The following is a 72,089-nucleotide window of genomic DNA, read 5'->3' on the forward strand; positions in this document are numbered from 1 at the left end:
GTTCTGAAAGTCATTTTATTGTGTTGTTATGTTTTGGCACACGTGGTATTGTTGAGAGGATTGCTAGGGTGTTCTCTCGTGAGTTATCCGTGCTATTGTTACTATTGATATTTGCACATGCGACGTGACAAGGCGGGCTATATATGTGGGTTTACGTATATGGCGAGACAAGGTGGGAATATTATTATGCGCGCACGGCGAGACAAGGTGGGCATTTACTTTATTATTGCGCATGTGGGGAGACAAGGTGGGATAAGTAGGGGAATGACTTGTGATGGCCTGAGGGCATTGTTCTTGTTGTTATTTGTGTAGTGGTGTGCCTACCTTGTGTGAGTTATACCGTGTACATTTCGTGGTGATCATTTCTTATGTGTCATTCATTGTCTCTACTCTTACTTATTGGCTTGAATTGTTGTAGAACACTTGCACAAACATATACGTAAATAAATCACCCATATCGGTTTAATAAGATTAATCCTGATGTTATTGACCATTTATATGTATTGCCGTGTACTTGTCTTATGTGTGAGAATTATCATATTGGGACGTGATTTTTTCATGCAAGCATTAGTCATTATTATTGTTAGAATGTTAGTGGTTCGTGCGGATATAAAATATTGTCACTCTCTTGGAACGTGAGTCGTCAGTGCGGTTATGAATTTGTAATATGGGCACGAGAGGCCAAGTGATTAGGGTTCAAGAATTGGGACCCCTGAGTTATGATTATGAGGTTCGGTGCCTCGTGGAAATGCTTTAACAAACCTGGTGTGAAAGGGGTTGTTCTTATTGAGTTGTTGCTGGGTTTTTTCCTTTATTTGGTTTCATCGGACTTAGACTGTGTCCAACTTACTCTACGACATTACTATTTGTATGCTTCTTGTTGCTAATTGTTGTTTCTAGTGTTTCATTGCAAGTATTGTTTTGTCTTCCTTACCTTGCTTAGCTTTATATAAACATTATTTCCCCGTTAGTTCACCTTCATGCTTGTTCAGGTTGTTTAGTCCAGTAGGTGTCTTGACTGTCCCTCGTCACTACTCCACCGAGATTAGCCTTGATACCTACTGGGTACTGATGTGGAGTACTCATGCTTCGCTTTCAGCATACGTTTTGTAGATCCAGGTATTTTACTATTGGTTGATCAATAACTAGTTGTTCGGCCTTTGCTTTAAAGACTCAAGGTAAACCTGTCATTGCATTCGCATGCCTCGAAGTCACCTTCTGATATTGTACCTGTACTGTTTATTTCTATTCCGAAACAGTTGTATTTAGGAATTTTTCTAGAAAACTCAGTAGAGCTTATGACTTGTACTACCGGTTTTGGGATTGTTGGCTTGTATGGAAATTTCCATATCGAAATTCATAGTTGTTGGCTAAATGTTTCTATTAACTCAATAAGTGTTAGGATTACCTAGTCTTAGAGACTAGGTATCATCACGACATCCTACGGAGGGAAATTGGGGTCGTGACTTTGGCTTGCCTAGCAAGTGAAATCTACTAGAATTTCTCAATACCGGGTGTCACATGTGAACAAGCATCTAGTAGAATATAAAAAACTCCCTAAAACTATTGTCTGAAACAAAATAGGCAGAAATAATAAGTATAACAAGAGGAGTCTCCGGGTGCTGCAGAACGGAGCAGGAGAAGCAGCTCACCACTAGGCCTCCGGGTAATGTGGTTGGACGCATGGACGAACACCAGAGGTACCTGCCTCAAAACATTCACAATATATGCAGAAGTGTAGCGTGAGTACATAAACAATAAGTATCTAGTCTAACCTTGAAAAAGTAATAATGAGGGATCCACAAAAATACTTACTAAAGGTCAAATTATATAAAGTGCGAGAATTATAATAGGCATGAAATACAACAACAATAATGGAATAAGAGGCAATAATTAAATGATTCTTTAGCAAAATAACAATTAAAGTCCCCAAATAATACATGACAATCTCAACAAGTAAGGGGCCAAAACGTTATTACAATTTCTCAAGTCATGAAGGATATATCGAGTACAATCAGACTCCTAGCGATAACACGCATGAGTTATGCCGTGGTCGTACGGCCCGGTCCATAACAATCATGTACGTACACTAGCTAGGTCGTACGGCCCGGTCCATAGATGCATCACATTATATATAAATATTGTTGAGGCATTCGGACTGATCCACATGAATAGGAAAACTCTTCAGACTACGAATTTTGTGCCTATAACCCAAGGTAAGCCCATAAAAGGAATTTTGTAAATTTTCTATCAATAATTAATCATTCCGCAAAATCTCTTAGTAATCAAGCTCGGTCTAACATAATATTTAATCACATTTTTACTTATTAATACAAATAATTAAACTAATAAGTTGAGTTCAAATAGTGTAAGTAATACAAGATAAAGTCATATGTCTATCCGTACATAACATCAATTTTAGCTACGTACGGACTCTCGTCATTTTGTGCATACGTAGAACCCACAATTAGTAGCAAATAACAAATTGAACACCTATGGAGTTAATTCCATCCTACAAGGTTAGGCAAGAGCCTTAACTCATTTTCAAATCAACTTCCTAGTCCACAAGTCATACAAAAAACATCAAGTCGATGCCGAGCAATCCGAAACTAGACAAAGGTTGTACAACCTAATCAATATTTGCTCAAAAGTTCATAATTTAACTATTAGAGTAATTAACCAACCGAATTAGGAAGATTTCTAAAATTCACACCAAGGCCACGTGCCCGGATTTCAAATATTTTGGTAAATAAATATTACTCAGAACCTCACTTATGCAAATATATAATTTCACCTAATTCCATTATCATTTTCGTGGTATAATTCTATTTTTATCAAAACCTAGGTTTTGCAACAATCTCCTAAAATTTTCACATTTTACATGTTGAAATCTAGCCATAACCTATGTATTAAACTCACATTGTGTAGAATACACTTACCTTAAGATGCTAGGTTAAAACCCCTCTCTAAAAAACTCCAAAATTGGCCACAAGATAAGGGAAATTAACAAAATAGGCCAAAGTCCCGTTTCTAATAAAGTTCAGTGCCCAACGATCCTTCTTCGCGATCGCGAAAAGGGCCTCATGATCACGAAGGAAAAAATTCTCAGGCTCAAAAGAAGCCCTTCACGAACGTGATCGGGTCCTCGTGATCGGGAAGGCTATCCCAGCCCAAGCATCGCGAACACATTCGCGTTCACGAAGGGCCACGACCCACTGACCCCTGGCCCTCTAACCCTTCTACGTGAACGCGATAAGGCCATCGCAAATGTGAAGGCCACTAGTCCTGAAGATTCGCGAACGCGACCTGTTGATTGAGATAATGTAGGGTATATTGCCCAGCCCCCTATTCGCTCTACCTGAACGCGACACCATCTCAGTGTTCGCGAAGAAAGAAACCAGAACCAGCATATCAGCAGTTTTGAAATTAGCTCTGGGCAATCCAAACCACACTCTAGCCACTCGGGACCCCGTCCAACTACACCAACAAGTCCATAAACATAATACGGACGTGATCGAATCCTCAAAACACGTAAAATAACATAGAAACTAAGAATCACACCCCAAAACCAAATTGAATCAACTTATGAACTTCAAACTTTTCAACTTGCTCCGAACGCGTTGAATCATAGTTAGACTACTCGGAATGACACCAAATTTTACGTACATGCCAAATTACCATACGGACTTATTCCCATGTTCTGAATCTAAAACAAACCTTGATAACACCAAATTCTACTTCAAACCAAATTTAAAGAACTAGGAAACCTTCAATGTGCCAACTTTCAACATTAAGCGTTGAAACGCTCTGGGATCACCCGAAATGCGATTCGAACACATGCCCAAGTCCAAAATTATCATATGAACTTGTTGGAACCATCAAATCCCGGTTCCAAGTTCATTTACTTAAAATGTTGACTCAAGTCAAACTTGGTCATCTTATGCCACTATTAAAGAACTAAGTGTTCCGATTTCAACCCGAACACTTCCGAACCTAAACCAACTATCCCCGCAAGAGTTTGCATATTTTGTTGAAACTATATGATACTTATGTGTTTTAGAAAGAGTTTCTGTAAATTGGGCTGAATGCCATGTTTGGGCCTTGTGCCAGTGCTGTTTGGACCTTTAGGGGCCTTTTCTTATTATCCTCTCATTGTTTTCGATTGAAAATCTATACTCAGTCATGGTTATACTTGTTTACTGCAAACTCAGTTTTATTACTCTCTTTTGATGCATATAAATATTGTTTTGGGCTGAGTACCCTGTTTTTACTGAAATGTAAGAGTGGCTTTAGAGGTTTATGACTGAATGAGGCCAAGGGCCTGATTTGTGAGGATATTTATGGGATCGAGCTGCATGCCACAGATGTTTGATATAGGACAAGGGCCTGAGTGATTTATGCCATGATTTGGCTTGATATAGCGCTTGGGTTGAAGAAGCCCCTCCGGAGTCTGTACACACCCCCAGTGAGCGCAGGTACCTACTGAGTGCGAGTGCCGAGTGCTGAGTGACTGGGAGGCATGAGTGATTGTGAGGTATGACCGAGTGGCAAGAGTGATCGTGAGGTATGCCCGAGTGGCAAGAGTGATTGTGAGGTATGCCTGAGAGGCATGAGTAACTGTGAGATTTTCCCGAGTGGCTGTATATGAGTGATGTTGTAACGACCCGACCGGTCGTTTTGAGTATTACAACCATGTTTCCCCATTTACTGCTCAAATTATACCTTACAATTGTTGTGTGAATTGCCGAGGTAATTGGTTTGGGTCCGGTGAGGTTTTGGAATGAATTGGAACACTTAGTTCCAAGGTTTAAAGTTTAAGTTAGAAAAATGGACCGGATATGGACCGAAGTGTAAACGACCTCGGCTTCGAATCTTTATGATTTCAATAGCTCCGTATGGTGATTTTGGGCTTAGGAGCGTGTCCGAAATATTATTTGGAGGTCCGTAGTGCAATTAGGCTTCAAATGTCGAAAGTTTAATTTTTGGGAAGTTTGACCGGGGGGTTGACTTTTTGACATCGGGGTCGGAATCCGATTCCGGAAATTAGAATAGGTTCATTATGTCATTTATGATTTGTGTTAAAAATTTGAGGTCAAACGGACTTGATTCGATAAGTTTCGGCATCGAATGTAGAAGTTGGAAATTTCATAATAGACTAAAGTTCAAGTAAGTTCGCACAAGACCCAACTTCAAATGAGCATAACTCTCATGATACGAAGTGTTATATGGTGTATTACCTATCAAATGAAATATCTTTGAGTCTAGTTTCTAACGTTTTACACCATTCATCATTTGGACATCCCTACAAGACGTTATGACCAAATTACCAAAGGCTGGAAAAATGCGATTCTGCGACCAATTTTGCGATCGTAGAACTATTATAGCGCTGAATGATTGAGTCTGCTGAACATAGTGAGAGAGAATGTGAGACAGTGAGATTGAGTACTCTGAGAGTATAAGTACATGAGTACAATCTCTGAGATACATTGCATTGACATGCACATATGACATATATGCATAGAGATGTGTTTTTCTCATGCTGTACAATATCACATTATTCATGATTTCTCACGCATGTTGATAGATTGGCATAGTGATGCATTTATTTTACACTGGTTAACTGGAAAGAAAACGAGATATTTTATTTATTATTGAAATGATTTTTGGAAAGATTAATGTTCTCAAATTTTTCATATTTTTGGCAACTTCGGCAAACGATTTGGGTTTTCACTGATGTATTTGAAAGGAAGAACTATTATTTGTAAAATCATGATTTGGCTGAGCATTTTATCTATGTGTTTCTTCTGGTATTATTTGCTTTATGTTGTTATGTATTGTTGTGGACTAGTGGTTTTGGAATCGACCAGGGTAGAAGCTCGTCACTGCTTCCAACCTACGTCTAGGTTTGTTACTTACTCAGTACATGGGGTCGGTTGTACTGATACTACACTTCTGCACATTGCGTGCAGATATTGGCTGCCGTTGTTGTTGTGCTCGATGGTTGCGGGATCTGAAGATGTACCTGCGTTCCTGTTTTATCTGCCTCTTGTTCAGGGTAGCCTTAGATTTATAAAAGCATTGTTTATGTATTATTCAAACTGACTATGTATTTATTTTATTTTTGCTTTGTATACTGTATTCTTAGAAGCTCATGATTTGTACTACCAGTTCTTGGGGAGATGTATTGGTTTTAGGTATTTTCTTTTAATTAATTTCATTGAACTTAGATAGATGGAAATTGGCTTACCTAACGGGTTGGGTTAGGTGCCATTACGACTAGTGGGATTTTGGGTCGTGATAAGGTGGTATCAGAGCTCTAGGTTCATATGTTCTACAAATCATGAGCAAGTGTCTAGTAGAGTCTTGCGAATCGGTATGATGACGTCCATACTTATCTTTGAGAGGCTACAAGTCATTTAGGATATATACTTCCCATCTTTCTTTCCTTATCGTGCGAAATTTATTCAGCTCGAAATATAACTCTTTGAATTCCTTCTACATATTCGTATGCGCATATGAGCGCTCAGTATTAGCTGTGAATCGCTGGCTTGTGATTCTATGAACGAAGTTCGAGATGTGTATTATGTGTTTTGGTGATGGGCCAGTCTGGAGGACTCGAGGCCAGGTTTGGTTCGCAGCTTAAGCTCGGTAGCTTCAGTTGTAACTCGTATAATTGGACTTATATGTCTGGTATTGACCTTACAGTGGAAATTGTGGCTCGATGATCGGTGGAATGGCAGTGTGATAGGTATGATGTGACCGCGGGATGTGTTAAGACAATTGGAATATGACGAGAAGTGTTTCCTTGAAATGTAAAGGAAAGGCCATTGGGTGCTTGATTTTCGATTTGCTGTGACGAACTGTCTCGAGTAACGAATGTTTTGAAGGATCTTTCACATTGTTAGATTTTGGGACACACCAAATTCTCATGTCTTGTTAATAAATTTGGATTTGGAAAGATTTAATGATTGCGTAGAAATTGTGACTGCTAAAGGGTATAACAAGATACTAATTTAAGGTTAAGCAGGTGAGTTATCCCCTGCGGATTAATCTACGTAGGTGTATTCCTTATGACTTGAGTAGAGAGTTTCTTTTCTTCCTACGGGGCGTAGGTATGGAGATTTGAATTTGAATTTGGCTGAGAAGGTTGACTTGATTGTCAAGAGAATAAATGCGAGCTTAGCGGCTGATTCGGGTATATTTATGGTTGGCATTGCATGAGTTGGAAAAGAAGTTTCGTTGAACTGACTACGATATTATGACAGTAACAGAGTATGGGTATTTTGAATTATGGAGTGTTTTAATATATGGCTTTGAGCCAAGTGGGCGAGTCTGCTATTGACAATTTGATTTCATGGTTAGATGTTAAATTTTAATTTTGGTCTGAGGAATACTAGTATGTGGTTGGTTTTGGAGTAGTCACTGCGATCAGGAATGGTGCTACGAGCATGCAAGTTGTGTAATATGTTGGTTGATCATATCCGTGGTTATAGTTATAGCTCGATGCAACTTGTTCGGACTTATACGGTGTGTAAATGTAAGATTTGTGTCTTGAAAGAAATTCTAAAGGTTGGAAATTAAACTCCAAGGTTTTGGGGCTAAGGTTAAATTAATGATTTTCAGTTGTATTGTGTTGTCAAGCTTATATGAAATAGGGTGACGTGGGTTCACCCCCGAGTACGTGTGTGGTAAGATGGAACAATGATTTGATGGCTTGGAAACAACTCTTGGCACGTTCGAGGACGAACGTATGTTTAAGTGGGGGAGAATGTAACTACCCGACCAGTCGTTTTGAGCATTACAACCCGGTTTCTCCATTTACTGCTCAAACCGTACCTTACAATTGTTGTGTGAATTGTTGGGGTAATTGGTTTGGGTCCGGTGAGGTTTGGGAATGAATTGGAACACTTAGTTCCAAGGTTTAAAGTTTAAGTTAGAAAAATGGGCCGGATATGGACCGATGTGTAAACGACCTTGGATTCACATTTTTAAGATTCCAATAGCTCCGTATGGTGATTTTGGGCTTAAGAGCGTGTCCGGAATATTAGTTGGAGGTCCGTAGTGGAATTAGGCTTGAAATGCCGAAAGTTTAATTTTGGGAAGTTTGACCAGAGGGTTGACTTTTTGTTATCGAGGTCGGAATCCGATTTTGAAAATTGGAATAGGTTAATTATGTCATTTATGATTTGTGTGCAAAAGTTTAGGTCAAACGGACTTGATTCGATAGGTTTCAGCATCGAATGTAGAAGTTGGAAATTTCATAATAGACTAAAGTTCAAGTGAGTTCGCACAAGACCCAACTTTAAATGAGCATAACTATCATGATACAAATTGTTATATGGTGTATTACCTATAAAATTTCATTGAGTCTAGTTTCTAACGCTTCAAACGGTTCGTCATTTGGACATTTCTACAAGAAGTTATGACCAAATTACCAAAGGCTGGAGAAATGCGATTCTGCGACCAATTTTGCGATCGCAGAACCATTATGCGATGGCAGAAGTAGTTATGCAACCGCAAAATGGTCGCAAACCTGTCCAGGGAAGCCCATTTCTTGGCATCGATTTTACGGTACATTATGCGACCCGCATACCCATTCTGCGGTCCATTATGCGACTGCAGACCTGCTTTCGGGGGGTTAATGTTTCTATTTTCATAATCCAATCCCATTTTAATAAATAGGCTTTGGGACTCATTTTGGAGCACAAATATGACATTTTTAGAGAGAAGTGAGAGTGTTCAAGAGAGAGAAAGAAGCTCAATTGCTTTGTTCATCAAGATCTTGTTCAAGCTTTGAAATCCAACAAGGAAATATCACAATATCTTCACCCAAGAGGTAAAGTTCTAACCCCTAGTCTTCAATTTCGAGTTTGGGTAAAGATGGTGATTAAGAGTATGATTCTTGGGTGTAATAGTATTATCTATACATATCAATAAGGTTTATGGAAAGATTTTTGAGTTCAAATGGGTAAAGATTGGATTGAAAATGGTAGAAATCTTCAAAGACTTTAATTGAGGATTTGAAGGTCGAGTTGATGTCGAAATTTGGTGAAATTTGTATGGTTGGGCTCGTGGTTGGATGGGCGTTCAGATTTTGTAACATTTGTCGGGTTCCAAGACGTGGGCCCCACGGGCAAGTTTTGAGTGTAATTTCGAATTTTGTGGAAAAATTAGTATTTTGATATGGAATTAATTCCTATAATTTTTGTGAGCTGAATCAAATTAAATGTGACTAGATTCGAGAAGTTTGGAAGTTGATACACGCATAATGGAATTTCTGGAGCATTGCATAGCTTGCTCGACATTGGATTTGGCTTGTTCGAGGTAAGTAACTCTTCTAATCTTGGAGTTGAGGGTATGAACCCTAAATATATATATTTCATGAATTGTTGGGAGGTGACGCACATGCTAGATGACGGACGTGTGGGCGTGCACTATAGAAATTGTGACGTAACTGTTTCTGTGGAATTTTTTAGTTAAATGATTTTGGCATTTTCCATGCGATTTTATCAGTTAAAGAAATTGAGCTGAAAAGTATTATTGGGACCCACAGAGGTCATATTGTTGTGAAATATTTATTTTAAATTGAAAATTCATACTTAGTCATATTTATTTCATTGCATATCATATCTCAGACTCTGTTGTTATTTACTGATATATCATATCATCATTTTTGGACTATTGTCATGACATTGTGAGCTCATGAGAGAGAGACTGGAGAGATTGATGACTGAGGGAGGCCGATGGCCTGATTGTGAGGATACTTTTGGGATTGGGCTGCACGCCGCAATAGGCCGTGTTGGCTTTATATATATTATACTATTGCACGTGAATGTCCGTGAGGATCCAGGTATAGATACCATAGCACGTGAGTTATCCGCGTAGTACGTGAGTTGTCCGTGCAGATCTGGGTATTGATATCATAACGCGTGAGTTGTCCGCGTAGCACGTGAGTTGTCTGTGCGGATCCAGGCATTGATACCATAGCACGTGAGTTGTCCGCGTAGCACGTGAGTTGACCGTGCGGACCCAGGGATTGATATTATGGCACGTGAGTTGTCCGTGCAACACGTGAGTTGTCCGTGCTTATTGAGCTTGGGCTGTAGGAGCCCCTCATGAGTCTGTACACACCCCCAGTGAGCGCAGTCGACTATCAATAGGGATCCGGCTGCACGCCGCAGCAAGTATTATATAGCGTTGAGTGATTGAGTGTGCTGAACATAGTGAGAGAGAATGCGAGATAGTGAGATTGACTACTCTGAGAGTGTGAGTACATGAGTACAATATCTGAGATACGTTGCATTGGCATTCACATATGACATATATGCATAGAGATGTGTTTTCCTCATGCTGTACGATATCACATTATTCATGATTTCTCACGCATGTTGACAGATGGGCATAGTGATGCATTTGTTTTACATTGGTTATCTGGAAAGAAAATGAGATATTTTATTTATTATTGAAATAATTTTTGGAAATATTATTGTTCTCAAATTATTCATATTTTTGGCAACTTTGGAAAACGATTTGGGTTTTCACTGATATATTTGAAAGGAAGAACTATTATTTATGAAATCATGATTTGGCTGAGCATTTTATCTTTGTATTTCTTCTGGTATTATTTGCTTTATGTTGTTATGGAATGTTATGGACTAGTAGTTTTGGACCCGACCTTGGTAGAAGCTCGTCGCTGCTTTCAACCTACGGCTAGATTTGTTACTTATTTAGTACATGGGGTCGGTTGTACTGAAACTACACTTCTGCACATTGCGTGAAAATATTGGTTACCGTTGTTGCTGTTCTCGATGGTTGCAGGATTTGAAGATGTACCTGCATTCCTGTTGTAGCTGCATCTTGTTCAAGGTAGTCTTAGATTTATAAAAGTTCTGTTTATGTATTATTCAAACAGACTATGTATTTATTTCATTTCCGCTTTGTATACTCTATTCTTAGAAGCTCATAATTTGTACTACCAGTTCTTGGGGAGATATATTGGTTTTAGATATTTTTAATTTATTAATTTCATTGGGATTGAATAGATGGAAATTGGCTTACCTAACGGGTTGGGTTAGGTGCCATCACGACTAGTGGGATTTCGGGTCGTGATAGATGTTTTGCCCGAGGGGTTTTTTATGATTTAATCATTTTTGCTCACCTTTGCATTTAGCCTCTGTTTGAAAACTGTTGAAAAAAATCTTTAAATGATTTTTACTGAAACTGGGTTTAAATGAGGTGTTTTGATTCAAATCCTGATTTTTAAGCATGTAGTATTTTACTGAGATTTCATGATATGAACTTTATATTCTTTATTGCTCATCACTACTGATCAGTCTTTATTTATTGTTGTTACTTACTGAGTTGGCATACTCACATTACTCCCTGCTCCTTGTGTGCAGATCCAGATGTAGCTGGACACGGTAGTGGTTGTTGATCATTCTGGTTGCAGATTTTCTAGGAAATAGCAAGGTAGCTGCTTGGCGATCGCAGCCCCTGCTCTTCTCTCTCTTATCTTCCTTTTGTTGTAATTAACTATTTTCTAGGCTGAGTTAGTCTTGATAATGTTAGACAGATTGTAGTAGATGCTCATGACTAGTGACACCCCGATGTCGGGCTTTTCTTTTTCGCATTTTTGTTTTGATTTGAACTCCTTTACAAAGGTTTTTACGCTAAATAGACTTGAAATTATCCTTGAAATGAAAATATTGGTTTGTTTTGGAATGAGTCGGCTTGCCTAGTTCCACGATAGGCGCCATCACGACAGGTTAGGTTTTTGGGTCGTGACAATAAACTTGTAATATTATAGAGAAAAAGTAAGGTACGAGGTGATATTATTATATAAAAAGGTAGGGTATAGGATAAAATATAATTATTTAATAATAAAAAAGGACAACATGAGAGAAAATAAATAAGGAAACGATGCGAACACACCAAATCGATCGTTCCATAAAGTGACATTTTTCATTATTACGTAACGATGGAGTTAAACGATATGATACAATAAAATTTAAGTAACAATCAAAATAAATATTTTATTTAAAAAAATAATATGATACAATACAACAAGTAACAATCATCCAAACACGTTGTTATTGATACACATTTAATTATCTATAATACAACTAGAGGATTTAAAACAAAATACGAGGGCCCTTCATCGGATAAAATATGAATTAATATAGGTCTAACTATGACACCATGATTAGAAATTGACCTTGAATCTTCTCTTAAATCCAAAAGTTAACTTACAGTGAGGATTACTCAAAACCATTGTAGCACTCTAACATAACATGTTTGTGTAATTATGTTTCCACCTTCCTGAGCCGAGGATCTTTCGAAAATAGCCTCTCTGCCCTATCGGGCTAGGAGTAAGGTCTGCGTACTCACTACCCTCTCCAGACCCTACTTGTGAGATTTTACTAGGTTGTTGTTGTTGTTTTCAAGTTTAATTTCTAATTTCATTAATTATTATGTGTGAAGAGGAGTTTTGAAGCAATGATAAAATTGTCACCGTGTGACCTATAATAGGTCACGAGTTCGAGTACTCACTACGCCCGGGCTAGGAGTAAGGTCTACGTACTCACTACCCTCTCCAAACCGTACTTGTGAGATTTTACTGGGTTGTTGTTGTTGTTTTCAAGTTTAATTTCTAATTTCATTAATTATTATGTATGAAGGGGAGTCTTGAAACGACGCTAAAATTGTCACCGTGTGACCTATAATAGGTCACGAGTTCGAATCGTTTAAGCAGCCACTAGTGCTTGCATTAGGGTAGGCTGTCTAACGACACATCTCTTGGGATGTGGCTCTTCTCCGCAGGGGCATATCTATCTTAAAGGGTATGGGTTCACGTGCATCCATACTCCTTTCCTTAAACCATGTATAACAATATTATATTTTTTAAAAATTACTTAAATATATGTGCGTGCACCCATATTTAAAGACTTCAATGGTGTAATAATTATTGGGTGAACCTCTACAAGTGAAATTGGCGGTCCAAATCTCACTTCGAACGATCTTATTTTTGGCACAGAGTATAACAAAAATATAATTTTAAATTTATAATTTCAAAAAGTGTAGTGGGTTCATTGTAAGAGACTGAAGTTAAACTTGTCTAATGTAAATTCTAGATCTACCTATTTACAGTAGTGCACCTATTATCTTGGAATTCTTGATATGCCTCTGTATCCCCGGAGCCTGCATGAATGCGGAATAATTTTTGCACCGGGCTACTTTTTAAATTCATTATTGTTTATGAAGTCTTCAACAAATGTTGATGTGATTCTGCGTTCTTTTAGGGAAAATGACATTGTATAGCAGCTCTCAAAATAATAACCAAAAAATATATTTTTTTTGTATATATATACATATTGTATGTTATGTACAAAAATTATATTAATTTTATACATTGTTTTAGCTACCAAATATATATAATTTTTAGCGCTGGCAAAAAGTGATAATAGCTTTTCTTTTACCAGCTCTGCTTGTCACCAAAAAATAACGAGTAGATAAATTTAGTGGGCCAACAACTATGCGAAGTAAATTATTGCACCATAGTTGTTGGTAATTTTGAAATTTGGAGATATATCAATTACTAGGAGCATTTTCCTTTCTTTTGGGGGAATAACTAGTTACTGAAAATTCATGAACACGAGGAACATGTTTATTGAGCCACTAAATTTATCTACTCTTTCTTTTTTCTTTTTCTTTTTTTGCTTCAAAAGATAAGTAAAAGATTTTCCACTCTTATTTCATTTCATTGCCTATAAATAGCTCTATTGTGTTAGTGTTCATTCACAACTCTGAATTGCAATCTTTCTTATTATTATTATTAATACCTATATCTTCTTTACTCATTCAAAGAAACTATGGCTCGCTCCTTGTGCTTCATGGCATTTGCAGTCTTGGCAATGATGCTCTTTGTTGCCTATGGTTTGTCTCCTTTAATTTGTTGCTCTAAAACCTAATACAAATTAATGGAAATTAATTATGCGAAGTTTAATTCTATTTCTTGCCATCCAGTCGCTTAAGTACGTAAGTTATTTATTTTAAACAAAAAAGCCTCCTTATAATGGTGTCTGCATCTAACTCTGGGTTAATTTATTAAAATGAATTTAAGTTATAATTTTCTTATCAGTTTTCCAAGTAAAATTTGTTTGACAAGTTTAACTTATATACTCCGATAGTGTACCAATAGTGTAATATTTCTTTACACTATTATGTTTATGTTATATATAGTAATATTTCACTTGCCTTTTTTTTTTCTTTTTTTTTATGGATCGTTATCTGTATATACCTAATACTATAATTATAATTATTTCTGTACATTATCATGTCTCTGTTATATGTGATAACATTCCGCTTGCCTTATTTTGTTATTTTTTAAGGAGCGCTACCTGTAAATATCTTTTGGGAGAGACCTAATATTATAAATTAATACTATTAGTGTGTATATGTTAAATACCTCATAAAATTTTCAAGTGTTGTTTTTTCTTTTAGATGTACTTATAAGTGCTATTTCAATGATTGTAGAGGTGCAAGCTCAGAGTACTTGCAAAGCAGAAAGCAATACATTCCCTGGAATATGCATTACCAAACCACCATGCAGAAAAGCTTGTCTCAGTGAGGGATTTACTGATGGAAAATGTAGCAAAATTCTCAGAAGGTGCATTTGCTATAAGCCATGCGTATTTGATGAGAAGATGACCAAAACAGGAGCTGAAACTTTGGCTGAGGAAGCAAAAACTTTGGCTGCAGCTTTGCTTGAAGAAGAGATAATGGATAACTAATTAGAGATTAGAAGAAAGGATTAATTCAGTATCACACATAATAAAGTTGCTGCCTTTCTTAAAAGGATAGCTAACGTTGTGTTTTAATTGGCTTTTAGTAGCCTTTTGTTACACCTTAAATAAGTGTGGCACGTTAATCCTTTGTGCAATCTTGCACTATGTTTATTTGTGTACTTTTAATGAAAATGACCTTCTATGGTCTTTGTTTATATTATCCATTTTGATAGCTTTCCCTTTTGTTATTTTCTCCTTTTTTTTATAATCTTTTATTGTAGTAGGTACGAGGGGAGATTTGGAGCAGCAGTAAAGTTGTCTCTGTATAGATCAGGGTTCGAACTGTGAAAATAATTACTAATGCTTAATTAGGATAGGCTGTATATATTGGGTGCAACCCTTCCCCGTACCTTGAGTGAACGCGAGATACCCTGTGCACCAAACTGCCATAGAGATAATTTGGGCGCAATCTCAAGAACAGAAATTTTTTAAGAAAAGTTGAAGTTAACTATTAGGAAAAACAAGAAAAATAAAAAAGGAACTCAATACTAAGAGACTAATGAAAGAAATAGCAAACAAGCACACTGATATTAATTTTGTTATAAGGAGAAACAACAAAAAGTGTAAAGTCTTGCATCATCAATGTTTGTTAACCAAGTAAAACTTTTATTTGGCTCCCAGTTTTGCGCCGCAGATTAATCTATCTGTACCCATTTTTTTAAAAATATTTAACTGATATCAATTTTTTAGTAACATCATATACATACATTCTTTCTTCGTCTTCACGGTTGCTTTCTTCTTTTTTGTGTTTAAGGTTTCTTTTCTTCTTAGTTGCAAAATGGGTATGTTAAATTTGTTGTGTTTTAACAATTTGATGGTTGAAATTTGCTCTTTATGATATTTTAAAGTTATGTTTCAAATTTGAACTCATTTGGAGTAGATTTAGGTATTAAATCGTGTGTTGAATTGTTAAAATTCGAAGAACAAGTTTATGTTTTATAACTTTAGATTGTGAATGTGATTTTGAATCTGAAGTTGTCTTATGTTGTATTGAAAAATAAAACTATTTAAGATTTCAGATTTTGAATCTGATTTGAACTACTTAAGATTCGAATCTCTGAAGTTGCAATTGAAAGACAGAAGAATTTCATATTTGATTTTTGAAATTGCACTGAAGAGATTGAATTACGTCAAATTCGAACGGGTTTGCGAATATTTGTATGATGTGTTGACCCCAAAATTTGGTATATATGCAAATGCCCTGATAACCAAAGCAATGAAAAAGCCATTAACTATTTAAGTTATCATATAATTCATAAGTGTAACTTTTTTAAATATTATTTTAGAACCAAACGTTTTTATTTTTGGTAATTCACAAATATTATTAATTACCAAATAAGCAAATTACAGCATATAGAGGCCAACTCAGCCTATATACAACTTTATCCTGAGTTCATAATCTCGAATGACTAGTTTACACGTCAAAACACTATTACCATTACTACCTGCAGAAGCTTATTTTGCAGAACTAACTTGAGTTTTCCAACAGCTCGTACATTGCAAAGATAGGCTACCTCTCTAATGATGCTTTGCCTGTCCCTATGTATCTTAATGAATACTCTTTGGTTTCTTTTATTCCATATACTATACAGAACTTCAGCAAAACAAGTCGCATAAGGTGGCGTTGAATAGACTTCTTCTTAGCTTTCTCCACAAACCAGAAAACTAGTTGAGCCCACGTCTCTAGTTAGACCTGCATTTGTAACTAGTCGACGATATATTTCCATATCCCAGAGGTGAAAGTGCATTCGCAGAATAAATAGGCATGAGTCTCTGGATGTAGTTTACAAAAGACATACATTGGATCCACATTGATGTTCTATTTGAGCAACCTGTCAGTTGTCATCATTCTTTCCTGTATGATCAACCACATGGAAAAAATTACTTTAGGTCTAGCTAAGTTCTTGAACATGATTGCTTTCCACTCGACTTTTAGTAATGATCCAAGATTCTGCAAAATAATTGCTTGATCACACTGCAATTGCCACTTCCTCCATGCAGTTGAGGACTAGGGCCAACGACAGTCAAAATATTTTGAACCATTCATCTTGCTTGCTTAGACACTTTGATAGTAGTTATAGGTTGCCCTTTTATATGATACATATGCACCCATTTGATCCATAGTCGATCTTCTTTTGTTGTTAGGTCCCATTGCAGTTTGAGAATGGCTGCTTTATTCCAACTTTTGAGATTCAATATGTTTAGTCCACCAGTACTCTTAGCTTGGCAAACTTTCTCCCAAGATATCAAAGCTCGCTTGGTAGTGACATTAGTACCTGACCACATGAAGCTTCTGCAGTAGGCTTCAATGAGTTTGATCACCTTAGAAGACATTAGAAATATTTGAGATCAGCAAGATTGTACTCCAAAAAGTGCATATCTAATTAGTTGCACTCTTCCTGCATATGACAAATTTCTTGTAGTCCGGGAGGATATTTTGGTTATAATTTTGTCAATCAGAGGTTAACATTATGTCACCTTCATCTTCTTAGTAGTAAGTGATACTCCCAAGTATCTAAATGGTAGGTCACCTTTCACATAGCCTAGTTGCTGAAGAATAAGAGCTTCTTCTATAGTGTCCACTCCACCAAAATATACAGAACTTTTGTTTAGATTAGCTTTTAGTCCAGATGCTGTGGAGAACTGATCAAAGCATAGTTGTAACAATGCCACAGACTGATTGTCTCCTCTAGCAAATAATAGAAGATCATCAGCAAAACTCAAATGTATAATGCCTAATTTATTACACTTTGGATGAAAATGGAAGTGCCTATTATTCGTCGGGTCTGTGAGAAGCCTACTCAGATATTCTATGGATAAAGAAAATAAGAATAGGGGCACATGGTCACCCTGTCTGAGGCCCTAAGTAGCAGGAAATGGTTTGGTTAGTTCTCCATTTATCAGGATGGAATAACTAACACTATGGAGATATGATGATATCCATTGGGTGAATTTATGAGGGAAACCCATACCATACATGACTTGTAGCACAAAGCTTCATTTTGCACTGCCATATGCCTTTTGTAGATTTATCTTGATCATGCATCTAGGTGATATGTGCTTTTATGAGTAGGCCTTAATCAGCTCATGTGCCAGGATGCTATTGTCAGCCCTTTTCCTTCCTGGAATGAAGCCAGTCTAAGCACCGTCAATCAAGGATCCCATTAGCTTCTGCAGCCTTAAATCTAAGATTTTGGAGATGATCTTATACAATATAGAATAGCAGGAGATATGTATGTAGTCCTTGATGGTAGTAGGGTTGGTGATCTTAGGCAATAGTGTAGCTGTAGTACAGTTAATGGCCTTAGGCAGCACACCAGTAACAAAGAACTCAGATATTGCTTCATATACATCCTCCTTAATAATCCCCTATGTTTCTTGAAGAAAACAATTGTACACCCATTGATGTTTGCGGCTTTGTCATTACCAATAGTATGCAAACAATCATTTACTTCTTGCTTAGATTTATCCTTAACAATCTCCACTGCTTGTTGGTGATTTAGTTGAGGGGCCGTTATTAGTATTTGAATATTTACAGCAGGTAAAGATGTAGCAGCAGTTCCCATAAGAGACTTATAGAAATCAACAATCTCTTTCTTGATACTCTTAGGCTCAGCTAAGACTGCACCATTTAGAGCTGTTAGAGTTGTAATGTTTTTCCCGCTTGCTCTGTCTTTCATCATAGTAAAGAAATATGTATTGTTTCCATCTCCTACATCAATTCAGCGAGCTCTGAATTTTTGTTGAAGTATCTTTTCTTCTATAAGTGACCAATTCTCTAATCGAATCCTAGCATCCTTCTCCATAATCCTTAGATGATAAGAGTAGTCTCTATTCATTTCTTATTGGATGTCAATCAAGTCTTTCCTTGCTTGGTCTATTTTTGGTGCCACATTCTTGAAATCTCTGGTATTTAAACTCTTAAAGTTAGACTTCATAGCTTTCAGCATGTACCAGATAGTAGCTAACTTGCAAGAATGTTGGGCACCATGCCATCCTTCAGTAACTATTCTCTGGAACTCAAGTTCAGCCCAAACATTTAGAAACCTAAAAGGCACTTTTATATTACTATTTCTTCTTTGAAACTTTAACATGAGTGGTGTATGATCTGAAATGAATGGATCCTCATCTTCAACTGTTAGATGACCAAGGTTCAGCATCCAATCATGTCACGACCCAAAAATTCAATCTGTCGTGATGACGCCTATCATCCAACAAGTATAACATGTGGCTAAAAGTAGTGATGAGCTTGCACAATACAGTCCACATACAGAATTAACAGTACGAAAATTTATAGAAATTATGACAAGAATATCATAGAGAATTCATAAACTGCAAGTAACACTGCAGGAATTTAGACATGCTTCCAGGTTTAACAGTTAAGCTCAATACAGGAAAAATATGTCATGTCGGGATGATATGAGGAATATGACATCTCTATATGTACATGCCAATATGCATGTAGTATGTGATACAACACAATGAAAGCCTCACGTACTCACACTCTCAGAGTACTCAACCTGAATGTCTCAGTTCTCACTCATCATACTCAATCACTCAGTACTGTACAGGGCAGATCCAGCCCGAATCAAATATCATGAATCAATAGCAACTGCGCTCACTATGGGTGTGCAAACTCCGGTGGGGCAGATCCAACCCAAGCGCTATAATTGTCACGACCCTGAATTCCCACTTTCGGGACCATGATGGCGCCTAACATTTCACTTGCTAGGCAACCTAACATTAGAGTAATTTCTTTTGCCAATTTTAAACACTTCGGAAAATTAAATCAATTAAATATAAATGAAACCAAAAATGAAGTACAAGTAGCAAAATAACCCAATTATCTAGTACACCACGGATTTGGAGTCACCATTATACAAGCTTTTAAACACTCTACAAATAGGGTCTGAAATAAGTACAATTGTCTCGAATGAAATAAACAGTAAATAGGGAAAGAGGGAAGGGGACTTCAAGGTCTGCGGACGCCAGCAGATCTACCTCGAGTCTCCAAATAAGTTACTTCGAGCTGATGCGCCTCACAGATGTCATGCCCCATTTTTTCATGAAAGCGAGTTTTGATGTTGTGAAAACTCCTTTTGGATGGGAGATATATAGTTAAAAGAAGAAGATTCGCCACCTAACGATTTTTGAGGTGCATTAGGGCACCTATTATGTAGATAACTCTATTTGACTAGTCAACGCCACCAAAGATGGGGTAAGGGCTCAAATTACCTCAAAGAGAATGTATTAGGCACTCTTCGAGGTCCACAACTATGGGTCCCGACCAAACTTAAGATTATGCGGATTATAATTAGGCAAGATAAACAAAGAGAGCAAAAGGCAAAGAAATTTATTATAACACAATGAGAAATAAGGATTACAACAATATAACTATGACGGTCTATGTTAGACGGCTAAATGTATAAAGAAGGGGGGATCCTAAGTTTTTTAGCCTAAAGGATCACCCAGTGCAACATAAATAATACTTCGCAACTCCCTTGAAGAAGGAAATTACTCATATTATTCAGCGGGGATAGACTATCATCTCCTGCTATCCGATTACTATGTTTAGAATTGTTTATTTAAGCGCTCTAATTTAATTCTATGTCGTGCCCTATGCGTGCACTGCATGTCCCTTACCTATGGTCCAGGAGGCATTGCAACTCTATTTAGGCTGGTTCTAGACTTTTCTTAGGTTTCTCAAAATGATAAAACTAGGCGACATACAAAACACGTTGGACTTCATGTAAAGGAAATTAAGGGCTCAAGTTAGCCTCCACACTTAGACAACAAATGCAGGCAAACAAGTTCTAACACTAGGCATTAGACAGTTTCAGAATTGAGGTGAATTAAAGCCATTTGGGCCCTATAGACATGGTTTCTATATGACCTAGGATTCAAATACGCAGGCAGTTTCAGATGCAAGGTGCCACTTTAAACTTATAGACATGATTTCCAAACAACTATACAATTTAGGGGTATTTGGTATTGCATGCTGATTATTGAAATTACAGGTTATAAGAGATTAAACCTATAGACATGATCTCCAGGTGATTTACGCAGTAGTTGGCAGTGATAACCATTGGAAATATTCAGAATTACTCAGCTTGATCCTATGGGCATGCTTTCTAATAGTGGCATGGCTAAGCAATGAAACAGTGTTTGAAAGTTCAGTATTAACACTTTAAAGCGAGTGGTAATACCCTATAGGCAGGATTTCTAACGATTAACGATTGAAACTGATTTTTTATACTTAGCCCATATAGGTATGTTTTCTAGGTGAGCAATACGATAACAATAGAAAATTAACCAATTAAAATCCTATAGGCATGGTATCTAATGAATATGATGCGGTTATGCGAATTGAAAGAATGGTCATTGACATTTTATTTCCTATAGGCATGTTGTCTAGTAGTAGACATAGGAATAAATAAAGTACTTATGCTTTGATAGTAGGCATGTTGTGTGAGTTTGTGATTTTCCTAATGGAATGATTTCTACCAGTGCATATGGAAATTGAATGGCATAGATAGCAGGTTGGATAACAAGTAGATCATACGAACCCTATAGGCATGTTTTCTACTCTTTTATGCAACATTAGAGTATACCTTGTTTCCCCAATTTCACCAACGCCCTAATTGTTTGTTACAAAATTATTACAGACCCAATGATGAATTTAACTACAAAATATTATACAAGCAGCAATAGTAGACCTATAGCAGGCCCAAAAAGAGATACCCAGTATTGGCTGGGCCTTCAACAAACTCCTTCTTCACCAATAACATACTCGGATCCCAACAGGGAACTATATCCATCAACACAACCCAGAAACTATAAGGGGAACTCAAACCAAACCAATAGTCACATATTCACCATATGACCCAAACATTGAATTACACAGAAATCACTTAAACAACCTAATATGCAGATTCAGTAGATAGAATGAGGAAAGAACTGAGTGTCAGAGACAGCTAAAGTCTTAGTAGTAAAGAGAGTGGCCAGAGAACCCAAAATTCTAGTGTGTCAGAGTTTACAAGGATCTCAAATGGACCCCAAGCAGTGCTCACACTAGGGAGGTCAATGGTGAAAGTCTTGGTGGCCTTGGCTTTCAGCCGGCCAAGACAGATAGATTCAGAATAGTGTAGCTAACCAATGAGAGTGAGAGAACCATGATTAAGGGACAGAACTTGGAGGGACACACTTGTATTTTAGAAAGCAGACATAGCAAAGTTGCCTAAAACACAGAACATGCTAGTTAAGAGGGTCAACAAGACTTACAGGCAGGTTGCTATTAATGGTTTAACACTTAGCAAGAAGTAACATATTGGCAGAAAACACATTGAGGGAGTTAGAGGAGAATCATGTTTTCTGAGATTATAAGATTAACATACAGAAGTGCATAATACCAAATAGGTCTAAGTAAGGCACTAACTTAGAAAGTTTAAAGCTTAATGGTCCAAATTATTCTAAGTATCCATCATAAATCAAAAGACAGACATGTTAACTTACATGGTGAAGTAAAACAGTATCAAACATGGTAAGAAAACACAAATTAAGATAGCTACTCCAAAGTCTCAAATAATCACTAAAGGGATACGGAATCAAGTAATCCAAATACATGATGAGTGACACAATAGCAGCGGAGCAAGTCACACATTACAGATGTGAGGCAGTCATTGCAGAAATTCAAAGTAGAGTGGGAAAGCAAACTCATGTCAAACAGTAATGTAGACATTCAAGTACCAATATATTAGTCTAAATGAACTTAAGAGAGTCTAAATTATTCATGTGAAACATATTCAAATAACATATCTCAAAAACTGGAGATTTTAAGTAAAATGCCAAATGCTAAAGAGGCTCAAATCAGAATACGAGTGCAATGCTAGTAAAGTTACACATAGAGATGGCCTAAGAGCACATTTAGGTCATCAAATTCAGAGGCGTGAATATGCAGGACATGAACACAGAAGAATGAAACCGTAAAGACAAGAGACTTACCAGTTATCAGTTGAATAAACGAACAACAAGAAAGAACAAATTCCATAGTGCTCTGATGTCAACAGAGAGCAAGAACCCAGATTCTTTGTGCGTCAGAGTTCCCAAGGGCTTCAAATGAACCCCGGGTAGTGCTCGTACCAAGAAAAGTTGAAAATCAAATTCCGGTGGCCTTGGCTTTCAGGAGGCCAAGAATCAGAGTATAAAACAAGAGAATAAGAGAACAATAGAGTAATCGCTTCGATTTTTAGTGAATCCGGGTGATTAAAATCTATTTCAAAGGGGAAAGGGGAGAAGTTTATATAGTGGTAGAAATCAAACAAACAAATCAAGAAAACACTGTAAAATCAACATAAATAAGGAAATAATAACATGCGGAGTCAGTAAAAGTAAGATTAGAGAAAAATTAGGTAAGCTCTAGTTGACAGAAATCGAAAATTGGCTGGAGATCTTGGCTAATCGGACCCATATAGCCTTGATATAAATGTATCTAGACGGAATACCGTCTAGATCTTAAAGATTAAAGACGAATTCCACATGATTCCACGTCTGGTACTTTCCAAAAATAGGCAAGTACTAAGTAATACCAAAATCGTGTAAGTAACATGAAGATGGAGCATATATAGATGGCAAATTGTAAGAGGATTCCATATTAAGGTCGGAATCGGAGATAATTGGGGGTGTGACGACTAGGGTTCGTAAAGGAGAAGGGTGTGACAGAGAATAGAGGCCGCTGTCTTTTAGGAAATGGGGATTAGGGTTTGGGCGAGGGGATATAAGAAGAATGGGGAGGAGTGTTGTGAGCCGTTGATCGCTTTTGATTAACGGCTGGGATTTAAGAAGAGTTGGTTCAGGTTTATTGGACAGGATTGGGGATAAAAGGGTCATTTGGATTGGTCTTGGGGATTGGGCCAAGGATTTGGGGCTTGTCTAGTCCGAAATTAATCCTAATTTTGGGCCAGATTTTAAAAATAGGAAATTAAGGTAAAAATAATTTAAATAAAATAATTAAATAAATTATAAAAATGATATTTATGCAAATTAATATTTTAAAATAATAGTAGAAGATTATAAGAATGTAAGATATTATTTTGACCTTGAATAAAATGATGAATGAAATAAAATTGCAAGATACAGGCTATTATTGCAAGATTGTGCAAATGGTCTAAAAATACTAATGTAATTATAAAAAATAGAGTAAAATATCTGAAGCAAGTATTATAGATGCAAAATAATAATTTTAGGTAATTATGTCATCAAAAAATAATTGAAAGGAGTAATTAATAAATATTCAAGTAATTTAAATGTAGGAAAATCAATTTTAAAGCTCTGAAAATTATGAAAAATTATAGAAAAATGCTTGTATGGATTTGTAACTAAATAATGATGAGAAAAAAAAAATGATGTTTTGGAAGTATATATATTATTTGAGAAAATATGAGGGCAAAATTGTGTAACAACGGCTGCCCCTCTTTACCCGGGAATGATGAAAGAATTGTCGGGTAAAGAAAATGATGACCAATTTTGACCGAATAGAATGAGGAATGATGTGATTTGAAAAAATGGAGGCCGAACCCTGGTTCCTGAGTTGTCTACATATCCCTAGTGTTATGGGAATCAGGCCGTGTATAGTTCCGGAGCCAACGGCGAACGAAACCGATGGAGTTGTTATAGGAATGGTCGTATGTTTCGGAGTGGGTTCCCTTGGATAGGATAGTATCGGATGAATTGTACGGAGTCATGAATGTGAATCTAAAACGTTATGAATGTATAACTAAGCGAGTATCTGAATGGTCATAGAGTAAAAGGTGGGTAATTATTGGTGGTCGGTTACGTTTGAAACAATTGAAGAACGTAAACGTTGTGAACGGAAACCGGAGCGAAGATTGCTCCCGTTTATAGAACGGTTACCTCCTAGATTACCTGCAAAACACGGTGCATGCGAATATATATATGGATTATTGTGAAAATTTAAAACGTGATGCAAATTCCCTTTGGACCATGAAGGTTGTCTTTGGACGGCGAGGATGATATCCTTAGACCATGATGTCCTGGGTCATGAAGCATATGACAAGGATTCGCAGGCCATGAAATGGTGTCCTCGGGCTATGAGCATGGTGCCTCTGGATGTGACGCCTTTGAATAATGATGTGCAATATTGAGAGATCCTCAGGTCATGGCATGGTGTCACCCGGCTATAAGGATGATGCCTTCAGACTATAACGCCTTTGGACAAGATGGCTATGTTTCAGCCCATGAAATGCAAAAATATGACCCTTGGTCACATGCGAAGATGAGACAAGACAAGGCTTAGTCTTGTGTAAGATGAGGGCAGTGCTTAGCCCTAGGTGAACAGAGGGATAGTGCTAAGTTTTAGGTATCATAGTGCATACAATATTTAATCTTATGCAAGGAAAGGCAATGCTCAGCCTAATGCAAGAAGAGGAGACAATGCTTAGTCTCGTGGAGACAGGGAGGCAATGCTTAGCCCCGTGCCAAAAGGGAAGACAATGCTTAGTTTTGTGCAGGGAAAGGCAGTGCTTAGCCTTCTATAAGAACAGGAGACAATGCTTAGTCTCGTGCAAAGAAGGGAGACAATGCTTAGTCTCATGCAAGGAAAGGCAGTGCTTAGCCTTATGTAATTGAGGAGGCAATGCTTAGCCTCATGCAAGAAGAAGAGACGATGCTTAGTCTCATACAGGGAAAGGCAGTGCTTAGCCTTATTCAACTAGGGAGGCAATGCTTAGACTCATGCAAGAAGAAGAGACAATGTTTAGTCTCATACAAAGAAGGGAGACAATGCTTAGTCTCATGCAAGGAAAGGCAATGCTTAGCCTTATGCAATTAGGGGAGACAATGCTTAGTCTCATGAAATTAGGGAGGCAATTCTTAGCCTCATGTAAGAAGAGGAGACAATGCTTAGTTTTATTCAAAGAAGGGAGAGAATGCTTAGTCTCATGCAAGGAAAGGAAGTGAGATGCTTAGCCTTATGCAATTGGGGAGGCAACGCTTAGTCTCTTGCAAGAAGAAGAGACAATTCTTAGTCTCATACAGGGAAAGGCAGTGCTTAGCCTTATGCAATTGGGGAAGAAATGCTTAGCCTCATGCAAGAAGAAGAGACAATGCTTAGTCTCATGCGAAGAAAGGCAATTCTTAGCCTTATGCAAGAGAACGATGAGTGATGGTGAGAAAGTAAAGTATTTCTTAGCTGGAGGTGTTTGCGCTAGGTAATTTTTTTTCATGAAGGTAGTGACTTGATGTATCTACGGATAATGTTGTTTTATCGTGCCTGCATCCAAAGAAAAATCATGAGTTTTGTGGGGGAAGGTTGGTTTGTGCTTTTGTCTTCTTGCTCGGCCTCTGCTCCCGTTTTGGGATCCTGTTCGAGTTACCCTGGGCAACATCTGGCTGTCATAGAAACAAAATTTTCGAAAAATATGCAATGCGTTTGATAAATACAGTCATTTGAAATGTAGTAGTATGCGATATCAAATAATTTAGATGAACCGATGACTGTGACACATTTTAGAGACATTGCGACCTCCTTGCCTTAGAATTTTGAGGTCCCCCTCAAAATTCTCCCCCTCAAAATTCTACCCCAGTTTAAATGCATACTTCTGACAATACTTTTGGTTGTTCCGCATATGACGAAGTTGGCTGAACTTGCGATCTTGCCCTAGTTTCTGATCATGGGGAAAATGAAAATTCTATTAAGATGTGACCGAACACACAGGGCTGCCTACGTATCCCCTCTTAAACGGGAATTATGTCAAGCATAGTTCACTTAAATCAAGTGTAGAAATTTAAACAATCCTAAACATAGTATCTCTTGATTGCGTCTGAGTTGATAGGTTTTGGTCAAATCTCTCCGTCCATTTCTACAAGTATGAGTGCTCCTCCTATTAGTACTCGATGAACTATGTAGGGACCTTGCCAGTTTGGTGAGAACTTCCCCTTGGCTTCGTCCTGATATGGGAAGATCTGCTTTAGCACTAACTGCCCCGGTGTGAATTGTCTCGGTCTGACCCTTTTGTTGAAAGTTCTTGCCATTCTATTTTGGTAGAGTTGACCGTGACATACCGTATTCATTTTCTTTCCATCAATGAGAGCCAATTGTTCATAGCAGCTATGTACCCGTTCCGCATCACTGAGCTCGGCTTCTTGTATAATTCTCAAAGAAGGGATTTCTACTTCGGTAGGAATAACTGCTTCAGTGCCATAAACCAATAGGTAGGGAGTTGCACCAATTGATGTGCGAACCGTGGTACGATACCCAAGCAGAGCGAATGGCAGCTTCTCGTGCCATTGTTTGTAATTATCTACCATTTTCCTTAGTATCTTCTTGATGTGTTTGTTGGCGGCTTCTACAGCTCCATTCATTTGCGGCCTGTATTATGTGGAATTCTTATGCTTGATCTCGAAAGTTTCACATATGGCCTTCATTAAATCACTTTTGAGATTGGCGGCATTGTCGGTGATGGTTGACCTTGGTATTCCAAACAAACAAATGATGCGATCCCGAAAAGAATCTACGACGACCTTCTTAGTTACGGCTTTGTAAGATGCGGCCTCATCCCACTTTGTGAAATAGTCTATGGCCACTAGAATGAACCTATGCCCATTTGAAGCAGTGGGTTCGATTGGACCGATGACATCCATGCCCCAAGCGGAAAAAGGCTAGGGTGCGCTTGTTGGATTTAGTTCAGTGGGTGGCACTCGTATCATATCAGCATGTATATGGCATTGGTGACATTTCTAAACATACTTGATGCAGTCTGCTTCCATAGTCACCCAGAAATACCCTACTCTTAGTATTTTCTTGGCTAAGATGAAGCCGTTCATGTGCGGTCCGCAAATTCCGACATGTATTTCCTCGAGCAATATGGATGCTTCCTTGGCATCGACGCACCATAGTAACCCCAAGTCGAGAGTTCTTCTGTACAAAATTCCTCCGCTTAGAAAGAAATGGTTGGCTAATCTTTGAAGCATGCGCTTCTGAGTGTGGGTAGAGTGCTCTGGATATTCTCCTTTTGCCAAATATTCCTTGATGTCATGGAACCACGGGTTTCCATTGCTCTCTTCTTCAACATGAGCATAATAAGCTGGCTGTTTATGAATTCCTATTGGGACAGGATCGATAAAGTTCTTGTCTGGGTGTAGTATTATGGAAGATAGAGGGGCCAATGCAACTGCGAACACATTTTGAGTTCTCGGAACATGTTTGAATTCTATCTTTGTGAACCTTTTGATCAGCTCTTGTACACAGTGCAAATATGGCAATATTTTTGTGTTCTTTGTAGCCCATTCTCCTAAAACCTAATGCACCAATAGATCGGAATCTCCAATTACCAACAGCTCCTGAATATTCATGTCAATGGCCAACCTGAGTCCCAAGATGCAAGCCTCATATTCTGCCATATTGTTGGTGCATAGAAACCTGAGTTTTGCAGATACCGGATAGTGTTGGCCGGTTTCTGATACGAAAACAACTTTGATACCTACTCCTTTGAAGTTTACTGCTCCATCGAAGAACATTCTCCAACCATCATATGCTTCAGTGATATCTTCTCCTATTAACGACACCTCCTCGTTGGGAAAATACGTTTTCAATGGTTTGTATTCTCCGTCTACTGCTTTTTCTGCCAGATGATCTGCCAATGCTTGTCCTTTGACTGCCTTCTAAGTTACATAAACAATGTCAAACTCGCTTAACAATATTTTCCACTTTGCTAACTTACCCATAGGCATGGGCTTTTGAATGATATATTTCAGTGGATCCATCCTCGATATGAGATATGTAGTGTATGCACAGAAATAATGCCTCAACTTCTGAGCTATCCATGTCCAAGCACAACAGGTGCGTTCCAGCAAAGAGTACCGACCTTCATAGGGTGTGAATTTCTTGCTCATATAGTATATATCCTGCTCCTTTCTTCCAGTTTCATCATGTTATCCCAAAACGCAACCGAAAGCTCCATTCAGTATAGACAAATAAAGTAGCAGTGGTCTTTCCAGCTCTGGTGGACCTGAACGGGCGGTTTGGATAAATACTCCTTGATTTTGTGGAAGGCATTCTGGCATTCTTAAGTCCAACTTGTTGTAGCATCTTTTCTCAGCATTTTGAAGATCGGCTTACATATCACTGTTGATTGTGCTATGAAGCGACTGATGTAATTAAGACACCCTAAAAAGCTCATCACATCTTTCTTATTCTTCGGAGGTGGCAAGTCCTGGATAGCTTTGACCTTTGACGGGTCTAACTCAATCCCTTGGCGGTTGACGATGAACCCTAATAATTTTCTAGCAGGGACTCCGAAGGCATACTTTGCGGGATTCAGTTTCAGATTGTACCTTCGAAGTCGATCAAAGAATTTCTTCAAATCTACTATGTGATATGTACTCCTTTTGGATTTGATGATGATGTCATCCACATACACCTCTATTTCCTTGTGTATCATGTCATGGAAAATAGTTATCATGGCTCTCACGTAGCTGGCTCCAGCATTCTTCAAACAAAACGACATCATTTTATAGCAGTACATTCCCCATGGTGTGATAAAGGCTGTCTTTTTGGCATCCTCTTCATCCATCCAGATCTGATGATACCCTACGAAGCAATCCACAAAGGACTGGAGTTCATGCTTCGCATAGTTGTCATGTGTATATTGGGCAATGGGAAATCATCTTTGGGACTCGCCCTGTTTAAGTCTCGGTAATCAACACACACTTTGACTTTCCCATCATTCTTCGGAACCGGCACAATGTTGGCCAACCAAGTTGGATATTCAACCACTCTAAGAACCTTGGCTTTGATTTGCTTGGTGACCTCCTCTTTTATCTTCAAACTCATGTCCGGCTTGAATTTTCGGAGCTTCTGCTTTACCTGTGGACATGTAGGATTAGTGGGTAATTTGTGAGCTACTATGGATGTGCTCAAACCCGCCATATCATCGTAGGACCATGCAAAGATATCTTCATATTCTTTTAGCAATCTGATGTACTCTTCTTTCTCTGACGGTGATAGATGAATGCTTATACGTGTTTCCTTGACCAGTTCGGAATCCCCTAAGTTAACTCCTTCCGTTTCGTCCAAATTAGACTTTGTCTTGTTTTCAAAATTTTCTGCTTCTCTAACAATTTCCTTAGGTATCATATCATCTTCCATGTCTTCTGAATCACTATCCTTATATTGCGTTGTCTCATTATATGTCACAGTCACAGGTTCATCGGGGTTGGTAATAATAATATTGTAAAAAGAAAAATGTACAAAATAATAGTAAATACGAAAAGTAGCAATGCATTAATTGAAATCTTTAAACGTTAACAAATGTTGCTCGCTGACTCGAGCAATTATTTCAAAGCAAAATACTGAAAATGTCTCAAATGCTTAAAAATAATAGATGCTAATCTCCCAAGCTAGCCAGGAACTCGATGGGCCTTGGATGGTGCAACAGTCCAGTTTTTGAGAACAACTCTTTTCCCCACGGTCTGAATGGTAAGGTCTTCCTCCTTCTCCTCCTCAACGATCGCACTGCAATCCATATCTTCTTCATCCAGAAGTAGTTTTCTCATACCAGCTAAGACCTCATCTTCTTCAGATCCCCACATTATATCAGCTTGATGAAATGTCTGGTGCAGAGGTAGTACTAGTTGTTCCAGCGGATAATAAGGACCACTCCATGGCAGCGACCAATCCTAGTACTCTTGCCAAGTATATTAATAACCGATCCCAAATGTTGTGCCATGATGCTGCGGTTGTACAGGATTGGTGATTCCTTAGAGGTTTTTGCTGAAACCCTTGCCATGTTCATATCCTGTCCATATTAATATGCTTTCTATCTTGTTACTCCACCATCGACCCTTTTCAATTGCGTTGACTTGCTCGATGTGATGGCATGTTTCTCCACACAGCTTCTTCCTATTCTCGATGACTGGAACGGTCTGATTGGTGTAGATGGGGTTGCTTCCATCCCCATGGATAATCACCTCTTGGTGGTTCCATTCAAATTTCACGATCTGATGCAGAGTAGAGGCCACTGCCCTAGCGGCATGTATCCAGGGTCGTCCCAACAATAGATTGTAGGTGGCAGATATATCCAGCACTTGAAACTCAACATCAAGCTAGGTTGGGCCCATCTGTAGGCTGAGGTTGATTTCTCCGATTGTGGCTATTTGAGATCCATCAAAAGCCTTCACATTCATTCTTCCTGCTCGTATCTCGTGCAGGCCTTTACCCAACCTCTTCAGAGTGGTCGGTAGACATATATTGAGACTCGAACCCCCATCTATCAGGAACCTGGCGATGAATTTATCGTCAAATTGCACTGTGATATGTAGTGCCCTGTTGTGACTTAGTCGTTCTGGTGGCAGCTCATCTTCATGAAAGGCGATTTTGTATCTTTCATGTACCTGCCCGACCATGTTATCCATTTCCCCACTAGTGATGTTGGCGGGCACATAGGCTTCACTTAGCACCTTCATCAGGGCATTCCTATGTGTCTCAGAGTTTTGTAGCAGTGACAAGACAGATATCTAAGCGGGAGTTTTGTTCAAATGGTCAACCATAGAGTATTCTCTCGCTTGTACTTTTCTCCAAAGTTCATCAGGGCCAGTCTCAACAACAGGTGGCTTAGATGCAGCTTCTTTTCTTGTTCCTCCCAAGTACTTTGGTGTATAAACCTTGCCAGTTCTAGTCATGCCTTGTGCTGCACCTGTTTCTTCCATTTTCGCTTTTCCTTTCCTTCTCGCTTCCGCAACATAATACCATGGTATAGCATCAGACTTGTAAGATGGCGTGGGTGCTACTATCACAGTGAAGGGTGTGGTTACCTCAACTTTAAACGGTGCTGGTGCGGTTACCTAGACTTTAAGCGGTGCTTGGGTTTGTACCATAATGGGTGTGAGGGTGATTGGAGATATTTTAGGATCATCCCCCTCCCAAAAAAGTCCAATTGACCCCTCCGGATCCCATTCTTCATCGGTCTCTATCACATTCACTCCCTCACCTCTGTGATCCGGGAGAGGATTATTACGAACATTGTGTGCGACTTCTTTTGCCTGTATGACCTTGTTGTCGATCAGTGTCTGAATCTTGTCCTTCAGAGTGCGACACTCATCAATGGTATGGCCCTTCATGCCTGAGTGATAGGCACATGTCTTGTTTGGGTTAATCCACTAAGAAGAGTTTTCCATAGCAACGATGGGAATGGGAGTGACATAACCTGCAACCTTCGATCTCCCATACAGTTGGTCTATGGGTTCGGCAATTGGAGTGTATTGTCTGGGTGGTCTGCGGTCGAAGTTTGGTCTTGGTATTTGGTAATTTTGGCGGGCGGGTGGTGGTGAGTGCTAATATGTGGGTTGGGTGTTATAGGCGTGGTAGGTGGTGGCAAGTTGTTGGTATCTTGGGGGTGAGGGCTGGTATGTGTGTCGAGGTGTTTGGTATGTGAGAGGAGACTTAGGACCCTGGGCCACCATTACAACACCCACTTTTTCCTTCTTCGAGATACCTCCTGACTGCAAGGCTTTATTCGTGGCCTGTAATACTTCGAAATTCGTCACCATTCCACTCTTGATGCCTTCTTCTATTCTTTCTCCCATCTTGATGATGTCAGAGAATTTATGGCTTTCAATAACCATCAACCTTTCATAGTAATGCGGGTCTTGAGCTCTAACGAAGAACTTATTCATTTGTTCTTCATCAAGTGCTGGTCCTACTTTCGCGGCTTCAGATCTCCACCTAGTAGCATATTCGCGAAAGGTTTCTGTTGGTTTCTTCTTGAGGTTTTGAATGTAGAAAACATTTGGGGCATTTTCTGTGTTGAACCTGAATCTGTACATGAAATCTGACGCCATGCTTACACAACTAACCCACTTCTTTGGGTTCTGACTAATATACCAAGACAACGCATCTTCGGTGAGGCTTCACATGAACAGTTTCATATGGATTCGTTCATCTTTGCCCACTCCTACAAGTTTGTCACAATATGTCCTAAGATGCACTTTCGGATCACTAGTTCCATCAAACATTTCGAACTCGGGAGGTTTGTAACCCTCCAGCAGTTCCACATTTGGCTGAATGCACAAGTCCTCATAGTTTAAACCTTCAATGCCTTTTCCACCTTTGACACTTCAAAATCTACCAGTGAGCTTCTTGTGTTCTTCCGCCATGTTCTTAATGAGCAGGTATTTCTCGGTTGATTCAGGTATGTTTAGGGTTTGTTATGGGGTGTGGGGTAAGGTCTCCACATATATCGGGTTGCTCTGGTGGACTTCAAGGATCTGGTCATAAGGATGATCATTTGTTGAGTTTTGGAGGTCAGGAGTGGGTTGTGAGCGTGATAAGTGGTAGTTTACAGGTATTATGTTGGGTAGTGATGATGTTGTTTCGGAGTTGGTATTGGAGGAGGATTAGGGTTTTGGGGAGGTGTAGGGTACTGGTGTGGTGCAGGAGGGTTTGGTGGCAGGTTTTTGTTTTGTGGGTTTTGTGGTACTTGGTTTTGGGTATTTGGATTTTGTTGGCCAATATCAGGGACATTTAGAGTGAGAGAGAGATTTGCCAAGTTCCGGACCTGCTCAAGTTCTCCTTGTAGCTCCAAAATATTTTGTTCCAGATGTAAGACCAATTCATTCTTCATCGGGGTTCTGCGACCATCTGAAGTTTCGACATTCTCAGCTATAGTACCATTGTCCTTCCTGATACCACTCAAGTCGTACATTTTCCCTTTCCCTTTGCTTTTGCCTTTAGGATCACTTGGTGGAGGAAAAGGTGGTGGACCTCTGGATCTAGTGTGATATGCTGACGATGCCAGTATGCACGAACCAACCTTGGGGAATGGGAATAATCAAAAAGAAGAAAAAGCAAAAGGTAACCAAGTTAGTAAGGGGTATTGAAAAAATGCTTGCAATATTAAAAATGTTTTGCAAAATCATGTAACAATTCGCATCCTAATTTGGGGACCTCGTTGTGCCCGAGGTAGGCCTAAGCGACACATAGATTTAGAAAAAATTGATGCCAATAATTGTGTCATTTCATTAATGTGAAAATGAGCCAAAACTTCACTAAATCGGCAATAATAATAAAGCTACTAATGGCATTTAGCCTTATTACAATCAAAATCTAAAACTAAACTATAAAGCAGTAAAGAACATCATTTGCTAAATCTCTTTGGTCCCTAAGGGACCTTCTCCATGCTTGGCTCTTTTGACTCCATCAATCAGGTTCCCCAGGTCACGCATATCCAACAATAAATAAGCTTTTGTTAGATGCCCTCCTTCACTGAAATCTGTATTCTGACAATCCGCAAGCCTCTTTCTCATCTTTTCCTCAAGCTCCATCAATACTTGTTCTAGATAGTCCAATCTCTCGGTGGACTTAGTGGCGATTTCCTTCAATTCATTAATTGCTTCCATGTCCACTTTATGTTGTTCCAGATTTCTAGCTTCAGACTCAAAAACCCTTTTGCGAAGCCTTCTATACTTGACTTGTGCCTCAGCAGCTTCCTCGATGATCCTATTTTCGAAATTGACCCATGGCTTGACATCTCCCGCTACATCATCTACCAACCATGATGGATAGAAATACATATGAAAGACATGGTACCTGTCTGGCTCGATAGTCTCTCTTTCCACAATGACCTTCTGGTTCCACATATGTTGCGCCTCGAACTTGAAAGGAATGATGTCCCCTTTGAAATCTGCCTTGTACTGGACCATGTTGGAAACCCGAGGTATGACCTATTTTCTTCCTGCTTGTCTCATTACCCTTATAGGAGCATAGGGACAAAAGCCGCGCAACCCGATCAATACCAAATGAGTAGTATCCCTTGACCTGATGATGAACTCACTGCTAGGAAAGTACTCAAATATCCAATGTACCCTCTCATCTGTCAGATTGCCGAAGAAACGTACCCAACTTACAGCACTTCCGGGCTGTGCGAACCTATCTGGGATGAATGTCATTTTCTTTGGATGGTGGTAAGCTATGTAGTCATTCAATGGCCATCGCAGAAGCTCTTGACGATATTCTCCCCTCTGAAAGTGTTCCAATAACCAGACTTGCAATAATAGATTACAACCTTCAAAATGCCTGAACCCCTGCTTGCACCAATCTAGAGCGTGGTATAATTCAGCTAGGATCATAGGGATGATGGTGTAGGTTTGCCCCTCGATGCCTTCCATTAAAGTTCTTGCAACCATAGCTAAACAAGTGTGAATCCTTCCCCCTTTCATTGGAAATAGCAACAAACCCGAGAAGCAAATAATGAATACATAAACTCGGCAGTGTGTCCAACCTAAGGAGGTAATGGCAAGTTCCTCATGATGAAGACGATATGACTTATTGTGCCTGTAACGCTCGTAAAACAATTCAAATGGGATGTACGACTTCTTCAAACAAAGCAACTCATCATTTTTCTTGAAACCTAGCATTTTTAGAAAATCGCGAGGGGTGCGATTCTCTGGAACTAATAACCCTGGACTATCCCATGGCAGCTTAGCGAAGCCTCCTATTTCTTCTAAGAGAGGAGTCATTTCTATGTCACCAAAGCGGAAGACGACCCTTTTCTCATCCCAAAACATGGTAGCAGCCTTGATCAATGCCCTATTTGGTCGGGTGTCTAGCAAGGACGGCAAATTACCAAGGACCCTTCTCACATGATTCTTGTCGCAAGGCATGAGATTTTTCTACCAATCAAGTAGCAGAGGTGGAATGTTTTGGACCATGCCGAACCTGGGGACTTCGTGCTTCATTTTCTGCAAGCAAATAAAGTTAGCCCTCTCCCCCTCTAGATTCCACCATTTACATAGTAATGATCAACATATTGGCACATTTTCTCCAAGTAATGCACATAACATGGTAGTGTCTATTGGGATTGTGGAAATCCCGTCGAACTTTGGACAAGGCTTATCTTAGCGGGCTATTACGCTAATAACGTCATAACCCGTACTAGGTTTAACATGATGCATGTACATTTGATGTTGGAGTAAGGTTTCTAGAATAGTCTAGACTGGTACTCTCAAGTGGACAACTTGAGAGGGAAAGGCACGGGACCGCTGCACCACTGATCGGCTAGTCTACCGCAAATAAGCCTTTTCGATTTAAAAAGGGTAATTCTGGAAGAGCACAGACACTCATCAAGTGCCGCTATGTTGATAATTGTCACGAGTGGAGTATGATGTGGAGCATGCTTTATGCAGAGATAATAACACGTTGTCAAGTATTTGCATGATAAATATGTAAAAGTAGTGAATACAGTAATAAGTTAAAACATGAAAAAAATAAGAAAGAAAGACAAAGGAAGAAGTTAGTTCGTGGAATATATGCGAGAAAGTAATAAAGCGAGTAAGGGAGTAGGGATGGGAGAAGCATGATATAGCAGTCTTTAAACAAAATGAAGAGCAATCATAGCAAATAATGGCGAACGAGAAAGGGATGTGCATGTTATAACAAATTTAAACAAATAAAGGTGGATCATGGAAGGGATGTGCATTTATAACAAAGAAAATAATCCACATAAGCCAATTTCATTATGGTAAGAGCCTAAGTATTTCCCCAGTAGAATCGACATGCTGTCGCGCCCCGTTTTCTCGCGAAAGCGGGTTTCGATGTTGAGACAACTCCTTTTGGATGGGAGATAGAGTGTTAAAAGAAGAAGAGTCGCCACCTAACGGATTTTGAGGTGCGTTAGGGCACCTATTATGTAGATAACTCTGTTTGACTAGTCAACGCCACCAAAGATCAGGTAAGGGCTCAAATTACCTCAAAGAGAATGTGTTAGGCACTCTTCGAGATTCACAACTATGGGTCCTGCCGAACTTAAGATTATGCGGATTATAATTAGGCAAGATAAAAAAAGAGAACAAGGGTCAACGAAATTTATTATAACACAATGAGAAATAAGGATTACAAAGATATAAGTATGACGGTCTATGTTAGATGGATAAATGTATAAAGAAGAGAGGGGGGTCCTAAGTTTTTTAGCCTAAAGGATCACCCCGTGAAACATAAATAATACTTTGCAACTCTCTTGAGGTAGGGAATTACTCATATTATTCAACGGGCAAAGACTATCATTTCCTGCGTGCACTTTAATTATTTACTTAAGCGCTCTAATTTAATTCTAAGTCCTGTCGTATGCGTGCACTGCCCGTCCCATACCTATGGTCTAGGAGGCATTGGACCTCTATTTAGGGTGGTTCAAGACATTTCTTAGGTTGCTCAAATGATACAACTAGGCGACATACAAAACACGTTGGACTTCATGTAATGGCAATTAAGGGCTCAAGTTAGCCTCCACACTTAGACAACAAATGCACGCAAACAAATTCTAACATTAGGCGTTAGACAGTTTCAGAATTGAGGCTAATTAAAGCCATTTAATCCCTATAGACATGGTTCCTATATGACCTTGGATTCAAACGTGCAGTCAGTTTCAGATGCAAGGTGCCACTTTAAGCTTATAGACATGATTTCCAAATAACTATACAATTTAGGGGTATTTGGTATTGCATGATGATTATTGAAATTACATGTTATAAGAGATTAAACCTATAGACATGATCTCTAGGTGATTTATGCAGTAGTTTGGCAGTGATAACCATTGGAAATACTCAGAATTACTCTGCTTGATCCTATGGGCATGCTTTCTAATATTGGCATGGCTAAGCAATGAAATAGTGTTTGAAATTTTAGTATTAACACTTTAAAGCGAGTGGTAATACCCTATAGGCAGGATTTCTAACGATTAACGATTGAAACTGATTTTTTATACTTAGCCCCTATAGGCATGTTTTCTAGGTGAGCAGTATGATAACAATAGCAAATTAACCAATTAAAATCCTATAGGCATGGTATCTAATGAATATGTTGTGGTTATGCGAATTGAAAGAATGGTCATTGACATTTTATTTCCTATAGGCATGCTGTCTAGCAGTAGACATAGGAATAAATAAAGTACTTATGCTTTGATAGTAGGCAAGTTGTGTGAGTGTGTGATTTTCCTAATGGCATGATTTCTATCAGCTCACATGGAAATTGAATGGCATATATAGCAGGATGGATAACAAGTAGATCATACGAACCCTATAGGCATATTTTTACCCTTTTATGCAGCACTAGAGTATACCCGTTTCCCCCAATTTCACTAACGCCCCAATTATTTGTTACAAAATTATTACAGGCCCAATGATTAATGTAACTACAAAGTATTATACAAGCAGCAATAGTAGACCTATAGAAGGCCCAAAAGGAGATACCCAGTATTGCATGGGCCTTCAACAAATTTCTTCTTCACCAATAACATACTCGGATCCAAAAAGGGAACTATATTCATCAAAACAACCCAGAAACTATAAGGGGAACTCAAACCAAACAAACAACCACAGATTCACCATATGACCCAAACATTGAATTACGCAGAAATCACTTAAACAACCTAATATGTAGATTCAGTAGATAGGATGAGGAAAGAACTGGGTATCAGAGACAGCTAAAGTCTCAGTAGTAAAGAGCATGGCCAAAGAACCCCAAATCCTAGTGTGTCAGAGTTCACAAGGATCTCAAATGGACCCCGAGCAGTGCTCACACTAAGGAGGCCAATGGTAAGAGTCTTCGTGGCCTTGGCTTTCTGCGGCCAAGAATGATAGATTTAGAATAGTGTAGGTAACCAATAAGAGTGAGAAAACTATGATTAATGGATAGAATTTGGAGAGATACCCTTGTATTTTAGAAGGCATACATAGCAAAGTTGCCTAAGACACAGAACATACTAGTTAAGAGGGTCAACAAAACTTAGAGGCAGGTTGCTATTACAGGTTTAACACTTAGCAAGAAGTAACATATTGGCAGAAAACACATTGAGGGAGTTAGAGGAGAATCATGTTTTCTGAGATTATAAGATTAACATACAAAAGTGCATAATACCAAATAGGTCTAAGCAACACTAACTTAGAAAGTTTAAAGCTCAAGGTTCCAAATTATGCTAAATATCCATCACAAATCAAAAGACAGACATGTTAACTTACATGGTGAAGCAAAATAGTATCAAACATGGTAACGAAACACAAATTAAAATAGCTAGTCTAAAGTCTCAAATAATCACTAAAGGGATACGGAATCAAGTAAGCCAAATACATACTGAGTGGCACAATAGCAGGGGAGCAAGTCACACATTATAGATGTGAGGCAGTCATTGCAGGAGTTCAAAGTAGAGTGGGAAAGCAAACTCATTCAAATAGTAATGTAGACATTCAAGTACCAATAGATTAGGATAAATGAACTTAAGAGAGTCTAAATTATTCAGGTGAAGCATATTCAAATAACATATCTCAAAAACTGGAGATTTTAAGTAAAAGGCCAAATGCTAAAGAGGTTCAAATCAGAATACGAGTGCAAACTTAGTAAAGTTACACATAGAGATGGCCTAAGAGCACATTTAGGTCATGAAATTCAGAGGCATGAATATACAGGACATGAACATAGAAGAATGAAATTGTAAAGCCAAGAGACTTACCAGTTACCAGTTGAATAAACGAACAACAAGAAAGAACAAATTCCATAGTGTTCTGAATGTCAATAGAGAGAAAGAACCCAGATTCTTGGTGTGTCAGAGTTCCCAAGGGCTTCAAATGGACACAGGACATTGCTCGCACCAAGAAAAGTGGAAAATCGAATCCCGATGGCCTTGGCTTTCAGCCGGCCAAGAATTACAGTATAAAACAAGAGAATAAGAGAACAATAGAGAATCGTTCGATTTTTAGTGAATCCGGGTGATTAAAATCTATTTCAAAGGGGAAAGGGGAGGGGTTTATATAGTGGTAGAAATCAAACAAACAAATCAAGAAAACACTGTAAAATCAACATAAATAAGGAAATAATAACATGCGGAGTCAGTAAAAGTAAGATTAGAGAAAAATTAGGTAAACTCTAGTTGACAGAAATCAAAAATTGGCTAGAGATCTTGGCTAATCGGACCCATATAGCCTTGATATAAATGTATCTAGATGGAATACCATCTAGATCTTAAAGATTGAAGACGAATTCCACATGATTCCTGGTCTGGTACTTTCAAAAAATAGGCAAGTACTAAGTAATACCAAAATCGTGTAAGTAACACCGCGATGGAGCATATATAGATGGCAAATTGTAAGAGGATTCCATATTAAGGTCGGAATCGGAGATAATTGGGGGTGTGACGACTAGGGTTCGTGAAGGAGAAGGGCGTGACAGAGAATAGAGGCCGCTGTCTTTTAGGAAATGGGGATTAGGGTTTGGGTGAGGGGATATAAGAAGAATGGGGAGGAGTGTTGTGAGCCGTTGATCGCTTTTGATTAACGGCTGGGATTTAAGAAGAGTTGGGTCGGGTTTATTGGACAGGATTGGGGATAAAAGGGTCATTTGGATTGGTCTTGGGGATTGGGCCAAGGATTTGGGGATTGTCTAGTCCGAAATTAGTCCTAATTTTGGGCCAGATTTTAAAAATAGGAAATTAAGGTAAAAATAATTTAAATAAAATAATTAAATAAATTATAAAAATGATATTTATGCAAAGTAATATTTTAAAATAATAGTAGAAGATTATAAGAATGTAAGATATTATTTTGACCTAGAATAAAATGACGAATGTAATAAAATTGCAAGATACAGGCTATTATTGCAAGATTGTGCAAATGGCCTAAACATACTAATGTAATTATAAAAAATAGAGTAAAATATTTGAAGCAAGTATTATAGATGAAAAATAATACCTTTAGGTAATTAAGTCATCATAAAAATAATTGAAAGGAGTAATTAATAAATATTCAAGTAATTTAAATGTAGGAAAATCAATTTTAAAGCTATGAAAATTATGGAAAATTATAAAAAAAAAATGCTTGTATGCATTTGTAACTAAATTATGATGAGAAAAAAAATGATGTTTTGAAAGTATATATATTATTTGAGAAAATATGAGGTCAAAATTGGGTAACAACAACAGACAGCTGGGACCAGTACCAAAATCTGCACAAGAAGTGCAGAGTGTAGTACCGACTCAATGTACTCCGTAAGTGTCGAGCCTAACCTCGACGGAGTAGTGACGAGGCTATGAAGGGACACCCACGTAATTAAACCTGTACAAATAAAAATATACGTAGAACACAACAAAGAATAAAGATTAAACATGTACTATTGAGAGGGGACATGCGAAACAGGGTACAAGATACGATAATTACAACTGGAAACGACAACATGAAACAGTCAATAATCCTTCAACCAATAAATAAAACGGATGAACATAATGAACAAAGACTGCACGGCATCACCCATCACGCTTTTACTCTCAACCTCACCATGAAACAATAATAATGTCACGGCATCACCCTTCGCGCTTTTACTCTCAATATCATCACGAAACGTTAAATACGACATCACCCTTTGTACTTTAACTCTCTTCCTCACTATGTGTAAATCAATAGATGAACAATAATCGGCACGCCATCACCCTTCATGCCTTAACACTCTCTGTTACCATGTAGCAGTGAATATATAACATTTAGGAGAAAGAATAAGCAAGAATAAACCTTACGTCAATAACGGTTCCACTATACCAAACCTCAAGTTCCAATAATACTCAATTATCACAAATAGCTCATACATGTCTAAAGAATGATCAATTAAGTAATAAACTAGTCTAAGCATGGATATCATAATCAAAGAAGGAAATAAATTACAAGAAACAAGTCCCACCCGCATGCTTTAACCCAACAACAACGCATAAGTACTCGCCACCTCACATATACGTTACACCCAACATTTAAACGTGTAGCAAATAGGCAAACAAGTCCTAATCCCTCAAGTCAAGGTTAACCACGACATATATCTCGCTCAAAAAGGACTCAAAGCTCAACCACGGCTTTGCCTTTCGAACAAGCCTCCGAACCAACCAAATCTATCAAATTATCATCCAAAACGATTCAAAATAAGCCTTAGGAACTACCCACGAATGAAAGAGGTTCAATTTAGGTACTTACTAAAAAAGTCAACTCCCGAGCTAGCTTGGTGCAAACCCAAAATTCGGACAAAAACTCGATTACACATTCACCCCGAGCCCAGTTATGTAATTTATTTCTAAATCCGACCTCAATTTGACGTCTAAATTCCAATTTTATAAAAATTCCTAATTCTGCCCAAATCCCCAATTTCTACCATGAAAATCCTTGATTTTAGGTTGAAATCTTATGAAATGTAATGGATAATTGAAAGAAAGTAGGTTAGAGTCACTTACCAATGAATTGGGGAAGAAGAGTTCTTGGAATAATCGCCTCTAAGGTTTTTAGGGTTGAAAATTTAAAAGAATGAGAAAAATCTCGTCTAACTCAACTTACCTCCAAGCGTAGATGTCGCAATTGCGAACCCCGCAAATGCGAAAAGCACTTCGCAAATGCGAAAGTCTCAGACTTATGCTGCCATCGCAATTGTGATGGTTTGTTCACAAATACGAACTTGGACTCCTCGCAATTGCGATCATTTTTATCGCAAATGCGAACTCTGCTCCCCCAGCCTAACTTCGCAATTGCGAAGTAATTGTTCGCAATTGCGAACCCTTGGTGCCCAGCTACTTTTAGCAAATGCGAGGAAGTAGCTCGCAAATGGGAACCTAACAGGGAGGCTTCCATATCGCAAATTCGAAGCCAGACCTCGCAATTGCATGGTCAGTGGCCTGCACCAGCTATTTTCTAAGTCCAAAACCACTCTGAAGCCTATCAGAAACTAACCTGAACCCTCGGGGCTCCAAACAAAACATTCACACAAGTCCAAAACCCTTATACAAACTCGCTCGCGCGATCAAAACACCAAAGTAATACCTAGAACTATGAATCGGACACCAAATCGAATGCGATATTCAGTTAAACTTAATAATTTCTATTTTAAAAACCGGACGTCCGAATCACGTCAAACTAACTCCGTTTTACATCAAATTTTGCAAACATGTCATAAATATAGTACTGAACCTATACAAAGTTCAAGGACCAAAATCCGGATCCTGTAGCAATAAAGTTAACCCTTGGTCAAATCTTTAAATTCTTTAAACCTTCAAACTTCAAATTTTGACCAAATGCGATAACTCGAGCTAGGGACCTCCGAATTCTTTTTCGGGCATACGGCCAAGTCCCAGATCACAATATGGACCCACCGGGACTATCAAAAAATAGATCCGGGTCTGTTTGCTCAAACCGTTGACCGAAGTAATCTCAAATTGATGTTCAAGACACGAATTCACATTTTTATCAATTTTTCACATAAAAGCCTTCCAAAAAAAGACACGGCCCGCGCATGCAAATCGAGAAAGGTTTAAAGAAGCTATTTGAGGTTTCAAAATATAGAATTAAGGTTTAAAACTCTAGATGATCTATCAGGTCATTACATTCTCCACCTCTAAAATAACCGTTCAACTGTGAAAGGACATATAAATGTACTTGTACTAGTGAAAAGGTGTGGATATCTACTCCGCATGTCCAACTCGGACTCCCAAGTAGCCACCTCGACCGACTGACTTCTACACTACACTCGAACGAAAGGATATCTCTTTGACCTCAACTGTCGGACCTACCGGGCTAGAATAGCCACCGGCTCCTTCTCATTAGCCAAATCCTTGTCCAACAGGACTGAGCTAAAATCTAACACATAGGACGGATCACTGTGATACTTCCGAAGCATAGACACATGGAATACCGGATGGACTTTTGATAAATTAGGTAGCAATGCAAGCCTGTAAGCCACCTTACCCACTCTCTAAAGAATTTCAAAAGGTCTGATATACCTAGGGCTCAACTTGCCCTTCTTCCCTAACCTTATCACACCCTTTATGGGTGAAAGCCGGAGTAACACTCTCTCTCCGACCATGAATGCAACATCACGAACCCTACGATCGTCATAATTCTTTTGCCTAGACTGAGTTGTACGAAGTCGATCCTGAATAATCTTGACCTTGTCCAAGGCATCTTGTACCAAATCTGTACCAAACAACCGAGCCTCCCCCATCTCGAACCATCCAACTGGAAATCGGCACAACCTCCCGTATTATGCCTCATAGGGAGACATCTGAATGCTCGACTGGTAGTTTTTGTTGTAGGCAAACTCCGCAAGTAGCAAGAACTGATCCCAGGAACCCCCGAAATCTATAACACAAGCGCGGAGCGTATCCTTCAATAGCTGAATAGTGCGCTCTGATTGTCCGTCCGTTTGGGGATGAAATGATATGCTCAACTCAACCTGGGTGCCCAACTCACACTGAACTGCCCTCTTGAAGTGTGAGGTGAACTGCGTATCTCGATCAGACAGACGATCTCGTGGATGTAGATCTCAGCCAACCGCTCTGAAGAATAGGTAACTGTCACAGGAATGAAATGTGCTGACTTGGTCAGCCTGTCCACAATGACCCATACCGCGTCAAACTTCCTCTGAGTCCGTGGGAGTCCAACAACAAAATTTATAGTGATACGCTCCCATTTCCACTCAATAATCTCTAACTTCTGAAGCAAACCACTAGGCCTCTGATGCTTATACTTTACTTGCTGACAATTTAGATGCAGAGCTACATATGAAACTATATCCTTCTTCATCCTTCTCCACCAACAATATTGTCGCAAGTCCTGATACATCTTGGTGGCACCCGGATGAATAGAATACCGGGAATTGTGGGCCTCCTCAAGAATTAACTCACAGAGTCCATCTATATTAGGCACACAAATACGACCCTGCATCCTCAAATCATCTCTAACAGTAACCTACTTGGCACCACCGTGCCGCACTATGTCCCTAAGGGCAAGAAAATGAGGGTCATCATACTACCGCTCTCTGATGCGCTCATACAAGGAAGACCGAGCGACTGTACAAGCTAGAACACGAATGGGCTCTGAAACATCTAACCTCATGAACTGATTGGCCAAAGCCTGAATATCTGATGCAAGCGGTCTCTCATCGACTGGAATGTACCCAAGGCTGCCCATACTCACTGCCTTTCTACTCAAGGCATCGGCCACCACATTGGCCTTCCCAAGATGATACAAGATAGTGATATCATAGTTTTTCAATAGCTCCAACCACCTCATCTGCCTCAAATTGAGATCTTTTTGTTTGAACAAATACTGTAGACTCTGATGATCCATGAATAACTCCCACGACATGTCATAAAGATAGTGCCTCCAAATCTTCACCGCATGAACAATGTCTGCCAACTCTAAGCCATGAACAGGTTAATTCTTCTCATGAACCTTCAACTGTCGCGACGCATATGCTATCACCCTTCCATCCTATATCAATACTTCACCGAGCCCAATATGAGACGCATCACAACAGTAACTTGCTTGGCACCACAATGTCGCACTGTATCTCTAAAGACAAGCAAATGAGGGTCATCATACTGCCGCTCTCTGATGCGCTCATACAAGGAAGCCCGAGCGACTGTACAAGCTAGAACACGCATGGGTTCTGAAACATCTAACCATATGAACTGATTGGACAAAACCTGAACATCTGATGCAAGCGGTCTCTCACCGACTGGAATCAAGGTTGCCCATACTCACTTCCTTTCTACTCAAGGCATTAGTCACCACATTGGCCTTCCCGAAATGATACAAGATGGTGATATCATAGTTTTTCAACATCTCCAACCACCTCTTCTGCCTCATATTGAGATCCTTTTGTTTGAACAAATACTGTAGAGTCTGATGATCCGTGAATATCTCCTACGATGTCACGACCCAAAATCCACTATAGAACGTGATGGCGCCTACCGCCGCCGTCAGGTAAGCAAACGATAATTTACTAATGCAATTACTCATATTTATTACTTTTGAAATAATAATTTCCATGAACTAAATTGTATAAAATAGAATTTACACGGTGAAAAAATGATGGTTATGTGAACTACCGTACTAAACATCCAATAAGAACCCCCAAAACTCGGTGTCACAAGTGCATGAGCATCAACTGGAAAATATTTGATAAATGGAACATATGTCTGAAATACAAATTAGACAGAAGTAAATGAATAACTTTGATGGAGACTCTGTATGCTGCGGATTCGTAACATGGAATGCAGCTCACCGTAAGTCCCCGCGATAGCTGTGCCTCTCGCCCAAAAGATCACTAGACAAATATGTAACTGCACAAAAATATGCAGAAAGTTTAGTATGAGTACGTAAATCAATGCGTACCCGGTAAGTATCAAGTCTAACCTCGAAAAAGTAGTGATGCGAGGTCGACATCGACACTTACCAATGGTCCAATAAAATAATATAATAAAAGTCTAAGCAGATATGAAGTGCACAGCAATAGTGGGGTAAATCTGTAAGGTTTAAAATCTTCCAATTATTTCTTTTAAAGCATAAATTTCTCGATCTTGTATTCTACATTAATATCTCAGGAAAATGCCAAGTGTCAATACTAATTAAGTAAGAAATACCATAAGATGTTGGGCTTCAGTGGAAGGTTTATCTTGTGAGTATTCAAACTACTAACGATAATGCTCAATTTTGCTGAGGTCGTTCGACCAGATCCAGAATAAGGTGTACACTGCCAAGAGACGAGCGAACCGATCCATAGATGCATCTATATTGCCGAGGCGTTCGGCCCGCTCCACAAGAAAGGAGGACACTTTATGAACCTCCGGAATGAGAAGCTATCACAAGGCTAACACATAAGGATGTACAATTTCTATTAACGGTCGAGTAATTTGCACAAAAATTCAAGTATGTAAAATTTCAGTCTTTTACTATTTCCTCTAACAATTTCCAATATGATTCAAGTACTTCAATTAATAAAGGATGCAAATATTACAAGTAATTCATGATTTGGATCCTAAACTACCCGGACATAGCATAATTAGTCGTTATGAACGGACTTTTGTCATATCGTGCGTACATAGCCCCCACAATTAGCAGCAAATGTTAATTTAAATCACTTATGGGGTAAATTTCCTCTTACAAGGTTAGACAAGAGACTTACCTCGCTCCGAAGTTCCATAGCCGGCTCCAACGCCCCTCTAACACCTCAAACCGATGCTTGTCGATCCCGAAACTATGCAAACAATGTGCAAATCAATCAATATGTGTTCTAATACCCATAATTAATCAATACAAACAATTTCCAACTCCGCTCGAAAAGTCAATAAAATTCACCCTCGAGCCCACATGAGTGGATTCCGAATTTTTTCGAAGATAAACTTTACCCATAAAACCACGAACTCGATTATATCATTTATTCCAAATTCCATGTCAAAAATACCATATTTCTAGCTTTTTCTTCAAAACCCCAAATTTCTACTAATTTCCATGAATTTACAAGCCTAAATTCGTATATAAACCAAGTATTTAACTTACAATAGGTGGGAATCACTTACCTTGCATTAGATGGTGAAAATACTCACTTTAAGAGCTCCAAACATCGCTCAAGTCGTGTCAAAAATGAGTGAAATGAACCCAAACCTAGTTTAAAACTAGTATGCCCAGCACGGTCGCCCCTCCTTCGTGTTTGCGACCCGGGCCTCTCATTCGCGAAGGCCAAATGCCACTGCCCCAAACATTCATCTTCACGTTCGCATCTCCTACGCCGCTTTCGCGATGCCTCCAGGTCCTGACGCTTCGCGTTCGAGGTCCCTGAGCTGCGTTCGCGAAGGCTTAACGCTTCCCCCTTCCTTCTTAGTGTTAGCGGCCTTCAGCTCGCGTTCGCGAAGGCTTTCCCAGCTCCTGCCTCGCATTTGCGTCCCCAGCCTCGCGTTCGCGAAGGCCAAATCCCAAGATCCCCAAAACTCCTATTCGCGAACGCATGAGATCCTTCGCGTTCGCAACGGATTAAACCAGACACCAGCAGAGCAACTCCAAAGCAGCCCAACTTGGTCTGAAACACACTTGAGGCCCCCAGGACACGGTCTAATTACACCTACCTATCCTAAAACATGACACGAACTTGCTCAAGGCCTCGCATCACCTCAAACAACATCAAAACCATGAATCGCACCCCAATTCGAGCTTTATGAACTTTAGAACTTCAAACTTCTATATTCGACGCAGAAACCTATGAAATCAAATCCGATTGACCTCAAATTTTGCACACAAGTCATAATTAACATTACGGACCTACTCCCACTTCCGGAATCGGAATCCGACCCCAATATCAAAAAGTCCACTCCCGGTCAAACTTCCCAAAAACCTTCAAATTTCCCAACTTTTGCCAAATAACCCCGAAACGACCTACAGACCTCCAAATGGACATCCGAATGCGCCCCTAAGACCAAAATCACCATACGGAACTATTCCTAGGCTCGGAATCCCAAACGGACATCGATAACATAAAACTCTACTCCAACCCAAACTTAAGAAATTAATACACCTTCAAAATGCCAACCTGCCGCAATAGGCGCTGAAATACTCCCGGGCCACCCTATACTCGACCTGAACATAAGCCCATGTCCGAAATCATCATACAAACCTATTGAAACCTTATATTTCTGATTCTGAGGTCGTTTACTAAAAAATCTAAACCTTAGTCAATTCATCCAACTTAAAGCTTCTGAATTTAGAATTTTCTTCCCAAATCAACTCTAAACCTCCCGAAATTAGATTCCGACCATACGTACAAGTCATAATACCTTACGTGAAGCTACTTCGGGCCTCAAACCGCCGAAAAACGCGCTAGAGCTCAAAAATACCGATCAGGTCATTTCATTTTCTCCTACTTAAACATACGTTCGTCCTCGAACGCGCTAGAAATTGCTTCGAAGTTGTCCAAAATCACTATTTAACACCCTGTGCACCTACCCGTGCCATCACAATTCCAGTTTGGCACCCCAGCTCGAGTCGGACAGAAGGTCCTCTCTTTTATTCAATCAATAAGCCTTAGAACCAAATTCCAACATCCTAATTTCTTTACAATACCTGATTATAACATATGAATACCGTATCAATCACCACTCACTGTGCTAAAACACGATTTTGCATCTATGCGGAAATCACACCACGCATCACATAAGTCGGTTGCCCATAATAACATCCCTAAACAACAATAGCTAAAATTTTACGAATCTGATGCCCGCAATACACCTCATAATACAAATAAGCCCGATTTCGATCCTCATAATACTACCATGATAGAGAAGATACATACAAATTCATAACCATCTGCTGAATCAATCAAATCATGGAGTCGCTTCTCCTGACAAGGACCATAACCTCTCCCTGAACCGAATAATGATATCCTCTCTTTAATATACCTTGTATAAATCTGATCGCACCGGTTTCAGGTCCAATAGTCTCGTCTTACATGGTATAAGCTACCAATGCAATGAGCCACCTCGAACACTGACCAAGATCTCGTATGACGCCAACCATGCGCCAACATGCTACAAAATTGAAGGTGACACATAAGGAAAAGAGAGCTCTAGAATGGAACTCCCCAACCCGCGTAACAAATAAAATGGTCGAATAGACACTATGAACTCTCCTCGGTTAATGAGAAACAAAAAATATAAAATAAACATATGGAACCGTACTCAACATCTCACTGTTGCAGCGTGCACCCCATCTACATACAACAATCAAGAAGAAAATGTACATCAAGTCGTGACGCTTGTTCTTACAAAATGGCTGAATATCGACCACAAGCATGCCAAGTGCATAATACAAATACAGGGGAGGCGGATAGCGCCACACGCTACGAAACTCAAGCACATCTAATGTGCGATAAATGACCTGCATCTCGAGAGCCATCCTGCTCACATAACACTACCATCTACACAGGACCTCACACTGATTCTGATCATACCATACTAGGCCAATATCCTTCCAAAGATCCACAATCCATGACACACAATAATAGTTGTTAAATCCGGAACAATCTCACACTGTCCACAACCCAAGGAATAGAATGCCTCTCTGCCATAAACTCACACATTAGCGATATCACCAAAAATTTCCATACTTGGTTTCAATCTATAACACTCAAGTGACTACCATGCCACGCTGATACAAATCTCCCCGTGGGGTACGCTCCCACAACCATTCCGCACCAGGTAGCAAAGTCTGTGTTTTCATACAACCGACTATGCTAATCTGTAATGTAATTCAAGAACTCACGAATCATCACCCAAAGCCTCTTACCCAGAACGTCATTCTCGGGTGACACTTAAGAAAATGCCAGCTTACTCTGAACATTTGAATTATCCCTTGCTCATCCGTTCCTGTGACATTTTTGACAACACCGGATCGCGACCTTGACCCTCAACTCAATTTCCCATGTCGCTCATTGCACTTAAAAGGCCATTATGCGAAAATACAAGAATTCATCATAACTCCTGAACTAATAGTAGAATGAATAGTTCATTGGCTACAAAACCCTTCGCTCAGCTCATTTCAGAAGAACCAATGCAGCACGCAACTGGATCCCCAAACCGTAAAATATATACAAACCTCAAGATGTGGTCTAAACCGTCACAACTCTTCCGGTAATCAATTTACACCTCAAAGCCATTTGAATCAAATACACTCCCAAATCAAACAAGTTGTGGTGACGCTCAAGCCCACGCATACAACCACAAACCACCTATATGGCTTCATGATAAAGGAGATGATCACTGCCACAGTCATGTTGGTTCAACCATTACTAACTGACCCAATTCCTTTAAATTTACTCTTGACTTTCCTTGGAAATAATAACAGTTCCAATCAAAGCATAACAAACTAAATCTGCCCTCAACTCATCTCGAGTGACCCGAATCGCGAGACTACATCGTCTCAATACCCATGAATCAGCGCACAATGGCACCTCCAACTGGTATCCCCATTTCAAAAGACTTCCCACAACTTCGAAACTGTTTCTCCCTTTTCTCCAATACTGCACCACTTAGCCGGTGACAACATAGAATACTCCAAGTCCGTTTGCAATACAAATGGTCCCGAAATCCTTAGGTACCAGGCTTAAATTCTTGAACTAACTTAACCGCTGTTAAGAGTCACCCACTCTGAACCGGTCTCGAATATAACCAAACTCCATTGATCTGCTAGCACATGAATACCCTCTCAAAGAAGAAATCGGCTAAATTTGTTTCCTTGCACATTACATCCACAAGAAGTATAGACTCTAATTCTTCTCAAAACCTGCACCTAAATCGATAAGATGGAGTTTTGCACACATTTATTAAGTTCCTTGCTCGAATTACTCCTGGTGCTTTTTCTTTTCTTAGTCATAAATAGTTCACTAATGCACACGTGACCCAATCATAGATGGTGGGGCTCCCCTACTTAACTTTAAGCTATTATCACAAAATGTTGATCCCCCAAATAATTCCTCATTCTCAATTACCATGATCTCGCACCGATATCTTGCTCACATGAGATAACCCACTTGTGGAATTCCTTATCGACATCTTCCCATGACGCCTTACGGGGTAAAACTACCACGAAATTCGTAAATGCCCCTGAGCCCATACTAATCCACCAGCTGTATAAATATGTTCATTCCCTATTGACATCAACTGAGAGTTCAACAATATCATCCAAACTCAAATAATATCGTATCTGAAATGATAATCAAATCTTCACACCCCGCTCCATTTCAAGCAACCCCCTTCGGCCGCATTAAACCTTTCTCTGTACAGTAACCATCATCCCCAATAAGATACGTAAACCAAATCACCTTCTATTTCGATTTCCAAACCATTTAACACTTTCTCAAGGTACGTGGCTATCCTACCACAGAATCCACATGTTGCTCTGTATCTCCCACTACGCTCAAACCATCTCCTTTTAAGCAATTTCTTGACTTCCGCTTCTCATACTTGACCTACTAGTAAATTAACCAACGTAAGACACATCCCCGTGTCCTTCCTCATTCTTCATTACCAGTGTTGTATCAAATCAAAATCCATCTCTCTAAAATTATGGTAATGAATTGCTACCAGCTTTAAGCCTCCTAGAAGATCATCTTTCTAGAAATACTAATTCGACCATGAACCACTGCACACCGCAGTTCATGCACCATTTCACAACACCCCCACCCCGAAGGCAAAATCAAAAAGACCCTAGCACCGTCAAACCGAAAATACATTCAAACAAGGACGATGACGCCACATCACAATGAAAATTCCACCACACTCGAAAATACCAAGTCTCGTTACTCCATAAACCCAAACCTAAATATTCATAGTCCAATCGCCTTTCCTTTGCTTGAATTAAATACTGAACATTTAAATAATACACTGAGAAATCCTCCTTTCGAGTCATTCACTAGCTTGACATGTAGACAGGCAACCTACCATTACACCAACACCGTGCGTAGCCTCAAAACCGAAGGAATTACCGATACTGTGATGAAATGATAGAACCTCCTTTCGTAAGAAGACGATAATAACTCGTTTGAATACGCAGGGAGAAATGTCCTGCTCCACGTCTGTAGTACCACTGAAACTCGTCGATACCTAATAGACACGAGCACTCAACATCGTATAAGAATGAGTAGGAAAGAAATAAAGGCACAAGCATCAATGGAATCAAACCGCATGATAAAGTCATAAAGAAGGGAAGTGCTCCTAACAGCCCAGCAACCTTTCGAAGATAAGTACAGATATCTCTGTACCGATCCGCAAGACTTTATTAGACTTGATCATGACTTGTGAGACCTACATGAACCTAGTGCTCTGATACCATGTTGTCACGATCCAAAATCCACTATAGATCGTAATGGCACCAAACGCCGCCGTCAGGCAAGCCAACAGTAATTTACTAATTCAATTACTCATCTTTATTACTTTTGAAATCATAATTTCCATTAACTAAATAGTATAAAATAGAATTTTACAGGGAGATTCAATGGTGTTTATGTGAACTACTGTACTAAACATCTAGTAGAAACCCCCAAAACCCAATGTCACAAGTGCATGAGTATCAACAAGGAAAAATATGATAAATGCAACATCTGTCTGGAATACAAATTAGACAGAAGTATATTAATAACTTTGATGCAGACTCTGTATGATGCAGATTCGTAACATGGGATGCAGCTCACCGTAAGTCTCCACGATAATTGTGCCTCTGCGCCTAAAAGATCACTAGACATACATGTACCTACACAAAAATGTGCAACAAGTGTAGTATGAGTACGTAATTCAACGTGTACCCAGTAAGTATCAAGTCTAACCTCAAAGAAGTAGTGATGAGAGGTCGACATCGACACTTACTAAAGGTCGAATAAAACAATATAACAAAAGTGTAAGCAGATATGAAGTGCACAACAATAGTGGGGTAAATCCGTAAGGTTTAAAATCTTCCAATTATTTCTTTTAAAGCATAAATTTCTCGATCTTGTATTCTACATTAATATCTCTGAAAAATGCCAAGTGTCAATACCAATTAAGTTAGAAATACCATAAGATGTCGGGCTTCAGTGGAAGGTTTATCTTGTGAATATTCGAACTACTAACGATAATGCATGATTTTGTCGAGGTCCTTCCGCCTGATCCAGAATAAGGTGTACACTACCAAGGGACAAGCGACATGATCCATAGATGCATCTATATTGCCGAGGCGTTTGACCCGCTCCACAAAAAATGAGGACACCTTATGACCCTCCGAAATGAGAAGCTATCATAAGGCTAACACATAAGGATGTACAATTTCTATTAACGATCGAGTAATTTGCACAAAAATTCAAGTATGTGAAATTTCGGTCTTTTACTATTTCCTTTAACAATTTCCAATATGATTCAAGTACTTCAATTAATAATGAATGCAAACATTACAAGTAATTCATGATTTGGGTCCTAAACTACCTGTACATAGCATAATTAGTAGCTACGCACAGACTCTCGTCACCTCATCTGTACGTAGCCCCCACAATTAGCAGAAAATATTAATTTAAATCACCTATGGGGTAAATTTCCTCTTACAAGGTTAGACAAGAGATTCACCTCACTCTGAAGTTCCATAGCCAGCTCCAACGCCACTCTAACACCTCAAACTGATGCTTGTCTATCCCGAAACTATGCAAATAATGTGCAAATCAATCAAAATATGTTCTAATACCCATAACTAATCAATTCAAACAATTTCCAACACCGCCAGAAAAGTCGATAAAATTCACCCTCGGGTCCAAGTGCCCTAATTCCGAAATATTTCGAAGACAATCTTTGCCCATAAAGCCACGAACTTGATTATAACATTTATTCCAAATTCCATGTCCAATTTCGTGGTAAAAATCCAAAAATACCAAATTTCTAGGTTTTTATTCAAAACCCCAAATTTTTACTAATTTTCATGAATTTACAAGCCTAAATTCGCATATAAACCAAGTATTAAACTTGCAATAAGTAGGAATCACTTACCTTGCATTAGATGGTGAAAATACTCCCTTGAAGAGCTCCAAATATCACCCAAGCCGTGTGGAAAATGGGCGAAATGAACCCAAACACCATTTCAAACAACATCAAAACCACGAATCGCACCCCAATTCAAGCTTTATTAACTTTAGAACTTCAAACTTCTACATTCGATGCCGAAACCTATCAAATCAAATCCGATTGACCTCAAATTTTGCATACAAGTCATAATTGACATTGTGGACCTACTCCCACTTCCGCAATCGAAATCTGACCCTGATATCAAAAAGTTCACTCCCAGTCAAACTCCGCAAAAACCTTCAAATTTCCCAACTTTTACCAAATGACCTCGAAATGACCTATAGACCTCCAAATCCACATCCGGACACGTCCTTAAGACCAGAATCACCATACAAAACTATTCACAGGCTCGGAATCCCAAACGGACATCAATAACATAAAAATCCACTCTAACCCAAACTTAAGAAATTATTAAACCTTCAAAATACCAACCGGTCGTAATAGGCGCCGAAATACTCCCGGGCCACCCGTTACTCGACTCGAACATACGCCCAAGTCCAAAATCATCATATGAACCTATCAAAACCTTAAATTCTTGATTTTGATGTAGTTTACTAAAACATCCCACCACATGTACAGGTCATAATACTTGAAGTGAAGCTATTCTAGGCCACAAATCACCGAAAAACGTGCTAGAGCTCAAAACAACCGATCGGGTTGTTACACACGACATGCCGTAAAGATAGTTCCTCCAAATCTTCAGTGCATGAACAATGGCTGCCAACTCTAAGCCATGAACAGGGTAATTCTTCTCATGAACCTTCAACTGCCGCGACGCATATGCTATCACCCTTCCATCCTACGTCAATACTACACTGAAACCAATACGAGATGCATCACAATACATCGTGTAAGATCCTGAACCTATGGACAACACCAACACTAGTGTCGTAGTCAAAGCAGTCTTGAGCTTCTGAAAGCTTGACTCACACTCATCTGACCATTTGAACGGGGCACCCTTATGGGTCAACCTGATCAATGGGGCTGCTATAGATGAAAACCCCTCTACGAACCGACAGTAATAACCCGCCAAACCTAGGAAACTCCGGATCTCCGTAGCTGAAGTGGGTCTAGGCCAGTTCTGAACTGCCTCAATCTTCTTCGGATACACATGTATGTCCTCTTCCTATATGACGTGTACCAAGAAAGCGACCGAGTCTAACCAAAACTCGCACTTTGAAAACTTGGCATATAATTGGTTGTCTCTTAGAGTCTAAAGTACAATCCTAAGATGTTGCTCATGCTCCTCTCGACTGCGGGAGTAGATCAAGATATCATCAATAAACACAATAACAAACGATTCCAAATAGGGCTTGAACACCTGGTTCATTAAATCCATAAATGCAGCTGGGCATTTGTTAGCCCAAATGACATCATTAGTAACTCATAAAGCCCATACCGAGTCCGAAAAGTTGTCTTAGAGACATCAGATGTCCTAATCTTCAACTGATGGTAGAAAGACCTCAAATAAATCTTTGAAAACACTTTTACACCCTGAAGCTGATCAAATAAATCATCAATCATTGGCAATGGGTACTTGTTCTTGATGGTGACTTTGTTCAACTGCCAATAATGTATGCACATCCTCATCGATCCATCCTTCTTCTTCATGAACGACATAGGCGCACCCCAGGGTGAGACACTAGGTCTAATGAAGCCCTTATCAAGTAAATCTTGCAACTGCTCCTTCAATTCTTTCAACTCTGGCGGGGCGATACGGTATGGCGGAAAAGAAATGGGTTGAGTGCCCGAAGCCAAATCAATACAGAAGTCAATACCTCTGTCGGGTGGCATCCCCGGCAGATCTGCGGGAAACACCTAAGGAAACTCATAAACAACTGGAACTGAATCCATGGAAGGAACCTCCGCACTAGAATCGCGGACATAAGCAAAATAAGCTAGACACCCCTTCTCGACCATACGTTGAGCCTTCATATAAGAGATAACACTACCGATAGAATGGCTAGGAGCCCCATCCACTCTAATCGAGGCAACCCCGTCAAGGCTAAGGGTACTGTCTTGGCGTGACAATCCAATATAGAATGATAAGGTGACAACCAATCCATACCGAAGATGACATCAGAATATACTATATAAAGAAGTAGGAGATCTACGCTAGTCTCGAGACTCCCAATGGTAACCACACTTGAACGATAGATGCGATCTACAACAATAGAATCTCCCACATGTGTGGACACATAGATAGGAGCACTCAAACAATCACGAGGCACAACCAGATATGAAGCAAAATAAGATGACACATAGGAATAAGTATAGCCCGAATCAAATAGAACTGAAGCATCTCTATGGCAAACTAGAACAATACATATGATTATAGCGTCAGATGACTCGACCTTAGGCCTCGCTGGAAAAGCATAAAATCAACACGGGCCTCCACCACTCTGAACTACGTCTCTGGGATGGGCCTAACTGGCTGGCCTCCACCTCTAACAACCTGACCACCACCTCTAATGGACTGACCTCCACCTCTAGCTGCATGACCCCTACCTCTAGCTGGCTAAGTAGGCGATGAAGTAATCGGTACCAGAACCATGCATGAGAACCCTGTTGTTGTGAGCTGCCCGGTGCCCGAGGGCAAAATCTAGCAATGTGCCTCGAATCACCACAAGTATAACAGGACCGCAGTTGGTGTGACTGCTGACCCTAGAACTGAACCTGTCAACCTGGGTAACCACCCTAAAAACTCTGGAGCAAAGGTGCACAAATAGGAGCTAGTGGTGCACTGTAGGCTAACTGGTTGGGATGAGACACATGAGGGCCGCGACCACTTGAAGCACTGTGAGATGCCTGGAGCGCTGAGTGAAATGACTTGGGAGGATGGAATTTATCAAAAGTACCCCTGCCTCCAAACGAGGCACCACCAAATCCACCGAAATGACGAAGCCTCTTATTAGGCCCCTGCCCTCTCTCCTGTGCAAGAACTATCTCGATCCGCCTAGCAACATTCGTAGTTGCCTGAAAGGAAATATCACCCCCATTCTCATTGGCCATCTGTATCCTGATAGGGTAAGTGAGCCCATCAATAAACCTCCTCACCCTCTCCCTCTCAATAGGAAGCAACAGAAGAGCATGACGAGCTAGATCGACAAAACGGGTTTCGTACTGAGTAACAGTCATACTGCCCTGCTGGAGACGCTAAACCTGCCTATGGTAATCCTCTCTCAGTGTGATAGGGAGGAACTTCTCTAGAAATAGCTGAGAGAACTGGTCTGAAGTAAGAGCAGGAGACCCAACTGGTCTAGTCGACACATAATCCTTCCACCACCTCTTGGCGAAACCCGTCATCTAAAACATAGCAAAATTGACCCAATTGTCTCAACTATACCCATATTCTGCAGCACCTCATTATAGCGGTCAAGATAATAATGTAGGTCCTCAGAAGGTGCACCACTAAAGTGAATTGGGAAGAGATTTGTAAACTTGTCCAATCTCAATAAGCCCTCTGAAGACATGGCAGGCCTATCACCGGCCTGGGCCGCAACAGCCGGCTGAACTACCCTAGCCGGCGGTGCTGCTGGAGTCTGATACTGGGGAGCCATTTTCTCCGGAGTGTGAGTGGCGGGAGTCTGTGCTCCTCCCCCAGCCGGAGAGATGGCTGGTGCCACAAAAAATGTACCGGCCTGGGCCACACTCTTCATAAGGCCCACCAAACGGACTAGAGCATCCTGAAGCACTGGAGTGGCTATGAACCCCTCCGGGACCTGAGCTGGTCCAACATGTACAGTATGAGCTGGAACCTCCTCATCAAAATCAACCTAAGGCCCCACTTCTGGTGCTGCTGCTCGAGCTCCAGGCTAAGCTTTACTTCGGCCTCGGTCTCTAGAGAAACCTTGGCCTCAACCTTTGCCCCTCGTAGGAGCTGCCACTGGGGGCTCCAGCTGCTGTCCCACTGAAGCTGCAGTACGGATTCTCGCCATGTGCGAGAGAATATGAATAGAAGAGTTCAATTATCAATGATAGAAAAAATCGTACGACAGAGAAGAATAGAAGTGAAATTGTTCCTAAACTCCATAGCCTCTAGAAGATAAGTACAAACATCTCCGTACCGATCCTCCAGACTCTACTAAGTCTACTCGTGACTCGTGAGACCTAGGCAACCTAGTGCTCTTATACTAACTTGTCACGACCCGGAATTCCCACCTTCGGGATCGTGATAGCGCCTAACATTTCACTTGCTAAGCAAGCCAATGTTAGAGTAATTTCTTTTGCCAATTTTAAATACTTCGGACAATTTAATTAATTAAACAGAAAAGAAACCAAAAATGAAGTACAAGTAGCATAATAACCCAATTATCTAGTACAACTCGGATATGGAGTCACAAGTACACGAGCTTCTAGAGGTTCTACAAATAGGGTCTGAAATAAGTACAATTGTCTCGAATGAAATGAACAATATATAGGGAAAGAGGGAAAGGGACTTCAAGGTCTGCGGACACCAGCAGATCTTCCTCGAGTCTCCAAATAAGTTAATCCGAGCTGATGCGCCTCACGGACAGCTGGGACTAGTTCCAAAATTTGCACAAGAAGTACATAGTGTAGTATGAGTACAACTGACCCAATGTACTCCGTAAGTGTCGAAGCTAACCCCGACGAGGTAGTGACGAGGCTATGACAAGACACCCACGTAATTAAACCTGTACAAACAAAAATATATGTACAACATAACAACAAATAAAGATTAAACATGTACTATTGGGATGGGACATGCGAAAGGGGGTACAAGATACGGTAACTACAACAGGAAATGACAACATGAATCAGTCAATAATCCTTCAACCAATAAGAAATGGATAAACATAATGAACAAAGACTGCATGGCATCACCCATTATTCTTTTACTCTAAACATCACCATGAAACAATAATAATGGCACGGCATCACCCTTCGTGCTTTTACTCTCAATCTCTCCATAAAATGATAAATACGGCACGATACCACCCTTCACGCTTTTACTCTCAATTGCATCATGAAACGATAAATGCGGCACGGAATCACCCTTTGTGCTTTAAATCTCCTCCTCACTATGTATAAATCAATAGATGAAACAATAATCGGCAAGACATCACCCTTCGTGCTTTAACACTCTCCCTTACCATGTAGCAATGAATATATAACATTTGGGAGAAAAAATAAGCAAGAATAAAACTTATGTCAACAACGGTTCCACCATACCAAACCTCAACTTCCAATAATACCCAATTATCACAAACAGTTCATAAATGCAGAAAGAACGATCAATTAAGTAATAAACTAGTCTAAGCATGGATATCATAATCAAAGAAGGAAATAAATTGCAAGAAACAAATCCCACCCGCATGCTTTAACCCAACAACAATGCATAAGTACTCGTCATCTCACATATACGTTGCACCCAACATTTAAACATGTAGCAAATAGGAAAACAAGTCCTAATCCCTCAAGTCAAGGTTAACCACGACACATACCTCGCTCCAAATCGACTCAAAGCTTAACCATGGCTTTGTCTTTCGAACAAGCCTCCGAACTAACCAAATCTATCAAATTATCATCCAAAATGATTAAAAATAAGCCTTAGGAACTACCCACAAATGAAAGAGGTTCAATTTAGGTCATTATTGAAAAGGTCAACAAAAGTCAACTCCCGTGTAGCTTGGTCCAAACCCAAAATTCGGACTAAAACTCGATTACCCATTCATTCTAGAGCCCGGTTATGTATTTATTTCAAAATTCAACCTCAATTTGAGGTCTAAATTCCAATTTTATAAAAATTCCTAATTCTACCCAAATCCCCAATTTTTACTATGAAAATCCTAAATTTTAGATTGAAATCTTATGAAATATAATGGGTAATTGAAAGAAATTAGGTTAGAGTCACTTACTAATGAATTGGAGAAGAAGAGTTCTTGGGAAAGTTGCCTCTAAGTTATTTAGTGTTGTAAATTTGAAAAAATGAGAAAAATCCTGTCTAACCCAGCTTAAGTCCAGGCGCAGATGTCGCATTTGCGACCTGGGTCTCACACTTCTGCTACCATCGCAATTGCGATGGTTTGTTTGCAAATGCGAACTTAGACTCTTCGCAACTGCGATCATTTTGATCGCAAATGCGAATTCTGCTCCCCCAGCCCCACTTCGCGATTGCGAAGTAATTGTTTGCAATTGCGAACCCTTGGTACCAAGATACTCTTCGCAAATGCGAGGAAATAGCTCGCAAATATGATCATGACAGGGAGGCTGCCATATCCCAAATGTGAACCAGTCGTCGCAATTGCGAGGTCTGAGGCCTGCACCAGAAACAAGTTTGCACAGCTATTTTCTAAGTCCAAAACCACTCTGAAGCCTATCTGAAACTCACCCGAGCCCTTGGGGCTCCAAACCAAACATGCACACAAGTCCCAAAATCTCATACGAAATCGCTTGTGCGATCAAAACACCAAAATAACACCTAAAACTATGAATCGGACACCAAATCGAATGAGATTTTCAATGAAACTTAAGAATTTCTATTTTAACAATCGGACGTCTGAATCATGTCAAACTGACTCCTTTTTCACCAAATATTGCAGACAAGTCATAAATATAGTAATGAACCTATACAAAGTTCCGGAACCAAAATCCAGACCTGGTAGCAATAAAGTCAACCCTTGGTCAAATCTTTAAATTCTTTTAACCTTTAAACTTCAAATTCTAACAAAATGCGATAACTTGAGCTAGGGACCTTCAAATTAGTTTCCGGGCATACGACCAAGTCCCAAGGTATGAATTCACATGTTTATCAATTTTTCAAATAAATGCCTTATGGAAAAAGACACAAAACGTGCACACAAATCGAGAAAGACTTGAAAAAGCGATTTGAGGCTTCAAAACATAGAATTAAGGTTTAAAACTCTAGATGACCTATCGGGTCATTTATAATAATAAGCCAATCATGGCATGAATTAATAAAGCATGCTGCGGTGTGCAGCCCGATCCCATAAATATCACTCACAAACAGACCCTCGACCTCACTCAGTCATCAATCTCTACAGTCCCTCAGGCTCACAACACACATGCTAAGCAGCCCAAATCAATGATGTGTGATGAGACAATGTATGGTAATAGAGACTGAGATGTGATATGAAATGATGAATTCACCTGAGTACATAACGGTAATTAAGCAAATAACTTAACAACAAAGAATGACCATTGTGGGTCCCAATAGCACTAACACATAGCCTAAACATGATTTCTAACATAAATCACAGCTCAAGTGCTCTAACACATACGGTACAGTAATAATATCTAGATGATATGGCTACCTAATTCCATAGAATTGACTGAATCGCAATTACTATGGTGCACTCCCACATGCCTATCACCTAGCATGCGTGTCACCTCAACACCAATCACATAGCACGTAATTTCAGGGATTTGTACTCTCAGAACCAGGTATAGAAGTGTTACTTTCCTCCAACCGTGAAAAATCACTACTCCAACAAGCCCTTGCCTCGCAAATCAGTCTATGAATGCCTCGAATCTAGCCAAACAATTCGATAAAATGACCTCAAGTTATAGGAATCAATTCCATATAAAAATGCTAAGTTCTTAATCAAAAGTCAAAAACTCAACTCATAAGTTAACCCCTGGGCCCACGTCTCAGAATCCGATCAAAGATACAAAATTCGAATACTCATTCAACCACGAGTCCAACCATACCAAAATTTCCCAAATCCGAGACCAAAATCTCACTCAAATCCCCTACATTTGGCCTAAGAAATTTCCTCCATTTTTCCCCAATTTTTTAACCCAAATCACTAATTAAATGATAGAATCAACGACCAAGTTAGAATCACTTAACCCAATCATTCCCTTGAAAATCTCTCCAAGAATCGCCTCAAACTGAGCTCCCAAAATCAAATTGAGAAATAAACTCAAACCCTCATTTTTTAGACTTTAAATTCTGCCCAGATGTCACCTATTCGCGATCGCGAGAAAATCTTCGTGATCGCAAAGCACTAACTATAACGACCCGGCCAGTCGTTCCGAGAGTTATAGCCCTGTTTCTCCCATTTTTCTTTCTTTATGTGTTGTTCAGTTGCGTTGAGTTGCATCGAGTTAGTAGGTTTGGTGCCGGAGTAGTTTTGGAGTGAAATGAACACTTAGTCTCTTAGTTAAAAAGTTAAGTTAGAAAAGTCAATCGGAAGTTGACTTATGAGTAAATGAATTCGGATGTGGATTTTTATTATTCGATTAGCTTCGTTGGATGATTTTAGACTTAGGAGTGTGTCCGAAATGTAAATTTGAGGTTCGTGATAGAATTAGGCTTGAATTGGCGAAAGTTAGAAATTTGGCGATTTTGGTCGGCAGTGGAAAATTTGGTATCGGGGTCGGAATGGAATTTCGGAAGTTGGCGTAGGTTTGTAGTGTCATTTTTGACGTGTGTGCAAAATTTGATGTCATTCGGACGTGGTTTGATAGGTTTCGGCATCGTTGGCGAATTTTGGAAGTTTAGAAGTTCTTAGGCTTGAATCCGAGGTTGAATTGGTGTTTTGGTATTGTTTTGGGCGTTCCGAAGGTTTGACTATGTTTGGGTAGTGGTATATGACTTGTTTGAATTATTAGTTGATGTTCCGAGGGGCTTGGGATGATTTTGGATGGGTATCGGGGAGTTTGGAAGTTGGAAAATGCAGCTGGAGCTGCTGTTTTGGTGTGGCCGTAGCTGCGGGTGGGGAGCCGCAGGTGCGATGATCGCAGGTGCGTGGGAGGCTCACAGATGCAGAGATGGAGGCATGGGGCTTAGTCACAGATGCGAAGAGAGGATCTCACCTGCGAGCCCGCAGGTGCGAAGCCTGGTCGGTTAAGTGGAATGCGCAGGTGCGCACCTGGGACCGCAGATGCGGAAGCGCAGATGCGCATATGGGGTCGCAGGTGCAGAACCCCTGGGCAGAACCTATATATATCACACTTCGTGAAATTTTGCCCTTTTTACACCATTATTGAACGGTTTTTGAGCTAAGGCAGTGTTTTTCAAAGGAGAATCACGAGACATCAGTGAGGTAAGTCGCTTGGGTTTAATTACACGCGTTTATGATGTTTTTCCACTGATTAGCCATGAAATTAGTAGGGGTTTAGGGTGAAATTGAGGGAGTTAGGGTTTGAGTTTTGGAGAGTTTTAAGTGAGGATTTGAGGGACCAAACGGAGTCCCATTTTGGCGAATTTTATATGGTTAGACTCGGGTGAGGAAGAGGTTTGTTATTCTACCATTTTTTACTAGTTTCGAGACGTGGGCCTGGGGGCTGGGTTTTGGCCGATTTCGAATTTTTGGCCTATTTATGCAGTTTTTATTGTGGAATTTGATTCTTTAGCCTATGTTGATAGTAGTATTTTGATTTTGGTTAGATTCGGAGTTTTTGGAGACCGAGTCCAGAGACGAGGGCATCCCGGAGTAGGATTTTATGCTGTCAAGGTAAGTAACAGTTTTAACTCTAGCTTTTAGGGTATAAACCCGGAGATTTGACATCACATGATTGTTTGGAAGTGATACCCACACTAGGTGACGGGCGTGTGGGTGTGCACCGCAAGGGATTGAGACTTGGTCCGTCCCGTGAGGCTGTGAGGCCTAATGGCTATTATCTGTGGTTATGTGTTTATTTGTTGTTGAACTTGTTTGCCTTCATGTTAGAGATCATGCTTAGGCTTTAGTCATGCTCACATTATTTGCACCCAGTCATAGATATTATTGTATATGATGGTTAGGCTAGAGAGGTATATGACTGAGTGATACCGAGGGCCTGTTGTGAGGTATTTGATTGAGGCACATGAGTTGTCCGTGCAGATCCAGGTATTGATACCATAGCGCGTGAGTTGTCCGCATAGCACGTGAGTTGTCCGTGCGGATCTAGGGATTGATATTATGGCACGTGAGTTGTCCGTGCTTAGAGCTTGGGCTTTGGGAGACTCTCCGGAGTCTGTACACACCCCTAGTGAACGCAGCTAACTATTGAGTGTTGAGTGTATTGAGTGTTGAGTGCGAGTGCTGAGTGCCGAGTGCTGAGTGATGGATGACATTGCTGTGAGGTTGCATTTACTTTTGTTGTTGCTGCATTTACCTGTTAATTTCTTTGTGGCATTTGTTGGTTTTATGGAATTTACCTGTTTATTCATGTTTATTGTAAATTGTGAAAATAAATAATTGGACTGTTTTGCTTAGCTCGTCACTACTGCTCAGTTCCTTAGTTATTTCTGTTACTACTGAGTCGGTTGTACTCATGATACACCCTACACTTTATGTGCAGATCCAAGTGTGTTTGATTACGGAGGTCATTGAGTCCGGGAGAATCGAGTACCGGAGACTACGAGGTAGCTGCCAGCATCCGCAGGGACTTGTCTCTCCTTCTATATATTTCTTTTTGTCTTGTATTGATACTTAGACACTGGTTGTATTAGTTTGGTTATCTAGATACTCATGACTTAGTGACAACCCGATGTCGGGCTATTTTACCGCACTTATGTTTTAATTTGGATTTTACCCAGTATTTATGAAAAACTCCGGATATATTTAAATGTCTTAATTCATTTATTTTAAAAAATTTGAAAGAGTCTTGGAAAGGTCGGCTTGCCTAGTACCACGATAGGCGCCATCACGACAGGGTTAGTTTGGGTCGTGATACTAACTCAACTGCCCCAGAACTTAACTTTACACAATCACATAAAAACCTATGCGAACGCGACGCATAGGCTTCCCAGGCCTACGCGATCGTGGACAGACCCACGCGTTATCATAGAACAACTCGCGTGACCAACTACTGCCTCATTTCCTCTTCGTGAACGCGGCTTAGCCTATGCGTTCGAGATGTACTGCTTCCTCCAGCTTACGTGATTGCAGCCTAAAACTCGTGATCGCATAGAACAAAACCTCAGCTGCCCAAAATTAGCCTACGCGATCGTGGACCTCCTCACGCGATCGCATATAAGGAAATCAGAGCTGCAACATCAGCTATCATCTAAGTCCAAATTCCAATCCGTTAGCCATCCGAAATCCACCCGAGGCCCCCGGGACCTTAATCAAACATACCAACCAGTGCTAAAACATCATACGAACTCGCTCAAAGTGTCAAATCTCATCAAATAATGCTAAAACCACGAATCGCACATCGATTCAAGCCTAATGAACTTATGCATTTCTAACTTCTATATTCGATGCCGAAATCTATCAAACCACGTCCGATTGACCTCAAATTTTTCACATAGGTCATAAATGATACCACAGACCTATTCCAACTCCCAGAACAAATATTCGAGCCCGGTAACCACAAAGTCAACTCTCAATCAAAATTCTCAATTTCCAAAACTTCTAATTTTCCAACTTTCGCCATTTCAAGCAAAAATCAACTACAAATCTCCAAATCACTATCCGGACACACTCCTACGTCCAAAATCACCCAACAGAGCTATCGAAACCATCAAAACTCCATTCTGGAGTTTTTTTACGCATAAGTCAACATCCAGTCAACCTTTTCAACTTAAGCTTCCAACCTTGAGACTATGTATCTCAACTCATTCTGAAACATCCCTGGACCCAAACCAACTACCCGGGCAAGTCACATAGCAACAATTGAGCATAGAATAAATAGTAAATAGGGAAACGGGGCTACAACACTCAAAACGATCGGCCAGGTTGTTACAAATTATCATTCCCCAATGCTTTATCAATCCTGCTAATTACCCTGTCTTCTCCAATTTGCCCATTTGACCAGGTAAAGAATTCACCTCTCCAACGAAGTTCAGACATCGTTGCATCTGAGCAGAAGTTTGCAAAATCTTGAACTTCTACTTGTGTTATTACATGCTTTGACACTCTATCTTGTGGAGTAATAATAACATTAAAGTCCCCCCATAATAGCCATGGCTGATTTATAGTTTGTGAAAGGTTTTTGAGTTTTTGCCACATCTCCTTTCTCATCTCTAAGCTGTTATATCCATACACCACAGTTAGAGCACAACTGACATTAGAGCTACTAATGATAGAGTGAATAAACTGAGCATCCGTTTGTACCACATCTAATTGCCATTCATTTCTGTTGACTAATATCCATATTCTTCCATTAACCGCATGAGCATAGTTATACTAATTCCAATTTTTTTGCAATTTTAGGGGCAATAACAGAAGCATTATGTTGTTTAATTCTGGTCTCCACCAAACCTGCTAAGGAAATATGATTGTCTTTTAAGTATTTAGCCAAATCCCTCTGTGTATGTCACGCCCCATTTTCTCGCGAAAGCGGGCTTCGACATGTGACAACTCTTTTAAAAGGAGGTATTAAAAGAGAAGAGTCGCCACCTAATGATTTTTAAGGTACATTAGGGCACCTAGTTGCAAATAACTCTGCTTGACTAGTCAACGCCATCAAATATCGGGTAAGGGCTTAAATTACATCAAAGAGAAGGTGTTAGGCACTCTTCGAGGTCCACAACTGTGGGTCCCGGCCGAACTTTAGATCATGTGGATTATATAATTAGGCTAGGCGATCAAATAAATAGAAGGGAAGTTCAGAGGTTGTAGAGTCTTATTAAAACATATGAGAATCGGTACTAGTCTTAATGACTACAAGGATACAACTACGTTGGTCTATATTAAATGACTAAATATAGATAACAAGTACATAAATGAAAGGGGGGGTCCTAAGTTTTTTAGCATAAAGGATCACCCCGTGCAACATAAATAATACTTCGCAACTCCCTTAAAGTAGAGGTCGCTCGTATTATTCAGCAGGCACAGACTATCATCTCCTGCTACCCGATTAATATGTTGAAGTTGTTTACTTAAAAGCATTCTAATTTAATTCTAAGTCGTACCCCATGTGTGCACTACTCGTCCCATACCTATGGTCCAGGAGGCTTTGGACCTACTATAAGATGGTTCTAGACTTTACTTAGGTTGTTCAAAATGATAAAACTAGGCGACATGCAAAACAGATAGGACTGCATATAATTGCAATAAAAGGCTCAAGTAACCTCCACACATAAGCAGGAAAGCACGCAAATAGATCTCTGGTTAGGCAGTAGACGGCATTATGACGTGTTGGAATCGTTAAGTCCTATAGGCATGATTTCTATGTGATTGTGGATTCCAATATTACGTAGGCAGTGCTATGATTTCTGGACTAACATATAGGCAGATTAGAGCGTTGCAAGTCCTATAGACATGATATCTAATCGTTTGCGTAATAAGGTTGTGAAAACAATCCTATAATTCTGAATTACAAATGCTGATTTTATAGATATGCATCTTAGGCAGGTGATAGTACACTATAGGCATGATCTCTAATAGTCGCATAATTAGGCAGTGAAGTCATTTGAAAACACAAGATTAGTAGCGCCAAAAAATATCCTATGGGCAGGATTTCTAACAATTGACAATTGGACTTGATTTTTTAAACACTTTATCCCTATATTCATGCTATCTAAATAAAGCAGTACAAAAAGCAGCATGAAGCAATTGATTAATAAGTTAAGACCCTATAGTCATGGTATCTAGATAAGTAAAGGTATTGCATTGTTGTATCCTATAGGCATGTTATCTAATAGTGAATTGAAGTAAACATGCGAACAAGTGAAACACTTAGGTTCTTACAAACATGTTTCTGATAGTGTGCGGGCATTAGGCAGGTTGAGTAGGTGAAGTGTTTGAGTTCCTATAGGCATGAAATCTAAGTGCAAGAAGTCCAGTTTGGATCCTATAGGCATGCTCTCTAGACATTTAAGTCATAACGTTGTGCGCATATAATTCCATAGAATGAGGCGTGATGAGAAAACAAGCTATTAAGATCCTATAGGCATGATCTTCACCCATTCATGCAAAAGATAAAGTATCCCAGTTCCCCCTTTTCACTAATCCCCCAATTGTTCGTTATTACAAGTTATTACATGCCCAAAAATGAAATAATACAGACTTGAAAATGACAAAACACAGGCTAAAACGAATACAAGCCCACCAAAGCAATTACAGGCCCAATATAAAAGTAACCCAGGAATATTCCAGGCTTTTAATTGTCTTACTCTCCGAACAAATAGTAGGCACAAACCACAGGCTCATAAGATAACTAGAGTGCACCTAGCCCATCCCCAGTCCCAATGAATAACTTACTTACCCACATGGATACTAAATTTAGTTATGTAGGTGACATAATACTCATAGAACACCTTAATCCCTTAGTTCTTAGAGATATAGTCATTAACAACTCTAGCCAAGACATATAAACAGGATCATGCTAAATGAAAAGGAACACAAGACACATATGAGTCAAGATTATGCTTTGTAATTCCAGAAACAGAGTTTGATAGTGACAAGATTGACCATCATAGGACAGTAAACCATTTCAGTAAAGCATGATCGAGAAACAACGTAAGGACCTTTAGATGATTGTCTAACAGAATCATGAACAAGAAGCAAGTAGAGTACACTCTTGATATGAAGGTTTTAACATGAAAACCTAATGAGAATGTGGTTGCAAACAGCATAACAACATGCTAGTGGGCACTATTTGGCAAACATACTTGGTTGATCATGAAACTTAACCTGATGGACATTAACTATAGCACAAAGATTTTAAAGAACTCATAGTAGGCAAAAGAACATGTCAACTATAGGCTAACAGGACAGGCAGACATTAGGATTCATGTCAGTCGACCACACATGAGAGACAACTACACATTGGTATTCATCCTAGAAGCAATTCTAAAGAGTGCAGGATTTCCCAACACAATTATCAGAGTTACAAATCGCAGACAAACATGCTTGGATAGAGATTAAGACAATTCTATAACATGGGAGAGTCAAGGATCAGTTTGCATGAAACAAAAGGTTATACATAGAGGATCTAGTAGGAAGAGATACATTAAAGCAGACTTTGAGCAAGCAGTTTCTAGAAAAGGTCCCAGAAACCCAAGGCATGAATATGAACTTATAACAGGCAAAGGACACGACATTGAGGCTAACATGATCACGACCAATAAGACAAAACCTAAGAAGGCCAGAAACCATTTGAGTCAAATACATAGAGTGATAGTATACTACACATGTTAAAGCCTATCAAGTTTGATATTAGAGAACATGGAACTGTAGAACGTCATTGAGACAATAGAACTACAGAAAGCATACAACAATACAACACTGGGAGTTGACAAATAGAAAAGAAACTTAGGTCACGCTTGTCTATAAAAGTTCAAACAGTGTTGCCGCGCAGAATACACATACATGAATAAGTAGAGGAGTAATAATTAAGGCTGTAAAAGGTTGAGAATGCTAACCAGTTGCGAATATAAATGAGCAAAAAAGTGAGTAACTTAGAATCTCAGCGATGACAGCAAAGAAAGATAACGATGAGAACCTCATATCCTAATACGTCAGAGTTCACAGGAGCTTCAGTGAGCCCAGTGCTCGCACTAGGGAGGTTCATAGAGAAGATTCTGGTGGCCTTGGCTTTCAGCCGGCCACAATCAAGAGAGCAGAAATAATATAGAAGGTGAAAAGTGAGCGAATAACAGTAGTTCTTAAGCAATTAGAGTCTGTTCAAAGAGGAAATTGGGGAGGGGTTTATATAGTAATAAAAATCAATACATAAATAAGGAAATACAGTCAATCGAACATAAACAAGGAAAGAAGAACATGCAAAAATCAATTTAGAATCGGATTAGGAGAAGAAGCCAGGTAAACCTTAGTTTGACTAGGATCAGAAATTGGCTAGAGATTTTGGTGAATCAGAACCTCATAGCCTTGCTATGAACGCATACGGATGAAATATCGTCCAAATCTTGGAGAGTAAAGCCGATCTCCTTTGATTCAGAAACTGCTACTTGCCAAAAATGGGCAAGTACTCAGTAACATCATATTTACACAAATAATAGCGGTATAATCCGGAAAAGGTAAGTAAATCATGGTAAGAATCCATGGATGATTTGGATTCAGTGAAGATTTTGGGTGGCGGCTAGGGTTTCTAAGGGAAGGGGAGAGTAGAGGATTTAGGGGCGGCTGAAGTATGAGAATAGGATTAGGGTTTAGGGTGAGGGGATATAAGGAAAGGGTAGGGATTATTATGGGTCATTGATCATCTGAGATCAACGATCGTGATCAAAGGGAAGTGGGGCGGGTCGAGTAAATGGGTCCCGACTGGGTTGGAACAAAAGGGGTCGTTTGGTTTGGGCCAGGGCAGATTGGGGTTGGGCTCATTTGTTTGGACGTTAATTGGTCCGAAAATAAAGCATAATTTGGGCCAGATTTTGAAGTAGGGGATTAAGGGGAAATAATTTTAATAAAATAGTTAAATAAAATATAAAAAATGCTATTTATGCAACTTAATTCTTTAAAACAATAGTTGAAGATTATAAAAAATTATTTTGACCTTAAATAAAATGATAAATGTAATTTATTGTAAAATATATGATATTATTGTAAAATTAAATATTAGGCATAAAAAGTACAAATGTAATTATATTAAATGAAGTAAAATATTATAAAACAGATATGCGGATGCAAATAATAGAGTTGGATGATTAAATCATCACAAAATAATTTAAGTGGATAATTAATACATATTCAAGTAATTTAACTGTATGAAAATCAGTTTTAAAGCTTTAAAAATTATGAAAAATTAAAACAATTCTTGTATAACTATTGTAAATTGAGTAATGATGCAAAATGATATTTTGAAAGTATATTTACTATTTGAAAAAATATGAGGACAAAATTGAGTATCAACATTGTATATCTCTGATTTGCCCCCCTCACATTCCACACGAGGAGTGTCATTTAGAAGGGTCTATTATACCACCTCTATCTGGTGGATGCTCATCTCCTTGACCTCCTGATAGCATTCCAAATGCATTTTGTGTAGCAATTGAGAAATCCATACCTTCTATAGTCTTTCTAGGAGTTGAGACACAAGTCTTTCCTCTCGATACACTATTGTTATGACCTTTAGGTTGTATGGCATTATTGATCTGAATAGTTGTTTGATCCAGGGATTTTTCAGCCTTCTTGATAGGGACTATAGTTTGCTCTTTAGGAGCTAATGTATCAAAACATGTAGCTTTAGAAGCATCAGTTGTTATAGTTGGTTCTTGAGGCTTACTTGTATTTCGTGTCACATTTCCCTTGCTTCTCCATTCCTTTGCTAGCTGGTGAAATCTACCATTCACCCTCTGCATTTTCTGAGGTTTACCCTGAACTTCCTCTATGATTTTACACACATGTCCAAGTTGTTGACAATCTTAGGAAAACTCAGGTTTTCATTCAAATCTAACAACTTGATGATATATCTTGCCAGATGGATCCTGTATTTTAACTTCAGTTGGTAGTGGTTTTGTTATGTTCACTTCAATCAGCATCCTACCAAAAGAGATTCTCGATTGGTTAGTTGTACATTCATCAGCAAACAGGGACACTCTAATAGCACTGCCCAATCTGCTCGACGAGTCTTTTCCCTAATAGACCATAGGAAAATTAGGGAAGGAGACCCATAGGGGTATCTCTTTTAGGAAAGTCGTATCAAATTCTAGGTCAGGAGACCATTTCTTCAGAATTATAGGCCTATTATTAATTTTATATGGTCCTCCATATAGGATTTCCTTGAGGTCACATTCATATTTGAATTTGGCTATGAAATAATCCTTGTCATGCCAGAAGAGATCAGAGCATGGGACTTTTGACCAATTCTGGTTGATGAACCTTTTCATATGATTATACCCTGGGATTTCACCAATTACATCAACAATCAGATAGTGTTTCCCTTTATCAGCCTCTTTTGTAGTCTCCATGGGATCCAATTGAATAACCACATTACCATC

The 72,089-nt window shown here is 39.4% G+C and overlaps 1 protein-coding gene across 1 annotated transcript; it reads left to right on the forward strand.

Annotated features, from left to right (window-relative positions):
* The first annotated feature begins 13,773 nt into the window (after positions 1-13,773).
* LOC142178944 (defensin-like protein 1) lies at positions 13,774-15,003 on the forward strand. Its single transcript, XM_075248762.1, has 2 exons — positions 13,774-13,932; positions 14,533-15,003. The coding sequence occupies exons 1-2, from the start codon at positions 13,869-13,871 to the stop codon at positions 14,787-14,789; spliced, it is 321 nt and encodes a 106-aa protein (XP_075104863.1). The 5' UTR covers positions 13,774-13,868; the 3' UTR covers positions 14,790-15,003.
* The last annotated feature ends 57,086 nt before the right edge of the window (positions 15,004-72,089 follow it).

Source organism: Nicotiana tabacum, unplaced genomic scaffold (assembly GCF_000715075.1).
Source record: "Nicotiana tabacum cultivar K326 unplaced genomic scaffold, ASM71507v2 Un00084, whole genome shotgun sequence".
Lineage (NCBI taxonomy): Eukaryota > Viridiplantae > Streptophyta > Magnoliopsida > Solanales > Solanaceae > Nicotiana > Nicotiana tabacum.

Bases quoted from the DNA above. Each gene is read 5' to 3' on its own strand.
- LOC142178944 (XM_075248762.1), top strand. From the start codon at position 13,869: ATGGCTCGCTCCTTGTGCTTCATGGCATTTGCAGTCTTGGCAATGATG. The intron at 13,933-14,532 runs GTTTGTCTCCTT...CAATGATTGTAG, and splicing joins GATGCTCTTTGTTGCCTATG to AGGTGCAAGCTCAGAGTACT.